Source organism: Humulus lupulus, chromosome 8, assembly GCF_963169125.1.
Source record: "Humulus lupulus chromosome 8, drHumLupu1.1, whole genome shotgun sequence".
NCBI lineage: Eukaryota > Viridiplantae > Streptophyta > Magnoliopsida > Rosales > Cannabaceae > Humulus > Humulus lupulus.
Window position 1 is genome coordinate 13,082,609 of NC_084800.1, and position 71,167 is coordinate 13,153,775.

General features: G+C 36.4%; 6 protein-coding genes across 11 annotated transcripts in view; 2 read left to right on the top strand and 4 right to left on the bottom strand.

Moving 5' to 3' along the window:
• Nucleotides 1–20,445: 20,445 nt before the first annotated feature.
• Nucleotides 20,446–21,530, bottom strand: LOC133794627 (protein LURP-one-related 11-like). The gene is made up of 3 exons (XM_062231954.1): nt 21,201–21,530; nt 20,851–21,090; nt 20,446–20,714 (listed from the first exon to the last, which is right to left on the bottom strand). The coding sequence occupies exons 1-3, from the start codon at nt 21,453–21,455 to the stop codon at nt 20,580–20,582; spliced, it is 630 nt and encodes a 209-aa protein (XP_062087938.1). The 5' UTR covers nt 21,456–21,530; the 3' UTR covers nt 20,446–20,579.
• Nucleotides 21,531–34,187: 12,657 nt separating this feature from the next.
• LOC133794628 (1-phosphatidylinositol-3-phosphate 5-kinase FAB1B) lies at nt 34,188–43,434 on the top strand. Of its 5 annotated transcripts, none has more exons than XM_062231959.1 (13): nt 34,487–34,576; nt 34,943–34,992; nt 35,307–35,896; nt 36,377–37,138; nt 37,403–37,556; nt 37,675–38,019; nt 38,159–39,040; nt 39,125–39,456; nt 39,594–39,717; nt 39,803–39,973; nt 40,535–42,073; nt 42,220–42,489; nt 42,710–43,434. In XM_062231959.1, the coding sequence occupies exons 3-13, from the start codon at nt 35,316–35,318 to the stop codon at nt 43,025–43,027; spliced, it is 5,478 nt and encodes a 1,825-aa protein (XP_062087943.1). In that variant the 5' UTR covers nt 34,487–34,576; nt 34,943–34,992; nt 35,307–35,315; the 3' UTR covers nt 43,028–43,434. The 5 variants fall into 5 exon arrangements, with proteins under 5 accessions (XP_062087944.1, XP_062087940.1, XP_062087943.1 ...); XM_062231957.1 differs by lacking the exon at nt 34,487–34,576 and adding an exon at nt 34,632–34,808; XM_062231960.1 differs by lacking the exon at nt 35,307–35,896 and having other exon boundaries at nt 34,188–34,576.
• Nucleotides 43,435–43,761: 327 nt separating this feature from the next.
• On the bottom strand, nt 43,762–44,834 carry LOC133794629 (uncharacterized). Its single transcript, XM_062231961.1, has 3 exons — nt 44,510–44,834; nt 44,198–44,322; nt 43,762–44,090 (listed from the first exon to the last, which is right to left on the bottom strand). The coding sequence occupies exons 1-3, from the start codon at nt 44,666–44,668 to the stop codon at nt 43,952–43,954; spliced, it is 423 nt and encodes a 140-aa protein (XP_062087945.1). The 5' UTR covers nt 44,669–44,834; the 3' UTR covers nt 43,762–43,951.
• A 10,341-nt stretch (nt 44,835–55,175) lies between these two features.
• LOC133794630 (uncharacterized) lies at nt 55,176–58,443 on the top strand. 2 transcript variants are annotated; one of them, XM_062231962.1, is made up of 5 exons: nt 55,176–55,372; nt 55,483–56,065; nt 56,587–57,094; nt 57,178–57,268; nt 58,219–58,443. In XM_062231962.1, the coding sequence occupies exons 1-5, from the start codon at nt 55,310–55,312 to the stop codon at nt 58,441–58,443; spliced, it is 1,470 nt and encodes a 489-aa protein (XP_062087946.1). In that variant the 5' UTR covers nt 55,176–55,309. The 2 variants fall into 2 exon arrangements, with proteins under 2 accessions (XP_062087946.1, XP_062087947.1); XM_062231963.1 differs by having other exon boundaries at nt 57,187–57,268.
• A 2,324-nt stretch (nt 58,444–60,767) lies between these two features.
• On the bottom strand, nt 60,768–65,926 carry LOC133794631 (alanine aminotransferase 2). The gene is made up of 15 exons (XM_062231964.1): nt 65,554–65,926; nt 64,692–64,742; nt 64,453–64,503; nt 64,076–64,141; nt 63,935–63,996; nt 63,501–63,579; nt 63,302–63,406; nt 63,075–63,185; nt 62,659–62,796; nt 62,420–62,494; nt 62,104–62,224; nt 61,866–62,020; nt 61,507–61,581; nt 61,200–61,403; nt 60,768–61,091 (listed from the first exon to the last, which is right to left on the bottom strand). The coding sequence occupies exons 1-15, from the start codon at nt 65,737–65,739 to the stop codon at nt 60,975–60,977; spliced, it is 1,596 nt and encodes a 531-aa protein (XP_062087948.1). The 5' UTR covers nt 65,740–65,926; the 3' UTR covers nt 60,768–60,974.
• A 4,192-nt stretch (nt 65,927–70,118) lies between these two features.
• LOC133794632 (pectinesterase 3-like) overlaps nt 70,119–71,167 on the bottom strand; it is a 3,419-nt gene continuing 2,370 nt past the window's right edge. The window contains exon 2 of the mRNA XM_062231965.1: nt 70,119–71,019. Coding sequence (XP_062087949.1) covers nt 70,337–71,019 — 683 coding nt within the window. The 3' untranslated portion in view covers nt 70,119–70,336. The remainder of the gene's footprint in view (nt 71,020–71,167) is intronic.

Here is a 71,167-nt window from a genome sequence, read left to right on the forward strand (position 1 = left end):
CATTAAGAGCAACGTGGTGAATGATAGAAGGTTGTTTGAAAGAGTACATATGCGTGAAAGCTTGCAAGGATGGTTTCAAAGCATGTAGACCACTAGTCGATTTGGATGGGTGCTTCTTAAAGGGATACTGCAAAGGTATGTTATTGGTTGCAGTTGGTAGTGATGCTCACAATTCTATGTTTCCTATTGCATATGCTGTTTGTGAAAAGGAGAACACAGATACATGGACTTGGTTCCTAAATTTGTTGAAGGAGGATTTTGAAGGACTAGATCATACAAAATCACTATGATTAATGATAGAGAAAAAGGCTTAGGGAATGCTTTGGATTCTGTATTTGAAGGTGTAGAAATTAGATTTTGTGTGAGACATCTACATTCCAACTTCAAGAAAGAGTTTCCTGGTCTTTTGCTGAAACAAAAGTTGTGGGCATGTGCAAGGGCTACAACATCTGAGGACTTCAAGAAAAAAATGGCATCACTTAAAGAGGTTAATGAGAAGGCATATGATTGGCTAATGAAGAAAAATCCAAGTGAGTGGAGCAAGAGTCATTTTAGGTTCAATGTCAAGTGTGAAATGTTATTGAACAATTTTCCTGAAAGCTTCAACTCAGCAATATTGGATGCAAGGGAGAAGCCTATCATTACCTTGCTAGAAAAGATTCGATTCTGGTTAATGTTTAGATTATGTGTGAAAAGGGAGAGTGTTTCCAAATGGGTGCCTCCTGTAGGAAAGAGGGTTAGGATGATCATTGAAAAGAACAAGCATGTGGCCAGACACTGCTAGTCCACTAGAGCAGACTCGCACAAATTCTAGGTACATTTTCGTGACTCATAGTGGTTCTCTGTGAGTTTGGTGGATAGGGTGTGTACTTTGTGGCCATACCTTGGCTGTCATTTAGAGCTCCAACTTAAATGTGAGATTTTGTAGATTTGGCTTACAATAAAGAGGCTTTTATAGCTCAGTATGCTGGTATTATAGAGCCAATGCCATCACTTGACAAGTGGCCAATCTAGGACAGAATCCTATTTGCCCACCTATTGAGATTGTCTTGCTTGGGAGACCTAAGAAATAGGGGTGCACACGGGTCGGATTTTCGGGTTTCGGGTTCATCGGGTTCGGGTTTTACGGGTTTTGGGTTGAGAAAAATGGTACCGAAACCGATCTGAAATTTTCTGATTTTTTTGGGTTTCAGGTTTTATTCGGGTTCGATTTCAGGTTTTATTCGAGTTAGGCTGGGCCATTTGTGTTTTGGGTTGAAAAGCCAAATTTTGCAAAAATACCATTTTTTTACACTTTTTTCAAGAATACCATTTTTTCAGATTTTGAGTTTGATTTTGGGTTGGACTGGGCCAATTGGGTTTTGGGCTAAATAGCCAAATTTTGCAAAAATACCATTTTTTATACCTTTTTTCAAAAATACCATTTTTTTGGATTTCGGGTTTGAACCCAAACCCGAGTTTTAACAAATTTCAAACCCGAATCCGACCTGACTTTTGTCGGGTTCGGGTCGGATTTAACCTGAATCCGACAGGTTTTCCCAAAAAACGGGTTTTCGGGTTGCAAGTCGGGCGAGTTTGCGGGTTTTTCGGGTCAAATGTTCACCCCTACTAAGAAATCAAGGAAAAGAGAACCAGATGAACCTCCTGTCCCCAATGCCACAAAAGCTCGAAGAGTAGGTCAGGCAAACTTTTGCAGCAACTATGGGAAACAAGGTCACTCTCGACGTACTTGTAAGAGTGAGCCTACAAAATAGGTATTGGGGAAAATTATATATTCCTTTTGTTTTAATATGAACTGATAATTACAACTTATTAATGCTAAGGTATGTTGTTTGCAGCCTGTTAATAGAGAAGAATGTGAAGATCACCAAAGAAAAATCCAACACCAGAAACTATAAAAAAAAAAAAAAAAGGTGAGACAAAAGGCAGGAGAAGCAGCACAAGCTTCATCATCTCAGCCACATCCACAAACCACAGAACAACCTTAGATTAGGCAGTTGAAACATTTCATTTTGAGTCATGACTTTGTTTTAATTTACTACAAAAACACTTTGTTTTGACATGTTGGCTTAATTTTGATTTTATGTATAAGGTACAACCCTTAAAATATTGCCAATAGGTACTATGTATATGTTTGATCTAACCAAAGGCACCACCTCAAACTTGCTGAAAACTGGTTAATGTTGTATTGGTCTTTATGTTGATGTCTATGTTATTGATATTTTTTATACCCAGATTTCGAGCCATGAGGATTGTGACCTCGAAAGCTGGATTCATAATGAGTGAACTCGCAAAATCTGGAATATGTTCGAAATCTAAACCACGAGCCTACGAAACAGAGACGACTTCGGAGATGGTAGCCTCGAAATCCTCACGAGCTCGAAGGATAAGCCCGAGGTGCATCTGTTCTCTGGGATGATCTCGGATCAGGGGCTCCGAGCCTGATGCGCGTACGAGCCCGAAGCCATGTGGCCTCGGGAAATGTCATAGCTCGAAAGTCAGTAAGAAACCTGGAAGGATATGGCCTTGGTGATATAGGATAATAACTTTGAATATCCTAATGAATCATCAATAGCAAGACACGGTCTACATTTGTTATTGGAAATCCTCTACAATCAAGGGATATTATTTGATTAGTTATATGCCCCCTGGTCTTCAGGGGATGTTTCCTTTTACACCGGATTGTAGGCAATTAATGCCAGTTAATCTATTTGCAAATATAGAATAACTACCCAAAATATGTGGGATAGTATTCTGGAATCTTCTCTATAAATAGAGAGGTCATGTATCATTGTAGAGCACCCGAATTTTTGGAATCTTGAGAAAAAACTCTGGAGAATTCATCCTTGAAGGATTTTCAGAGATATTCTTAAATCTCAATAAGAAAGACTCGTGGACTAGGCAGATTTAACTGCTGAACCACGTAAAAAATCGTGTTTGTATTATAATATTTTAGTTGGCCATTACTGATTATTGTTTACATGCTCTTCTTTCACTGTTGGCCAGAAACGGCGTCAACAGTTTGGTGCTTTCATTGAGAGCCTTAAGCATTCATTCCTGAAAAAATTCATGGCCACTAATAATCAGAATGCACCTGAAGAGAATTATCCAAGACGTCCTGGGAAACAGCCGATGGAAAACCCAGATGTCGAAGAAAGGAGCGGATCCTCCGATTCTAGGGGACCACCTCCTCCACCAAGAGATGAGGATATGTACTACAATCCTGAGCGATATGTTCCTATAGTGGAACTCGAGAATCGGCAACTGAAACAGCAGTTGGCGAAGGCCAACAAACGGAATGAGGAGTTAGCAAGGATAGCCGCAGAGGCGCAAGTTGCTCAGCCCCCGCCTCCGCGTGAAAACCAAGCCCCTCCTCCAAGGGACATACACGTTCCTCCCCGTAGACCCCGTGGGCGTCCATGAAAAGATGCTGCCACAAGGAGGCCAGCTCAACCTCCGGCACCCGCAGAGCCATCCGCTCCACTAGGCCCCAGAGGAGTACTCGGGTTCGGGCCCCGGTTAATCCACCTGCGGAAGCGCCTGGGGTAACTGAAAACAACCGAGCCCCTACAGAGGCTCGGACTCAAGACCCTGGGAATGCACCACACGCAACCAACCCATCTCGGGCAAACTCCGGATCGTCTAGGCCGCGAAATGGGTGGCAGCCACCGTCGCCCATACGGTTCCCGCCATCACCGATAAGATATCCTTCGCCCCCTCGCAGGAATGCTCAACCAGTTCGAGATCAGGGCGAAAGACGTGCGGGAGGAAGACAAGGAAACAAGGAGGCTTTCTAGGAGCGGAGAGGCGCCCCATCAGAAAGAAGTCAAACATCCCGGTCTCGCACGATAGAAACGAGGCGGCATGGAAGAAACCCATCTCGGAAAAACTATGCGACGAGTTTTACCAGCGATGACTCTGGAGATACCAGGTCGGTCAGCAAGCATGACTGAGGTCGTAAGAATACTGGAAGCCGCAGAAATCGCCCAAACCTGCGAGAACACCTGAATCGGAGTCAGGATAATGTCGACCCGATAAATTCGGACCTAAGGGATCGCTTGAATAGGCGCAGAGATCCCTTACGAAGGCACGAGCCTGAATTGTGATCGATGACAACCAACTCCAGATAGTACCTCTTGCGGACCCAGTCCAAGAAATAATTGATCAGCTCGAAAAGGCCTTTAGGCTTTCGAAAAACGAGCAAGAGCATGATCGATATGAAGATTCTGATGAGGAGCTTGAACCGTTTGCCCCCCATATTTCCAACACTCCATTTCCACAAGGGTTTCGGATCCCTCACGTCCCGACGTTTGAGGGAAAGACCGACCCATATAGTCATCTGAGTATGTTCAACACCATAATGAGAGCAAGCAACGTGGGTTACGAGCTCAGATGCATGTTATTTCCAGCATCATTGACAGGACCAGCAAAAAGCTGGTTCGAAAAATATAAGAGACATTCAATAACCTCTTGGGAGCAGCTGTCTAAAGACTTTAAAAAGCAGTTCAAAGCCATGATGGGGGTTTAACCTGAGGCGTCAACCCTAACTAATGTTCGGCAACATCCAGGCAAAACATTAAAAAGTTACCTTACAAGGTTTAATTTAGAAGTCGCCCGAGCTCGGAATGTGGATGACAGTGGACACTTAATGGCTGTCCAGGCCGGAGTAATGCCAGGAAGCACCTTCTGGGACAACATGCAAAGAAAACCGGTGAGGTCCTTAACCGAGTTTAATAGACAAGCGCAGAGGTTTGTCAATGTAGAGGAAGCGAGGTCGACACTTAATGTGACTTCCCAACCCGAAACTACAACGATAAACGTAAACTCTGCCTCAACCTCGGCGGACCCAATAGCTTCAAAGCCTGCTGTGGAAAACCCTTCCAAGAGAAAAAGAACAAAGGAAGTAATCCCGAGGCTGAAGGAGGAAAGAAAAAGAAGGGGGAGAGATATTTCTTCGTGTATAGAGTGTACACCGAGCTCAACGAATCTCGGGAGAACATATACCTGGCTAATGAAAACCAGGTCCCCCTTAGGCGTTCGGACCCGATGAGAAATCAAAAGTCCAAGAGGGATTCAATCAAGTATTGCTGATTTCACAAGGACACCGGGCATACTACCGATGAATGTCGACAGCTGAAAGACGAGATCGAAGGATTGATCTCGAGAGGTTACTTTAGACAATATGTCAAGAACAAGAGTACTAATCAGGCGACCACGAACCAGAGAGTTGCCACATCACAGCCCGCACCTAACAATTCTCGAGCTCGGGAAGAGGATAGGCCCCCGCCGATTGATGGAGAGGACGTGATAACCATCTCGGGAGGGCCTCACCCCGCAGGAACGGGCAGAAATGCCCAAAAGATATATGTTAACGAGCTGAAGACCTGGGACGGGTCTCCCTACGAACCCGAACCTAGAGCTCCAAAAAGCCAGAGAATTGAAACACAACCAATAACCTTCATTGGGAAGACGCGTCTCATGTCCAGTTTCCTCACCATGATCTGCTGGTCATTACTCTCCAGCTGGCCAATAAGAGGGTCCACCGGGTCCTTATAGACAATGGGAGCCCAGTTAACATCCTCTATAAAGCAACCCTCGAGAAGATGGGACTCTCCCTTCGTGACCTGAAGGCATGTGCAACTACTTTGTACGGCTTTTCAGGAGAAGGAACCGCCTGTATGGGCTCCATCGAGCTCCCCGTAACTAAGATGATGGAATTCGTGGTAGTGGATCTACCTTCAGCCTACAATGTTCTGCTCGGAAGACCTGCCCTGGTCGGGCTAGAGGCAGTCTCATCAGTAAGGCATCTGGCCCTTATGTTCCCGACCCCTAGCGGCGTTGGAACATTAATGGGAGATCAATTGGCTAGGAGGGAATGCTACAACATTTCCCTAAGAGGAAAGAAACAGACAAGTGCACAAACACTCGTCATTATCCAAAATAAAGACGGGACAATCTTAGAAATTGATGAAGAAATCGATCCAAGGGTTGAGGAGAAAGCTGATCTCGAACTCTTAGAGGAGCTCGAAGAAATTCAGCTTGAGGAAGCTGATCCCCCGAAAAAGGTGAAGGTTGGGAAACACCTCCAAGATAAGACAAAATAGCAACTAATTTGCTTTCTGAAGAAGAACCAGGATGTCTTCGCGTGGTCGCACTCGGACATGGTGGGAATAAGTCCGAATGTAGCTAGCCACGCGCTGAATATAGACAAAAGCTTCCCTCCGAAGCAGCAAAAGCGAAGACAACTGGACGAAGATAGAAAGAAGGCACTAAAGGAGGAGGTTGACAGGTTGAAGGCAAACCGATTCATTAGGGATGCCTTTTACCTTGATTGGGTAGCCAATCCGGTGTTAGTCCCAAAACCCAATGGGACGTGGCGGACCTGTATTGACTATTCAGACCTCAACAAAGCTTGCCCGAAAGACTGTTTTCCGTTACCAAGGATTGACCAGCTCGTGGATGCCACGGCGGGGCATGGCCTGATGTCCTTCATGGATGCCTATTCTGGATATAACCAGATTCCCATGCATGCCCCTGACCAAGAACATACGAGCTTCATAACGGATAAGGAGCTATACTGCTATAATGTCATGCCATTCGGACTCAAGAATGTTGGGGCCACATACCAGCGGCTCGTGAACATGATGTTTTCAAAACAAATAAGAAACAACATGGAAGTTTATGTTGATGACTGTAATGCCTCGAATTCTCCGATGAGTTTAACGGCATGAATAGTAGGCCGGGAGGGCCATATTTGCCTAATTATGTTATTAATTGATAAATGCATGTATATGTTGATTATATTATGATATGATGTGAAATGCATGCATGTGAGTCCATATTTCTTATTACAGGGGTGTGATGATAATCTGGCCCGTTGAGGGTAATTTGTGTATTTGGGTGCATAACTTGATTTGTGAATGAGATTCCATTATTATGGAGATATATTCGAGCTATTTGACATGAGACGGATATTTTTAGTGGATTAGCGGTTTTACCATAACGGGGTCAATTTTGGGGTAATAGAAATGTTCATTTGGTGATAAATTGGGAATATTTGAGATCAGGGTGGAATTTTGGAGGTTTTGACTATAATGTCCCCGGGGGTGTTTTCGGGACCCCGAGCATTAGGTTTTATTTGAGGTTACTTAAGGTTGAAGTAGCTTATCAGATAGAACGTACGATAAGAAAACCTTCCGTTCTCCCTTTTCAAGGTCCGTTTTACTGTTTAAGCCTTTTTGACGAAATCTTGAGTTCCAGGAGTCGGAATCGAGCGAGGATCGAGGCATAGTGATCCTAGGAAAGATTAGAAGCTTCTTAACCGAAGGATTCGACAGAAAACAACCCAATTGAAGGTAATCGAAGTTTAAGTTTTGAGCTTTTCCGAGTTTCTAAGCTTTGAATTGATTTTGTGAATTGTTGAGTTTCTGATCCGTTTGAACCTTGGGTTTTGAGGGTTTTGATGCATGGGGGAGCTTGGGAACTTTGTTTTGATGATTGGGGAATGTTTAGGGATGATTTTGGAGGCTTTGGAGTGTTAGAAACGCGGTTGGGAATGGCCCAGGGTGGAGCGCCGCGGCCCTGTTCTTGAGGCGCCGCGGCCCTTCTTTGAAGAAGCAGGTGGAGCCTTTACCCTTGCTGGGCGCCGCGGCCCTTGCCTCTGGGAACCCTGGGGGCCGCGGCCCAAGGTGCTAGGGCCGCAGCCCTTGCCCTGTTTTCGCCCCGTTTGCTCGTTTTGACCCCGGGAACCTAGTTTTAGGCCTTGGGAGTGTCCTTTCTACTTGGATTAGTTTGGATTGATCTCTTGGAGGCTAGATATTGGTTTGAGAACCCTTGATTATCTTGATTATTGATGGTATCCCATATGTGTTGTGATTAGGTAACCGCTAAAGGACTAAAAGCTAAACCGTTCTCAAGGGTCGTTCTTTTGTTCATTCTAGCTCGAATCAAAGGTAAGAAAACTGCACCCCAAATGTGACATGCGTGGATATTCATGAGGCATGTGATTGTGAGAATATGGACATGGATTGAATATAGAATGCTTAGCATATGTTGCTCATTTGTGCATGGTACTGACTTATTAGTCAGGTTTGGCAAGGGTGCTAGTATCAACTGTGAAGCTGTGACTTATTAGTCAGGTTCGGCAGTGGTACTGGGCACTGATCACTTTGAGCTGGCTTATTAGTCAGGACGGCCTTAGCGTGTGTCACGCATGCCAACAAGTTTTGATCTGATAGATCACCAGCATTGAATGGCTCAGAGAGCATTAATGTCAGACCGACCCCGAGGGTCGATGAATGAAATAAGCGCTTGGAGGCTAGTGGCTTACTCAGCAGCCACTCTCCCATCTGAATTAGTGACTTGCATGGCAGTCACTCAGTGTGGTTACTAGAACCTGTTGAAGGCTAGTGGCTTACCCATCAGCCACTCTTCCATCTGAATTAGTGACTTGCATGGCAGTCACTCAGTGTGGTTTATCAAAACCTCATGTGGTGTTTACTCATTTGTTTGAAAGCTTTATGCTCAGTGTGATTATAATGATAATCATTTGATAATGTTTATATAAAGTGTTATGTTTTCTTGCTGGGCCTTGGCTCATGGGTGCTATGTGGTGCAGGTAAAGGGAAAGAGAAGCTCACCTAGCCTCGAGTGGAGAGCTGATGTGGTGGTGTGTACATATGCAGCCGCTTGACCACCACGGTCAAGGTGTTCTCAGAGGAACTAGGGGGTTTACCCTATTTTTGCCGCTTAGGTCGGCGGGACTGTAACTTTACAACAGTAGTGACCATTTTGTACTGAGAACAACTTGTAAATGTTTTGTTTAGCTCTGCAGAGCAGTTTGTAATGAAAATCTCCATTTCCCTTTTTATTGGTTTTATACCTTAGCCTGATAATTACACTTAGAGCATGTTTTTGACCAAAGGACTCAGGCAATGAGTCAAATTTCCGGTCCACCGTTCACCGTAACCGTTCTGGGGTAGCCAGGGCGTTACAATGACATGCTTTTTAAGTCTCAACTCAACAAGAACCATTGTAATGACCCACTAATCTAGACTAATTGGACCATTATCGAAACTATACATAAAACTTACATTTTTACGAAAATACCATAATTTATTGAGTAACTTGAAAAATAAGAGGTATTTACAAATAAACAGAATACTAAGAAGGATTATGGGATCCCATTGTTTTTAAAACAAAACATGATTTAAAATAAAAGACATTACATAATAATGCGGAAAATACACATAAAAACCATAAAAACATAAAAGGAGACTATATCCTCGAATCGAATAACGCTCGGCCCCTTGACTCCATTCATCATCGATACACATTCTCCAAGCGTCACGAATCTTTCCGCCTCTAAACTTATTTTCCTGCACATAAACAGAAAGGAGTGAGCCTAATGCCCAGTAAGGAAAATCTAACACAAAGTCACATACATAATTTCATAAGAAAACATAAAGACTTAACATAATACATATAACATACACTTATTATAATGGCCATTATTACTTGGGGTCCCATAGACTAAACAAGCATATGCCCATGGGATTAGTGGGGTCCTACTAGCTAAGTAGGTCATATGCCCAAGCCTACAAACATACACATATACATATCATAACACTTTTAATAACATAAAACATATAGATAACATAAGCACATAACATGTTGATTCTAGCCTATTTCCTTACCAAAGTTACCGAGATTATGGACTGAGTTGGGATTGTTGGAACACTCCTAAAACCATAAGAAAGAGTAAGTCTAAAGAAAGGAGATGAAATGAAAGAGATGGAAAGACTAAACCATAGAAAACATACTTACCGACTTATATGCTTAAAAGCTTGGATTCCCTAACCAAAATAAGAATAAGGTTAGGGGACTGAGTAGAAGGTTTTGAAAAAGGAAATAACATAAAATACAGAAAGGAACTAGAGTTTTGGGTTTACCTCAAAGATTGCAAGATCAATCTAACCTTCACCGAAATACTATAGAACTCACTTCCCAAAGTGTTTGATAAGCTTATGATGTTTAAGCTTATAGTTTTTCCCCAAACCAAGTGTTTACACTCTCACACTCACTTAACACTAGCAGCCTCTGAACTTAGAGCAAATGGTGAATAATGGCTGGGTACTAGGTCCTATTTATAGAGTTTGGGAATGAAAATATCTTGATTTTACTTGAATAAAAATAATGGCTTTTTAGGTGAAAATCATTTGAATAATCGTTCAGCAGAGGCTGAAGACTCGTTCAGAAGATGCTGGACTGTTGAAGGAGTTTGAATGGCTGAAAGGAAAAGAATTCAAAAGTATTTGAAAACATGCTGGTGGAGGCGATATATCGCCCCCTATAGGCGATATATCGCCTGGACCTTTGTTCCCGAGGCGACCGTGCATCGATTCGTGTTTTCCGTATCTACGTGCTGCGACATATCGCCCCCTATAGTTACGATATATCGGCATACGCTGAATATTTAAACACGAATTTACACATTTTTAGCTAAGTTTGAATGGATTAAACAGCCTTGACTAAGCCCTCAACGTACCCAAGGCTGCTGACTGACCCTATAACATTCAAATTTTACCCTTATTTAATTTAATCCTCAAAAATACTTAATCCTTAATTACCATTCATAACATGTGCTTAAAATCCTATTGGTTGATGTCTAAACCTTATAATATAATAATATAATCCTTAATATCAGTCACATTAATCAAACCTTAGGTTATACTTAATATTCTTAAACTATAGGTTAAACTTAGAAAATCTATAAGTACTACTATGAGTGTCCAAATAACTCCCGGTCTGAACCAAAAATCCAAAGTAACAATGATAACACTAAACATACTATAATACTACTAAACAATTAGCTAAGTAAAGTTCTTGGACTCTACAACCATGTTGATGACCTCGAAGAGTGCTTCAGCGTGCTCCAAAAGTATAACATGAAGCTAAATCCTCAGAAGTGCACTTTTGGGGTGTCTTCAGGAAAATTCCTGGGCTTTATCGTGAACTCTCATGGAATCGAGGCCAACCCCGACAAGATCCAGGCCCTAATTGACATGCCTTCGCCTCGAAGACACAAAGATGTCCAAAGTTTGACCGGAAGGATGGTGGTCCTAAGCAGATTCATCTCGAAATCTACGGACCGTGGTCTACCGTTTTTCAACATATTGAGGGGAGGGAAGAAATTTGAATGGACAGAGGAGTGCGAGCTGGCCTTTCAGGAGCTCAAAAAGCACCTTGCAGAACCCCCCATCATGTCAAAACCTGTTACGGGAGAAGTACTGTACCTATACCTTTCCACCACCGAACACGCGATAAGCGCAGTGCTAGTTCGAGAAGAAGATAAGGTACAAAGACCCGTTTACTACATCAGTAAAAGATTACTGGGGGAAAAGTCGAGATACCCCCTAATGGAGAAGCTAGCACTTAGTCTAATTCATTCATCTCGTAAACTCCGCCCCTACTTCCAAGCACATCCCATTCATATGTTGACTGATCAACCACTTAGGCAAGTCTTGTCTAAACCAGAAGCTTCAGGTCGACTTCTTAAATGGGCGGTTGAGCTTGGACAGTTCGAGATCAACTACCACCCGAGAACGACCATTAAGGCGCAGGCGTTGGCGGACTTTATATCGGAATGTATTGGTATGACCAACGACGAAGTCATAACCCCGGCCCACGAGCTGTGGAAATTATACGTCGATGGCTCATCCAACGAAAATGGATCGGGGGCAGGAATCATTTTGATTACCCCCGCAGGAAGCAGATTTCATTCTGCCTTGAGATTCGACTTCAAAGCGTCGAATAATGAAGCCGAATATGAGGCTTTACTCGCGGGACTTCGTTGAGCAAAAGAGCTCAAAGCAAAAGCTATACATTGCTACAGTGATTCTCAGCTCGTGGTTAATCAAATCTTGGCTGAATACCAGGCTCGTGGCATGAGGATGGCAGCTTATTTAGAAAAGGAAAAATCTGCATTAGAGCATTTCGAGTTTTATGCGATCGAACAGGTTCCCCGAGAGCGGAACTCAAATGCAGACGCTTTAGCTCGGCTTGCTACCTCCGCTGAGAATGAAGAACTAAACGTTGTCCCCATAGAACACCTCTTGACACCTAGTATTAATGAGCCGGAGGAGGAAGACGTATGTATGATTGAATCCGAGCCTACGTGGATGACCCCGATAGTAGAGTATCTTGAGACCGGCGTCCTTCTAAAAGACCGGAACCAGGCTCGAAAGTTAATGTATCAGCTTCCCCGATACACCATGATGGACGAAAAGCTATATAGAAAAGGGTATTCCATGCCATTACTACGATGCGTAACTCCACCCGAAGCCAAGAGGATCATCGAAGAAATTCACGAAAGGTTCTGTGGAGATCATACTGGGGGGCATAGCCTCTCCAAGAAAATCATACGCCAAGGATATTTTTGGCCTACCATTAAATCAGATTCTTTCGAATATGTAAAGAAATGCGACAAATGCCAGAGATTCGCCACGATTCCTCGAGCTCCACCGTCCGAGCTGACCATGTTGACATCCCCATGGCCATTCGCAGTATGGGGAATCGACCTCATTGGCTCTCTCCCAACTGGCAAAGGTGGTGTAAAATATGTTGCAATCGCGGTGGATTACTTCACAAAGTGGACAGAAGCTTAACCATTGGCAACAATAACTTCCAAAAAAGTCCTTGACTTCGTGGTAAAGAACATTGTATGCCGATATGGGGTACCGAGGAAGATTGTGTCCGACAACGGGACCCAGTTCGAAAGCGATTTGTTTACCAACTTTTGTGAAAAGAATGGAATAATAAAGAGTTTTTCGTCAGTAGCTCATCCTCAGGCAAATGGCCAGGTCAAGGCTATAAACAAAACTCTCAAGAGTTCATTAAAGAAAAAGTTGGAGGAAGAAAAGGGACGTTGGCCCGAAGAATTGCCCCAAGTCCTATGGGGTTATAGAACCACGGCTCGAACATCAACGGGGCACACCCCGTTCTCTCTAGCATACGGATGTGAGGCTATGTTGCCTATTGAGGTCAAAATTCCAACAGTCCAAACTCAAATTTACGACCAAGATTCAAACCACACTCATCTCGAAGAAACCTTAGACTTGATTGAAGAAAAGAGAAACGAGGCTCAGCTAAGGAATGCTGCCTACCAGCAACGAGCTACTAGATATTTCAACAAAAGGGTTCGAGATCGAAAATTCGGTGTGGGAGATCTGGTGTTAAGAGGCGTATTTTTGGCGACACGAGATCCAGCAGCTGGTGTGCTCGGACCGAATTGGGAAGGACCATACCAGATAGAGTCACTCATCCGGACCAGTGTTTACAAGCTGGCGAGATTGGATGGGAGCCTGATACCGCGAGCATGGAATGGCGAACACCTTAGACCTTACTATCAGTAGTATAGGAAGTGTGTTGTTGATAACCATGATTGATTATCTGTACTAATTTGTCTGCTTTTGAATTCCATCAAATAAAGATCTATTTCGTTCAATATGTTATCTCTTTTTATTTTTGCAATCTCTCTTAATTTAATAACCTATGGTCACACTCATAGGATATTAAGGGGGCATCATTGGTATATATACCATCAGCTTAAAAAATAAAATAACATACACGAAAAATATAAAAGTATTTGGATATAACCAGATACACGAGCTTAGATAGTTTGGACATAACCGAACTATCAAAAACATAAAAGTATTTGGATGTAACCAGATACGCAAGCTTAAATAGTTTGGACAACCAAATTATCAAAAGATAATAGCGTTTGGATTTAACCAGATGTGCAAACTTAACAGGTTTGGAGCAAACCAGCCAAAACTAATCGACGATAAGTAGGAACCTAAACCTACTTCGAGATAAGTTGAGATCGAGGCTGGAATATCTTAAAGGAAAATAGTTTCGAACTCTTAACCTCGGAGTAAAAACCGAGGACAAGAAAAAGTAACTAAGCAAAAAGATATAACTAAACCATTCACATTACATACCATATAAGTACTTTCGGGTTCATGGTTAAAGTAATATCCGACTTTGATGAATAACGGGATCGGAAGCGCATAATTCGAACAAACTATGCGTGAATGCATCGAGTTTCGAGCCTAAATCCAAACTATGTTTGTATGAAGAAATAAACATAAACAACTCATTCATATAAAATATGCAAAATATTTCGAGCCAAGAAGTGTAAAGCATATATAAGTCAATATAAAAAGAAACTGTATCAGCCCTGTGGGCATAAATTAAAGTAATTACAAAAAATAAGGGGACGCAGCCCCAAGATAAGATTTCCCCGAGATCAGATTCAAGAAGGAGGAGTCTCCTTGGCCTTCTCAGCATCAGCAGCACTGGACCCCTCAGGACGAATAGCATGACTATCCTTTTGGGCTCCCTCGGAGGCGGCCTCCCGAGCAGCCTCTTCCTTCTCAAGCCGAGCATTCCACTTGTCAAGAAGCTTCGCCTTGAGAGGGCCTAAGAAGCTGGTATCCAGGTCTTCGTTGTTGGCCCACATTCTGTACATGGCCGAATCAACCGCCTGGTCCTTCTTCTCTTTATACTCAGCGAGGAGACGAGTCTTTTCACCCTCAATAATATCAAAGGTGGCGGCCTTTTCCTCTTCGAGCTTTTTGTTGGCCTCCTGGAGCCGAGCGTTCTTCTTCTCAAGATTTACGAGCTTGGCATTCTCCTTCTCAAGCTCCTCGAGCTTAGCTTTCAGCTTCCCAAGCTCGGTTGCCATGGCCTTAAGCTCCTTAGCTCCTGCATCAAGCTTTGCATTTGCTGCCTTCAGGTCATCACTTGCTTTGAGGTGGAGATCCTTCGCCTCCTGAGCATAAGACTTGCTCGAATGGATTTCATTGTTCAACTTATAGTTGAGCTGGGCAGTAAAGGCAAGAGACTGACAAAAGAAGAAATCATCATTAGCACCAGGTCAGTGTGATTATAACTAAGAAGTAGAAGGACTGTAGAAGGAAACTTACCGCGGCAGTGAGCTCGATACTCTTCTCTTAGAGGGCAGTGCAGTCTCGGGTATCGTTCAAGCATTGCCATTGAGGAGCTTCGAGACTGCCAAAGCTCTGGCCGATTCGGGACATAACATCCGAGACCAGCGTAGACCCATGGGACCCAGCGGCATTCTCAACCACATACGCGTCCATGTGAGTAGAAACTGACAGCTTCTGAGTTCGAGAAGCAGAAGGCTTTCTAGGAGGTGGACCAAGTGTCGATCGAACCACTACAGGAAGTTGGGGCTCGGTCATGTTAGAGGCATCGACCTGCAAAGTCGGTACCACGGTGGAAGCACCGACCTACGAAGACGGCGCCGTGATGGAATTGGTAACAGGCGGAGTTGGGGGAGGAGGCGTTTTCTCGGTCCTCTTGGGGACTTTGGCAGGACGGTCCCCCTTTCGCGACCCCGCCCTGGGACGCTTGCTCCTCTTGGCGCCACCGCTCTCGATGATGCTGTCGAGGTCGGAATCCATCTTGCCTGCAGAGTCACCACAATGTGAATCATAATAAAAAGAGGGAATAGTATATAAGGTGATCCAAAATCGCATAGAGCAATGATAGAAGAAACCTAACTGAAACTCTCCCCTGAACTAGAGCTCGGTGGGCGCCAACCTCGAAAGATTCCTATAATCGTTGGTCCCATATTGGAAAACTATCCCGTTCCACACCTCGTCTGAAGTATACATGGTGTCATACTTCCCGAGCCAACTATCAAACCTATGAACTCGATCGTCTACCCAAATCCATATGTAGAAGTGGTATCTATCATACGGGCATGAAACTAACCTATCGGGTTTATGCTTTAATAAGGTGGGGGACCACATTCTCGAGGTAAGGATGACTTTACCTTCATCCGAGTCTGAACTCGAGGCTTCGTCATTAGCCTCATTCCCCGATGGTGGACTCCTTCGGCGAGCTGGAGGTGGAGGCCTCTCCTCTCTCCTCGGGGGGAGGATACCTGTGGGCAAAGGCACCTGCTCCCAATGATCATACTTCTTGTTGGACCAGTCCGAGGTTGACTGGCCATCACCTAAAAGCCCGCATGCTCGGAGCTTACTCTCATGTAAGAGGTACGAGAGAGATCTCCGGCCGTAAGGGAGTTGGAGCAGGGTCTCTCTATGCTCCTTCATCGTGACGTCGGGGGTAGGATGGTGAAAATTGGCTGGAAAATAAGACATTTTAACTAAGTACAAGCCTATAAACCAAAGCCCGAGCACAGGGATAAAGAAAGCTAGAATACTTACGAATCCGCCTGAATGAGTAGCATCGAGAGGGGGACAGGCCATCTGTCCAGAAGAAGGCTTTCTTAAAGTCTGGAGGATGGTTAGAGAGGTCCTCGAAGACTTTTTTCTCTTTGGGTTAGCTCGAAAGATAGTAGAAGTCGTCTCCTCCCCGAGCTCGGGAGGGGTTGCTTTTCAGACAAAAGAGATATAAAATCTCCCGTGGTGAAGGTCCTTCCCTCTTCAGCTCGTGGTATAACGACCTTAGGGCTGACAGGACCCTGTAAGAATTGGTGTTGAGCTGGAACGGGGCAAGCCCAAAAAAGTTCGTGAAGTCCTTGAAGAAAGACTTCAAAGGCAGTAGCGCTCCTGCCTTCATGTGTTCCTGGCTCCATGCCGCATACCTCAGCTTAATGTCAGGGTTTCCAGCCCCTGGAGCATGGCAGCTTCGTTCACTAGAGGTTGGAGCTCGACATCTCAAGGAGCTTGACAACTTAAGGCCATGTAATGCCAGGATGTCAGTTACTTGAATTATTGAGGTGACGAAGCTCCAGTAATGCTCGGCCTCAAAGAATTCTTTCCTCGGTTGCGAGGAAGAAGGCTCCCCCATCAATGAAAAATGGAGTTCTCCTGGACTATACACGATGGTGACCTTTAATGCGGGGTCGAGTGGGATCGGCCTGGGCCCTGAGTTGGGTTCTGGATAAATGGCTTCTCGAAGAATCCTCCTTTTTTTCTCTATGACCTCGTCTATTTGGCAGCGATAATGAGCTCGAACCGACGTTGATTCCGAGCAAACAGCGACTCCGGGCTCGTGGTTTTTGGCGAGTAAGGGATTGCCAGCAATGACCCCCACTGTCTTTCCAGATTCTGTGACATCTAGCGAGAGAGAAAAAATGGTGAGGGCCATGCATGCAAGAGTTCAAAGGTTACGAGCTTGACAGGACAAGCTCGGATCTTATGGACGAAGCAAGTTCGAAATTAAAACCCTTATTAAAGAGTCAGAACGTGTATTTTACGGGGAAAAGGAGGAGAGTGGGCATAACATTTTGAAAATCCTAAATTATCTAGGAAAAAAGTTGGCGGTTATTCAGAAAAGGTAACATTGGGTATCGTGCATTCTTCAAAACCAAGGTTTTGCACCCAAATATCTTGATATGCAAGATACGTGTCTTAAAATTTTAAAACCCAGAAAAAATAGGTCTTACTCAAACACCAAAACTGGGTATGGAATCAGTGATGTAATCCCAGTACGGAGACTTAAAACGTGAAAGCCTATCGGTCAAAAAAAAAAAAAATTCCCTAACGTATCGTACTAAGAAAATAAACTAGTACATTCACAAGAACAATATGAACAGAAACGGGTATGAGGAAAAATAAAAAGACAGTCGGACACTTACACAAGGTTGGCGATTGCGGAGAAATCGTCGATTGAAGGAGAGGCTGCAGGTATGAGCACACGGTCTCGAACAAACTGGTGGTCCTCTGTTTCTTCGGCTGGGAGAACATGCACAACCAATAAGTTCTCTGGGATGGCCTCTGGTTTTGTCCCTTCTCTTTCGCTTCTGATGCGTGTAAAATAAGAAGAAGAAGACCTTATATACATAGAGGGAAAAAAGTGATAAAAAGGATTGATCTGAGCCATTGGCCATAATCCTCATAAAATCCAACGGACAGGGATTGATGACATGATGGTACCGAAAAGGTGGCAGGTGAATGATCATGGGCAGATTTCCAAGGTACTCGAGTACCCAGAATGGGCAATACCCGACTGACACGTGTCCATTCTCAAGAATGTGACGGTACGGTTCCCGAAGAAAGTAGTTCAAAAGTTTCCTTCTCATAGGATTCGAACAAATACTTTTGAGGGGGCAAGATGTTATACCCAGATTTCGAGCCATGAGGATTGTGACCTCGAAAGTTGGATTCATAATAAGTGAACTCACAAAATCTGGAATATGTTCGAAATCTAAACAACGAGCCTACGAAACAGAGATGACTTTGGAGATGGTAGCCTCGAAATCCTCACGAGCTCGAAGGATAAGCCCGAGGTGCATCTGTTCTCTGGGATGATCTCGGATCAGGGTCTCCGAGCCTGATGCGCGTACGAGCCCGAAGCCATGTGGCCTCGGGAAATGTCATAGCTCGAAAGTCAATAAGAAACCTGGGAGGATATGGCCTTGGTGATATAGGATAATAACTTTGAATATCCTAATGAATCATCAATAGCAAGACGCGGTCTACATTTGTTACTGGAAATCCCCTACAATCAGGGGATATTATTTGATTAGTTATACTCCCCCTGGTCTTCAGGGGAAGTTTTCTTTTACACTGGATTGCAGGCATTTAATGCCATTTAATCTATTTGCAAATATAGAATAACTACCCAAAATATGTGGGATAGTATTCTGGAATCTTCTCTATAAATAGAGAGGTCATGTATCATTGTAGAGGACCCGAATTTTTGGAATCTTGAGAAAAAACTCTGGAGAATTCATCCTTGAAGGATTTTCAGAGATATTCTTAAATCTCAATAAGAAAGACTCGTGGACTAGGCAGATTTAACTGCTGAACCACGTAAAAAATCGTGTTTGTATTATAATATTTTAGTTGGCCATTACTGATTATTGTTTACGTGCTCTTCTTTCACTGTTGGCGAGAAACGGCGTCAACAATATTATTTTGATATTATGTAATTTGTTAAATGCACAAATACAACCAAGTGCCATCAACATAATTTAACATAAAATTGTCAATCAAAACACACCAATTTACACAAACAAAAAGGCAACACAATTTCATTTCAATTCCTTTGTCATTGTTATAACTTACGAGACCATTACATTTGTAAAACCACCACAACTACAAAAAAAAAAAAAAAAAAAAAAAAAAAAATTAGTTTCCCCCAACTTATATTCAACCAAAGACCACTATTTGGATGAGCACACATTGTACAAACTTGTTTCCCAATTTCCTTGTCACCTATTTCTACATATCTCTGATCATTACCCACATTTTCTTCCCCATTGCAATCTTCACCTTCAATTCTCTTACCCAATCCGGAATCAAACCATTTCCACCTTGACAAGTTTCTGGATCCACCCAACGAAAAAAATCACATCCCCCCTCTGATTGTAATAAGGCAGAAAATATACAAGTTATTTCAAGAACACCATTCAAACCATGAATAATCAAGAACACCAGAATTTTTTTAAAAAACTTACTTTCATTCTATAGCATGTTCTGAACCTTCTCTAGGATTTCGATTGGTCCAAGAAGTCCTCAATGCCGACGTTAAGCCACAATCACGGGTTACTCCATCATACCTCACTGGACCCCTACCCCGATACCACCCTCTGCTGTGTACTCGACCAGAAGAGCAAAATGAACCTTCACCCTCCATATTCCCAGTCCTCCTTTTTCCTTATTAGCTCTTCAAAAATGGCCTCTTCTTCCTTGCAGCCTCTTCGAAAATGGCTTCTCTTCGTGGGTTTGGGGGTTTTAGTTTTTAGGTTTTAAAAATAAAATAATAATAATAATGAAATTAAATTTGAAATTTTTTTTTTTGTTTTTAAAAATTAAACCTAGGATTAATCTGGAGCCTACACGTGTCTACTATGGCCCACTAACGGAGACTCTATTAACGGAATTGGACGGAATTACACTTTTAGGATGTTTGGGTACTTTACCTACTAAAAAAAATATTGAGTTCATGCCGGGTATTTTCCCCAAACATTAGGTACTTATGCCGCAAATATCCATATCATTTTTTATTGTTTGTACGACATATTTGTTTTGTTGTATATTTTTTTGCAAGTTGTTTGTATGATTTTTTTACATATAAAATTCAATAAATTTAATTAAGTAATTATAGCAGTAATAATTAAAAAAATTATTAATATTTTTTTAAAACTCTCACAAATTTTTCATTAAACCTCCTAAACTAAAATTGTGCTCCGCCTTTGCTAAAAAAAAAACAATCTCTACTCCGCCTAAATCCTCGCATAATATTTGATATGTCATATATTTGTGGCTTAATTTATGCTAACGAGAATTGCTTGACATATGTGTTATATCCAATAAATAGTATAATTAAGATGATTATTGTACAAATTAATTAAACACTTCATAACTAGTGTAACTATATATTAGTGAGGTGTCAATATCTATTTGTGGTGTCCTTGAGTATTTATTAACGTAGTGTAACTCCTTAAAGCAGTCAAATTCTACTATAAATTTCACACACAAGTGAAGGCCATCCACATCACTATTAGTGCTTTATTTTCCTACAAGAAAGTTCTTATGCATCAAAGCTGAGAGAAACCACGGCACATGTAATTTTCATCACATTCGACAGTTGATGAGACTATACACAACAAAAAGCCCCATTATGAGAGAGTGATCTATAAAGGGCTCCACCACCATTGTCAAAACGTCGTCGCCTAAAAGCACTCCACTTGTTAATTGCTTCCTCTTTATCTGATCATCATAGAAAGAAAAAAAAAAGTTACAAATTGAGAAAAAAGCTAGTGATCACACTTTTTTTTTTCTTACTTTTGTGTCTCAATGATATATATATATATATGTAATTAAATTCTATTCATCTAATATTTACCTCTGCTATTGGTCTTCCAAACTTGTCAGCTATCTTCCACGGTGAACTCCTAGTGCATCTTTCTATGTTGTAACACAAACACTGGTTTTTGTTTACTCCAACCTCAACCACCTCACATGCCGAGTGACCTCTTGAAATCCCAAACCTTTTCGATACTTGAAAACCTGGTCCTTTTGGGTTCAACTGATCTGTGTTCTTGGATCTATGCCCCTCCCAAAACCTCAACAGTCTGAATTTTTTCTGAAAATCATAAAAAATCACAGACAATCGTCAAACATACGCCTAAATGTATAAAGCTTAATTAATAAGTTTCAAACTTAAGTAATATAACGTATATATATCTATCTTGCCTTTTTGAGTATGGCAAAGAGGATTTCACCCTTGCAATCCATAAGAAAAACGTCTCTAGATTTGCAGTTGTAGTTGTCAACTCGAAACACAATTCGGCCATTGGAATCGAAGACGGTGCATCCTTTTCCATTCAGAATAAGAGACTTCATCCATATGGTGAAAGTCTCTTGGTTGGAAGAGAAGTAGCTAACAGAAGAAGAGGAACTTGGTTCTCCAGGATGAACTTTATTAGCCATATTGAACAGAGGATTCATTTGACGTTTAGCTCAGCATGTAGGTGCAGCTATATATATATATATACTCACAAAAGATATTTTATATATATACAATACTAGTTAGAAAAATGAACACAAGTACGGACATTTTAATATATCTGTTATGTTATAACTAGTGGGAGTTAATTAAGATAGCAGTTAAAACAATTAAATAAGAGAAGAACTTGAAAGTATTGGAAACCCAATTGTCCTTTTGGATTTGCATGAACACATTTTGCTTTAGTTTAAAGGGAATAATTAATAATAATGGAAGAGACTTATCACATTTGTTGTGATATTTTTTTTGGCTTTGTGTTCGACTTGTTTCTTTACGAGCATTAAATAAATATCTTGTATTAAAATAGTTCAACCGAACTTATCACGTTTACTTCGTCTGATTCCTTTGCCTATATATGTCTATGTACTGTGTGTGGAAAATTCAGCTCAAATTATATTATCTGTTTGGTGGCACTGTTCATGGCTTGCAGATTACGTACATGGGTGCCTCATAAATATATTATATAAAAATATTAATACATGTATCTCAACAAAAAGATATATGTTACCTTATTAATTTGTTTGTGATGTATTATAGATGACATGTCACTTGTCCATTAGCTTTCGGAAAGAGTATCTAATTCTGTTCTTTATTTTCCTCTAGCGCTTTAATACATATAATAATACAAACTACAGAGTTGTTGATTTTGAAGAGTTTATTAAATATGGGAAATTATCCACATATAGCTAAAAATATCATTCAAATCTCTATGAAATTTCGAAACAATATATACAAATTCTTATACTAAATGAGGCACTATATATAATAGAACCAACAACCATTGCCGAAGTCTTTCATAGGGACAGGGGAAGGGCCAATTAAGACCCAAATAGGGGTCACGTGCCCCCTTAATTAATTTTAGAAAAAAATGTTTATATATATATATTTACATATATTATTATTTATAAAAAAAATGAATTAACATTTATGCCTAATTATTTCTTAATTAACAACAAACTATTATCTGCTTTACCAAATTTTGTTGGAAATTTTCTCAACAAGTTTCTCATTTTTTATTCTTTACTGTGTATTTCTCTTTCTTTGATCTTGATGAAACCAATTGATTTAACATTCAAGAACTTTAATTCATTAGAAATAAATATGCTATATTTTAATTTTTTTTATAAGTGATCTACTCTTAATATGATTTATATATATTTTTTTTTTTGGAGATTTTGATGAAATATATATTATTCTTGATCTACTTAGAATTTATTCTCAAGTCTGTTCGATTTATAAGTTTAGGATTTAGGAATTTAGATTTATTGTTTTGAGTGTAGTAGTGTGTTAGCTTATGATGATATTGACAAAGCTAAGAAAATATGATATGGTCATTTCTTGTTAATTTAATTTATATTTCTATAATTTTTTTTAAGTAGATCAAGAATAATATATATATATATATTTCATCAAAATCTCTTAATATAATTATAGAGTATTTGATCTACTTAAAATTTTAAGTAATTAGATCAGAGTCAATCTTGTTAGGGTAAATACCATTTTGGCCTCGTGTTGTACGAAAGTTACCGATTGGACCCTCTCTTTTATTAAATGATAATTTAGACCCTATGTTTTACAAAATAGAACAAAATGATACCCTGAGCCTAATTTTGGTCAAACTATTTTTCAATATGACTAAAATTCCCTCGGATTTTAAAGTTAGTTAATTTAATGAATTAAAAATTAATAAAGAAATTGATATAAATTTTTATAAAAAAAATCATATTTTGATTAATTTATATTTTAAAATAATTATAATAAACAAAATGTAAAATTTAAACTTAAACACCAAACTTAAAACTTTAATTTAATCCTAAACTTATAACAGCCAAATTCATCACAATAAATAAAAATTAAAACAATTATTCAAAATTGAACCAAATAATTCAAAACTCAGATTCAAAACCCAAAACATGTTCTTGAGTTCATCTTTCAAACTCAGATTCATAATCAGTACAAAAATTTCAATCAAAAAACTCAAACCACCACCATTCCAATGAGACATAATCGAATTGGATAACTAAACAAGTTCAACAAAACATCTTCATCAAGAATACCTGATCTGAAGTTCAAACTCATAAGATTTAAAAAATGAAATGAAAAAAAAAAATTGTAATCGTCAGATCTGAGACCTCACACCCTTATCCTCTATTGCATCCATGATGAGCATAATACACATTCCACATCAAATAGCTACACAACAAATATATGAAATATGTATCCCTTATATCTGGTTCTTGTGTTCTCCATAAGTTACTGCTTATTTTCATTTTTATTTTCTTCAGAGAACCTTGCAATGGCAGTTGCTATTGGAGCTTCAAACTTTGTTAGATCAGAACGAAGCTCACTCTCATTTGTTTAAACACTGCAATATGTTCGCCTGCGCATCCCTTGCATCCCCAAGCTCCAAACCCACGCCTTTCCTCCACGTTTGACCACCTGCAACGAAAAAGAGGAGGAGGTTCGCCTGTGCATCCCTTGCACCCCAAGCTCCAGTTCCCCGTCTTTCCTTCGTGTCTGACCACCTGGCTTAGACGATATGAGGATTCGTCTCCTTGGCTAGGGTTGGGAACTGTCATTGGCTTAGATCTCCTTTCTTAAGGCCGGCTGAGTTTCTACCGAAGAGAAGAAGGAGAAAGAGAGATGAGAGACGATAGCAAGATTCATCTCCTTGCCTGGGGTTGGGAATTGTCCTTGGCTTTGATCTCATTTTTTAGGGCCAACTGGGTAGAGAAGGGCGTGATGAAGAAAGAGAGGAAGGAGAGAGAGAGAGGAGAAAGAAATATATTTTTTTATTAATATTTTTAATACTTTAAATTAATTAAAATTATATTTTATTTAGTTTTTATTTTAAAATCTTTTAAAATATATTTTTAATTATTAAATGATGAAACCCAAGGATATTTTTGTCATATTAAAAAATTGTTTAACCGAAATTGGGTTCAGTGTATTATTTTGTTCCATTTTGCAAAACCCAGGGTCCAAATTCTCATTTAACAAAACAGAGGGTCCGATCGGTAATTTTTACACAACACAGGGTCCAAAATGGTATTTACCCATCTTTTTATAAAGATAATTTGCATAAAGAAATTTGAGTATTTATTCATATTGCGGGTTCGTATATCCAAAAAATGCTACTCTATATTAACATTACAAAATAATGCTATTATTTGCTTTGTTTCCAAATATACCCCTTTCATTTTTTTAGCCTCCATCTCTCTTCTCCATCTCTTTCTTGGTTCACCCTTTCATTCTTTGGAGAGTCATGACAGCTACCACCAATTTTCTTTGAAAAAAACGTCCACAACACTAGCATCCTCCTCCGTTTTTTTATTCTCTATTTCCTCTTCTCTCTTAAAGTATCCATAGAGACTAAAAAAAATACCTATGTTAGTTTTTTATGATTTCGAACTTAAACTTACTAAAAATTCAATTAAGACACCAATATATGCATTTCAAACAGATTTGTGCATGATTTTTTGGTTTTTTAAAAAAAAAATCACAATTTTTAAATCTGAAACTTAAAAATTTGCAGAAAACACGATGTACCTTGATGTCCAGCTCGATTAGCCCTTAAAAATCATGATTTTCATGATAAAACCATCTACATCGACACACCTCGATGCCACCTCGACACACATCGATACACTTCGATGGAACTCGATTCAATTCATAGAAAGAGCATAATTTTTTACTCGGGTGTACGTTTGAGGTGATTTTTTTTAATTTTGGTATTTTTTTTGTGATCTACACGTCTGAGATGTGTACACACACAATTGAGAAGTTCAAAGTTTAAAAAAATTCCCAACTTTGAAAATACAGGGGTATTGTTTGAACTTTGAGATGTTTTCAAGCTTTCAACTTCCCAAATGTGTGTGTACACGTCTCAAACGTGTAGATCTAAAAAAAATACCAAAATTAAAAAAAATCATCTCAAACGGACACCCAAGTGAAAAGTTATGCATTTTCTATGAATTGCATCGAGTTCTATCAAGGTGTGTCGAGGTGGCATAGAGATGTATCGAGGCAGATGATTTTTTTTCATGAAAATCATGATTTTTAAGGGCCCATTGAGCTATGCATCGAGGTATATCATGATTTTCATGAAAAAAAACTAACTGCATCGACACATCTCGATGCCACCTTGACATACCTCTATTGAACTCGATGCAATTCATTACAAATGCATAAATTTTCACTCAGGTGTACGTTTGAGGTGATTTTTTTAATAGGGGTATTTTTTTGTGATCTATACGTCTGAGATGTGTACACACACATTTAGGAAGTTCAAAGTTAAAAACACACCCAACTTTGAAAATATAGGAGTATTGTTTTGAACTTTGGGGTGTTTTCAAGCTTTCAACTTCTCAAATGTGTGTGTAAATATTTCAAACGTGTAGATCTAAAAAAAATCACTTCCAACGAACACCCGAGTGAAAAGTTATGCACTTTCTATTAATTGCATCGAGGTGGCATCGAGGTGTGTCGAGGCATATATTTTTTTTCATGAAAATCATGATGTTGACTGTGAATTTAGCCAACGACGTAAGAACGTCAACTACGACAAACCTTCAAGAGAATTATAAACGACAACAGACAGTTTTTATCAATGAAAGTAAATAACACGAGATTTTATAGTGGTTCAGCCCCGATGATCGGTAATAGCCTAATCCACTTAGAGATTTTATTATGTATTCACACTCAAGATCAGATGAACCGTGTCAACTGAGTTTTTTCAGTGTGAAATATTCCAGAATACAAAAAGGGGTTCTGTCAGGGAAAACACTTTCTCTCTCTAGACCACAAGTTAACTCTTGATTTTTCCAAAAGTCCCCTTATGATCTTCCCAACTCCCTCTTTATAGACCTGGGATTCTCAACTGATATCCCCTTTAGATAGGGATATTTCATTAATTTCCTAATATTTATATTACAAAATAAATATTCAAAATACAACTGATCCCTAAATTCAAATGAGGATTGAGAGATTCCCGGATGCTTGGACCAATTCTCACTGAAGTAGTTTCGGGCAGTTTGACGTAGTCTCTCATGCATGTTGACTACTCTCCAAGCTTTACGTAGGTCAAAGGTGGTATGTGCATGGCTCTCCTCGGACCAAGGTCGTCCGAGGGTACTTACTTTGCTTCTTACTTCGGGCAAATTCGAGGCATCCCCCCCATTGTGCCCGATCGGACACAATGGTTCTCTCCTTGGCTTAAGGTGGTTCAAACCACCCTCTTTGGCTCCTTCAGTCAAGGTCCGATCGGACCTTGCACTCTCCTCCTCGGACCAAGGTGGTCCGAGCCATTTCTTTTTAGCATCCCATAAGCATCATGTTCGATCGGACACTACTTCCTTCTCCTCGGACCAACATGGTCCGAGCCTTTCTTCGTTCAACCAAGGTCCGATCGGACCTTGGACTCTTCTCCTCGGACCAGAAGGGTCCGAGCCTTCTTTTACACACCAACACCTTGGACCCAAATGACCCAAGGTAGCTCTCCTATGGGTACCTCCGATCGGGCACAATGCTCCTTTCCTTGGACCAAATTGGTCCGAGCCTCCTTTGTTCAACCAAGGTTCGATCGGACCTTGGACCTTTCTCCTTGGGCCAAGGTGGTTCGAGCCTCCTTTTAAATATCACCTCCTTGGACCTAAATGGTCCAAGGTACCTCTTCGATGAGTATGTCCGATCGGACTCCAACATCTCCTTTTCAACCAAAGCTCGATCGGACTTCAACATCTTCTCCTCGGACCAAAGTGGTCCGAGGTATACCTTTCCTCACCTCATTCAAGCCCAAGTGTACCTCTTCCACATCATACCCGATCGACCATTATGTGGCTTTCCCCTTGAGTAAAACTTGAGCCTTGGTCATTCTCTTTGAACTCATTCGAGCCAAACTTAACAAGAGGTCCCCTAAGCTTAGGTCCGATCGAACCTATTGCTTTTATACTTTGAACTGAAATTCAAACCTCCCCTTCAACTTCTTGGACTTGGCTCTAATTTAATTATAAGGGTCTTCAAACTGAGGTCTGAGCCAAGCAACCCCCAGTCCAAATATTCTCTTCGATCGGACGTATTTGGCTTGACTATTTGTCCAATTCCTTAAGTGATGTATTAGGCCATTACTAAGCCAGATCACCCCACTATCTCATGCCATGTGTCAACTTTACTGCTACATCATTCTTTTCAAATATTTGGGATAACACATGATTTTTAAGGACCCATCGAGGTACATCAAGGTATATCGTGTTTTCCGTAAATTTTTACATTTCAAATCTAAAAAATTGTTAAAAATTCCAAAAAAAAGCCAAAAAATCATACCCAAATCTGTTAAAAACGCATATATTGGTGTCTTAATTGAACTTTTAGTAAGTTTAAGTTCGAAATCATAAAAAACTATCACGAATATTTTTTTTAGTATCTATGGATAACTTAAGAAAGAAAAGAAACACTACTACAAAAAAGGGTTTTTAGGACTAGCATTGCGAGTCCTAAAAAAGTATTTAGGACTCGCGGGGCACGAGTCCTCTATTTGAGAGCCCTTAAAATTTGGGGTTTTTTAGGACTCGCATTGCGAGTCTAAAAGAAAGTTTTTAGGACTCGCATTGCGAGTCCTAAAAAGTTTTATTATTAATTTTTAAAAAATGAATTGCTGGCCAAAGCTCCCACCGGAGCTCCGGCAACAGCGGCGGCGCCACCACTGGCGACGGTGGTTCGAGAAAACAATGATTGGCTTTCGAAGCCTAAGGCTCGGGGAACGTCGTGGTGGTGGTGATTCTTCATAGAACGGAATGTGGTGGCTGGATTGGAGGTAAAAAGTTTCGAACTCCATAGATTTCGACGAACACCAAAAATGAAATCCGGCGACTTCTAACCTGATCCTTGGTTGGGTTTTGCTCGCATGAAAGTGTTGAGTACGATGGTGGTGGTGGCTCGACTCACAACGACCCAAGGTGGTCGGAATCTCATCGGAAACTTTGGGAAAACCCAAAACCGATCTTCTCTGTTGTCCGTCTTAGGTGGCGCGTGAGGGCTCGAGCTCGCGAGGGTCGAAGCTTCGGTCGCCTCCGAAGCTCCCTGGCCGACGCGTGTTGCAGGTGGCGGCAGGGAAGGCGGCGGTCGGGCTCGGCAAACTTTCAGGCGAGAGAGAGGGAAGGAGAGAGAGGAGAGAGAAAGAAGAGGGGGCTGATAAGTGTGGGTTTGTTTTTTTTTTAATTTAGTTATTTATAAAACTTTAAATTTTTTTAGGACACACATTAGTTTTTAGGACTCGCATTGCGAGTCCTAAAAGAAATTCTTTAAGGACTCTCAACGCGAGTCCTAAAAAGTCTAGGAGATTGGAGGGAATTTGTGATTTTTTAAAATTCAAATTTTTAGGAGACACATAAGTTTTTAGGACTCGCAATGAGTGTCCTAAAAAGATTCTTTAAGGACTCGCAGATTCTTTAAAGACTCGCAATGCGAGTCCTAAAATATCCATGAAGTGTTTTTTTAAAACCCAAAATCAAACTTTTTTAGGACACACAGAGATTTTGCGAGTCCTAAAAAGTCCAGGAGGTGTTTTTTTAAAACCCAAAATCAAAGAGGGTGTTTGGCTCCTTAAATAAAAAACTGTTTTTTGTTTTTTAAAGCTAAAAACTGTTTTTTGAAAACAAGTTGAGGTGTTTGACGTTGTTTTCATAAAACAATTTTTAAAAACAAAGTTACAAAAAACAGAAAATTTTGAGAACAACAAAAAGTTGTTTTCTGTTGTTCTTAATTTTTTTTTTGTCTATATATTTTTTTTCTCACATAACTTTTTAATTATTATTATCTAACATAATTTATTGTCATATCATTTTCTCTCTCATTAGTTTATCTCTGTTCACTTTCTCTCACATCACTTTCTCTCTCCTTACATTTTCTCTCTTGCTATTTTCTTTTTCATCATTTTCTATCTCCTTATTTCCTCTTGCTTCATTTACTATATCCTCACTTTCTCTCTCATCACTTAATATTTTCTTATTTTCTCTCTCATCATTTTTTCTCTCTCGCCATTTCCTCTCTCTCTACTCACTTATCTCTCTTCACTTTCTTTCTCATTACATTCTCTCTCATTTTTTCTTGCATCGATCAATTTCTCTCTTCTCAATTTCTATTTCTTCAAATTTTCTCTCCTTACTTTCTCACTCCTTATTTTTCATCATTTTTCTTTCAAATTATTTTATCTCATTATTTATTACAAACTTTTAAAAGATTTTTATCTTTGTAAATATATTTGTTAATTTTTTATTTAAGAATTAAAAAAAACTAAAAAATTGTTTTTAGAAAACATTAACCAAACACTTCTTGTTTTTTTAAAAACTACAAAAACTGTTTTCTGTTCTCAAATTTGAAAACAAAAAACAGAAAATAAAGCCAAACATGCCCCCTTTTTTAGGACACACAGAGATTTTAGGACTCGCGTTGCGAGTCCTATAAAGTCCAGAAGTTGTTTTTAGGACTCGCATATATGTGAGTGTCCTTAAAAAGTGTCATAAAAAGATATTTTTGTAGTAGTGAAATGATGAGGAGAAAATAAAGAAAAAGAGGGAAAAACTACAATAAAAATAAAAGTGAGTGGATGGTGACGGAGGTGTTGGCCATGGGTGAGAAGGATGAGAAAATGGAGGAGAGAATGTGAAAAAGATAGAGAATAGTGAATAACAAATTATGTTTGAGTTATTTTTAGCAACAAATAATGACATAAAATTATGATATATATATGTGTATATAGCAAAGTATATTTTTTATTTAAGACCCATAGTGTATACATAATCAAATTAATGGCCACTGAGTCATGTTCTCATGATAAAGTCACATTAAAAAAATTTAAATAAATGGAAGTTTAGCTTAATGCTGACTGGGTCAGGAGTCAGGATGTTTTTGTACTAATATAACTAATCTATTTATTGATGCAGCCCATGTAATTAATGAACAACTTGAGCATCTAAAGTGGCCTTTTAGTATTATTTTATTTCAGTTATAAATAATCCATCTGTGGAGAGATAGAAGAGGAGTCCACTAAATTTTTAATATCAGTAAGTAACTGGACCTCGTGTTAACGTAATTGTTTTCTCCATCTATAGTCTGCCATTATTATTACCTTTATCAACAGCTTTCTATATCTGGCGGCTTAATTAGTTACTATTATTTTATGAGAATTGGTAAATGCAATAGCGGTGGCCAACATTACACGACAAATAATTATTATGGGTGTAATTTAGTATCGAGTTTATATGAAATTTGATACTAAATTATGTCAAACAATCTAAAAGGGTATTGGGCACCATGACTATCTTATAATAATGCTCTGTTAAGACACATTAGTAGTACCTAATATTATAAAAATGTAACATAAATTTAATATTGAGTTTTACATATTTTAATTTTATAAGTAATATTAAGTATTGCTAATCAATCATATGATAACAACTCATATAATATTAGACACATTAAAATTTCAAATAGTAAAACTAGCTGATAAAAAAAACTCTTTAAGTTCTGGGTAAAATAATAAGTTCTTCAGTATTATTATTTGTTGCTATTTGACATTTTAAGGTATCCAATACTACATGGAGCGGTATTCTATAATTAGTTAATAATACTCATAATACTTATTAAATTCAAATATGTAAGTATCGATATTAAATTGCACTAATAATATTATGCAGTTCTTTGTGATGATGGGCAGCTTTTAACAATTCTCATTTAAACAAGTATATACTAGTACCGACTCGATGGAGATAATAATTGTCACTGAAATCTAAACTTGTTATATGTTAATCATTGAAAGACTTCATTTTTGGGTGAAGGACTTAGTTTCAGCGCGCTGTATTTATAACACATGAAGAAATATGCCAAAGTTAAGGCTTTTACTCGAGTATTTATTACAAAGTTGGTACATATAGTCGTTATATTACCGATCTAGATATATATACATATATATATATATAATATAGTCATGTACACAAAAATCAATATATTATATTTTTAGCATAATTTTAATATTATATTCTAATGTATAATTATAAAAATTGTTGTAAAATTTAATATTTCATTAATATTAAATTGATATTTATTGAAAATATACAAAAAAAATAAATTTTTTTTTTATATTTTATTATTGATAGCATAAGATAATAATAAAATAATAAGGTAAAAAATATAATATTTAATGGAAATAGATAAAAATAATACTAAAATAATATAAATGACATAAAAGTAAATAAAAATATATAATATTTATGGTAATGCAAAATATGCGCAAATTTGGCCCAATTTTTAGTGTGTACCAAATTTGATACAATTTTTAACATACCATTAAAGCAAGTTTTTTGTAAGGTAAACTATATTTTAAGTGCATCACCAATTTAGCACTCATGTCTAATTTTCGTAAATGGTTAAGGAATACTAAAAGAAGTGGAATACTAAAAGAAGTGTAGTAGTAATATATATATATATATAGGGGGTTTCTTTGGTAGGGCTCTTTTGTGTTTCTCAACTTTTGAACAGTTTTCGGCGCGATTTTTTTTATGACCGTGTATATTGTAGTTATTTAGAGCATCCTGCAAATTTTCAGAAAATTCCGAATAATTTACAGTGTCGAAAATAGATTAATGCATACGTGACTAATTTTTTTATGCGCGTAGAAAATAACATGTTTGAACTTAGTTTTCAGCACTGTAATTATTTAGAATTTTCTGAAAATTTGCAGGATGCTCTAAATAACTACAATATACACGGTCATAAAAAAAAATCGCGCCGAAAAATGTTCAAAGGTTGAGAAACACAAAAAAACCCTACCAAAGAATTATCCTATACTTATGTATATATATATAGCAAGAGTTGGAACACAAATATAAAGCTCATCTATCTATTTTATTTTATTAATGCTAAGGATATAGATGCACATTTTACTTGTGGGGACTAGGCTCAGCGGGGACCGCTCGTAGACCGCTCATAATGGCATTGGAAATCTCTCTCTAGATGAGAAACAGGGTAATTTTTTGTCCTTGAATTTTAATGGGGTGTGGGGATGGGAATGATACTTTCTTCTTTGATGGGGCTCTTTAAATTTTTATTTATTATTATTTATATTTTTTTTATGTGTTATTTTAATATATTAGCAATTTTTTTAAAAAAAGTACTTTTTTTAAATATTTTAAATTTTATTTGTGATAATATTTATTATTTTAAATCATATATATTATGTAATATTTTAAATTTTATATTATTTTTATTCTTAAAATTTTAATTTAAAAATTATTTTCTAAATAAATAGGTTCTTATAAGGATTTTTCAACCATACCGATGAGATTAAGATTGTAAATGAGAATGCAGAGACAAGGGGGTACTCTCAACCAATTTACCAATTTCCTACCTGCATGCATCACTAGCTAATGGACACTAATGGTTCCTCACATCAGCTTACATAGTATATCATTATTAGTGCATTTTTGTATAGAGTAAATGCATTAATCAATCAAAGATAGTATTAGACACCATAAGTACCCAGTAGCAATGTAAGTTTCACGACGGTTTAAACATTGAAACCAAAATCAACTTCTTTGAAATATATCAAGAACTAATTAAAGTTTAATTTGTACCACAAACATAATCTATTTATTTGAAGTTTGTTTATGAAGTAACTCTTCCAATTAAGCCTTGAAAACCGCGGCAGCCACCAATATTATCATTTACACGTAACGTTAAATATAATAGTTTTACAAAAAGAAAAAAAGCTCTTGGCTGATCGACCAGGACCAGGTAGTAAAGTCCTTTACACAACTCTCTTTTGAAGTTACAAAGGCTCTAAAAGATGGATGTTGTTTTTATGTAATTGTGGAGTACTTTATTTAATTACAAACTACACGAAATTCAACCATATTTTATATAATATGAAGACCCCACGTTTAAAAAAAAATAAAGAAATTAATAATTATATCATTTGAGCCACCATTATCAATCTTCAATGTTAGAGCCCTTAAATTGACATATATTTTTTTAAGTAAAAAATGTTTCTTTATTATAATTTTTTTTAAATGATAAGCACCTACTGATTAGATAGACTTTTTTTCAAAAAATATTGAAGTTACGCATTGGATAAATATCAAAAAGTGAGGAAGAAAAGGATAATTAAACAAAATTCCTATATATATATGTTAAATAATAAATATATGAATTGCTTCATACGAAAACACGAAAGTCAACACGGTTTTCTGCAATATATACTTTGTTACACAGTTCAGCAAAGTGTTAATTGTGCAGAGATGACTTGTGAGATTTACCAAACTATACACGGAGTTAACAGTTGTCAAAAAGTCAAAAGTCAAATCCTTCTCATACGCATGAAATCTCTGTCCCTCCCCAATTTCCGATACCATAAATAAATCAATAATTAATAAATAAAAAATCAACTAATGCTGAATCGGCGAGGGTACTTTGGGAATATCGTTTATGAGTCGAGCTATTAAGTTTTAATACCGCGTGGATCTTCCTCTCTCTGTCAGCATGCAAACGACGTCGCTTTAATGCAGATGAATCATGCATCCACGTAGAATCGGAGGGTCTCCAATAAATCAAGGAAAGCGGAAATTAATTATAAAACAATTTTCAGAAAGTTTTTGTTTTAATAATTATAATAATAAATTTATAGATCAATCATTTTGATAATGGATGTCAGCCTTTTCCAATCTTCACACCAACAAAAAAAACAGTACAGAGAATAACAGATATATTCTATTAGTTTATTTGCTTTCTCTTCTCTGTATATAATAATAATGGCGAAGCATATTCAAATATGGGAATTTGATGATGACGATGATTGAGAGTCGAGGTGTATTGGTATCGAATAATCAAGGAATCGCTTTCTGGGTTGGGTTTATTTTACAATTTTGTTTCACCTACTTCTTTCTTTCGGTGTATGAATCACGGTTTCGATAGTGGGCACGTGGCGGTAATATACAGTGACCCTTTTTGTCTTTCACTCGGGCCGGGAGGGAGAAGATCTGATTCGCCGGTTTGGTTTGACTCGTACCATATGGTAATTTCAATTGGATTATTGAATAAACAAATTTGTTTTCTGTTTGGATTCTTCTATGGTTTTGGTGTTCGTAGGGATTTTAGGCCAATTACATCTCTGCACTTGGGTTTTATTATATTATTTATTATTGCTTTTGAATGTTTGGCATCGATAAATTAAAGGGTCTGATGCGATGGAGTGATTAAAGACAGATTATTTGGAATTGGGTCATAAAAAACGCCTTTTAATCTCAGTTACGTGTTTTTTGGATGGTCGTGAGTTTTAGTTTTCTGAGCAATTTTGAGCTCGTTCAAGAATTTATTTAGAAGAAAATTTAGAAATAGTTTTGGAGATTTGAGCTGATTTTCTTCTTTTTGTTTGATCCAGCGTAGGGGAATTTTTGACATATGGACTGAGATTCAACATCAGCTCTCGAGGTACGAAATTGTTTTTATTAATTTTGTTCTAGATGATGACAAAGAAGTTGGTTTCGGGTTTGAAATTTAGGAGCAATATGAGCTCCCTTGTTGTTTTCAGAAGTTTGGTTCTGATGGGTGTCAATTGTTGAAAAAAGCTAAAGCCTTGGCCTTTTGAGGTTTTTGGTGCTGTTGGGATTGTTTGCTTTTTGGATTTTTTTTTGGGGTTTTGGTGTAAAGATATGGCTTACTAGGAATTGTATATGAGCCTATCATAATGCCCGGAGCTGTGGGGTTGTTTTTACATGGAAATTGCTCACAAGTCATTGTGTCAGCTGGTTGGCATGGTGAAGTCATGGATCTCTGGACGATCTGAGCCGACTAATGTGTCAAGGGACTTTTGGATGCCTGATGAAAGCTGTAGAGTATGCTACGAGTGTGATACACAATTTACATTGTTCAATCGAAGACACCATTGTCGACTTTGCGGTCGAGTTTTCTGTGGCAAGTGTACAGAAAACTCGATTCCTGTCCCATCTGGTTATCCAACGACATCCCTGGAAGAGCAGGAGAGAATCCGAGTGTGTAATTATTGTTACAAGCAATGGGAGCAGGGTATGGTTACCCTTGATAATGGGATCCAGAGACCCAATCTGGGACTTAGTACATCACAATCAGGATTAAGTCTAGGCAGCACTAGATCAAGTGAAACCGGTAATAGTAGTATCAATACTCTTGGCTCGATGCCGTACTCATTTGGACCGTATCAGCAAGCTCAACATTGTTCTGGTCTCAGCTCTCTACCAACATCTTTAGTGCAAACAAACACAGACGGGATAAGCAACGTGGAACAAGGAAGGAGTAGTGAACTTTGCGACGATTTAGGGGATCTACCTTCAGATCAACAGAGAATTTCAATGATCAGGTTGATTATTTTTTTCTGTGCATGTTTTGGATTCACGCAAGGGAATTCTTGTTTTAGGCCCTCCCCACACTTTTATGTATCCAAGCATTATTCCTCTTGTTGTAAGGTCTCATCTGAAATTGAGTCAACTGTTTTTTCCAATTGCAAGCTTGAGGCTGAGACGATAATGGTTTTTAACAAATTGTGCCTGCAAATTTTGTCTAAATACTTATTTCAGCTGCCAGAGGAACTCTAATTCTATCGATATACGGCTGTGTTGCATCTAGAACTTAAAACATAACTTTTATCATATTTAGTCATCTAGAGTGGCATCTTTTAAACCTAAACATCTTGCAATAAGTACTTTTTACTGTCTGATAGATGTGGAAAATTAATAATACAGTAAAAGATAGGTGTTGCAGAAGTATATTTATAGCTTGCTTCCTAAAACGTCATTTTTCTCCTTTAATTTTAGATTGCTTTCTTTATCTGTTGCATTAGGAGTGAGGATGAGGATTATGAGTACGACATATATAGGATGGATTCTGAAGCCATGCATTATCCTTCTGTCAATGACTACTACAATCAAGTTGGGTTTGAAGCCATGAACAACGATGATGGACTACATAAGGTGCATCCTGACAGCGAGAACATCGATTCAATGAGTTTGAGCTGCTCCCCATTAGAAAACCAAAATTTTGAACCACAGGACTTGGAAAATATTTTACAGCTGGAGAAAAAAGAAGACGAACTTGATATGGGCGATGAAGGCGAAGCATCTTCCTCGCTGTATGTTGCTGGGGGTGATGTTGATGCTGAACCTGTAGATTTTGAGAACAATGGACTCCTCTGGCTCCCCCCTGAACCAGAGGATGAAGAAGATGAAAAGGAAACTGGTCTGTTTGATGATGACGATGATGATGATGGCGATGATGGCAATGCTACAGGAGAGTGGGGATATTTACGCTCAAGTAGTTTCGGAAGTGGGGAGTCTCGCAATAGGGATCGCTCAAATGAAGAGCATAAGAAGGCCATGAAGAATGTGGTTGATGGGCATTTCAGGGCTCTGGTCGCTCAGCTATTGCAGGTAGAGAACCTTCCTATAGGTGAGGAAGATGACAGAGAGAGTTGGTTGGAGATCATTACATCTCTATCTTGGGAGGCTGCTACGCTATTAAAGCCAGATATGAGTAAAGGAGGCGGGATGGACCCGGGGGGATACGTCAAAGTAAAATGTATAGCTTCTGGACATCGCCGTGAGAGGTAATTGCTGCTTCTTTGTTCAATGTATTATTTACAATCTGTTATCTTGCCCTACATCATCTGGTTGCTCATGATTGCTGCAATTCTCTCTCTTTCATTGAATAAATACTTACTATGAATGCCAGCCAAGGTTTTTTATGAAGTATCAAGACTTATCATACATAAGGAACATCACTAGGGAACTTTTGTCGACTTCATATATATCTTGTATTCCATTTATTTATTTATTTTCTTTCTGATTCGAAGTGTGATGCTTTTCTTTAGTATGGTGATCAAAGGAGTTGTTTGTAAGAAAAATGTGGCTCACAGGCGAATGACTTCAAAAGTAAAAAAAGCCCGTATCTTGATCCTTGGTGGGGCTCTTGAGTACCAGCGGGTTTCTAACCACCTGTCAAGTTTTGACACTCTTTTACAGCAGGTTAGGATTGTGTGCATTTTATCTTCTTAGTTTGTCACTTACTGGTTGATATTTTTTTAACAGATAATTCTGCTTGCTCCATATTAATATAAGTGTATGTTTTTGACTTCTTATCTAGGAAATGGACCACTTAAAGATGGCAGTGGCAAAGATAGATGCTCACCTGCCTGATGTTCTTCTAGTGGAGAAATCAGTATCTAGATTTGCTCAGGAGTACCTTCTTGCAAAGGACATATCACTTGTTCTTAATATAAAGAAGCCACTTTTAGAGAGGATAGCTCGTTGCACAGGTGCTCAGATAGTTTCTTCCATTGATCATCTCTCATCACAGAAATTGGGCTCCTGTGAAGCATTTCATGTTGAGAGGTTTCTGGAAGACCTAGGCACTGCGGGGCAGGGTGGGAAAAAGTTGGTTAAGACGCTGATGTTTTTTGAAGGCTGCCCTAAGCCTTTGGGTTGTACGGTAGGTCTTCTAATTAACCAAACATTGAATGTGCTTATTTTAGAATGAATTATTGAACTAAATGGCGTGGGAGTTTAGGCTTCCCAAAGCAACACATTCGTTTGTACTGTGTTCATGCTCTCTCTTGTCTCCATGTCAGATTCTACTACGAGGCGCTAATGGTGATGAGTTGAAAAAAGTTAAGCATGTCATCCAGTATGGAATATTTGCAGCCTATCACTTGGCTTTGGAGACGTCTTTTCTTGCTGACGAAGGAGCAACCCTGCCTGAATTCTCATTGAATTCTCCAATTACTGTGACACTGCCAGATAAATCAACAATCATGGAGAGGTCCATCTCAACTGTACCTTTTTCTAATGTCAGTGTTGGTGCAAAGTCTGTGGCACATCATAGATCCAACAGTGTGCCTGCATCAGATCTTTCCTCATATATCAGCACTGCACAGTCTATGCCCCCTAATTTATGTAGTTCTATACCCATTTATTGCACAAGTTTGACCAATTCTGCAATTTCTTCCTCATCTGCGCTGACTGGGACAGCAGTTGCAGATAGTAATCCCAAGAATCTTTCTCCTCTTTATACGTTTGGAGAGAAAACTGAAACATATTTTATAGAACCACAGGTGTTGGAACCTTCAGCAGTCAACAACAGCCTCACTTTGATGCACAATCATCCCACTGTGAGTGATGTGAGCTCTTTTGATGCCTTTGGTCAAAGCAAGCTGTCCAATGACAAAAATGTGGTAACCGACAGTCAGGCAGGGAGTCTGGAGATACCATCCTTGGAACAAGATGGAAGAAACCATTTAGAGGAGCCAGGACTTTTGAAAGATGATTTAGAACCAATAAAGGAAGAGTTCGCTGCCTCACCTTCTGAGCATCAGAGTATTTTGGTGTCTTTATCGTCCCGGTGCATTTGGAAGGGAACTGTATGTGAGAGGTCCCATCTACTTCGAATAAAATACTATGGAAACTGTGATAAGCCTCTGGGTAGGTTTCTCCGTGACCATTTATTTGATCAGGTGAGTTCCTTTTTTCTTCTTTTTCCTCTTTGTGCAGACCCTTTGGCTGTAAGTTTTCACACTGAGAAACTTTATTATTGCCAGAGTTACCAGTGCCAGTCTTGTGATATGCCATCAGAAGCACATGTTCAATGTTATACTCATCGGCAGGGCACCCTAACTATATCTGTCAAGAAGCTATCAGAAATATTATTGCCAGGTGAGAAGGAAGGGAAGATCTGGATGTGGCATAGATGCTTACGTTGTCCAAGGATCAATGGCTTTCCTCCAGCAACTAGGAGAATAGTAATGTCTGATGCTGCCTGGGGTTTATCATTTGGAAAATTTTTGGAGCTTAGTTTTTCAAATCACGCAGCTGCAAGCAGGGTGGCGAGCTGTGGCCATTCTTTACATAGAGATTGTCTCCGATTCTATGGGTAATGCTCTTCACCTTTTGTAATATGCCGTTTCTAAAACCGGGGTCTACCAGATGTCATTTCTAATAATATTATTAGGATAGTGGTTTGTTTGTATCATTTGGTTCATAGACTCCTATTTGTGTATATCTATGCAGTTTTGGAAAAATGGTTGCATGCTTCCGCTATGCATCAATCAACGTCCTTTCTGTCTATCTTCCACCCCAAAAATTGGATTTCAATTATGAGAATCAGGAGTGGATTCAGAAAGAAACAGATAAGGTGCAATGATCAAAATTTTACTTATTATAGATTGATGATTTAATTACTATTGACTGTAATTTGATTTAAATTACCTTGTTAATAGGCTGTTGATCGAGCTGAGCTTCTCTTTTCTGAAGTTCTTAATGCTCTAAGTCAAATAGCAGAGAAAAGATCTGGCCCAGGAATGCTTGGTGGTGGCGTAAGAATACCTGAATCAAGACGTCAAACTATAGAAATGGAAGGAATTCTACAAAAGGAAAAGGAAGAGTTTGAGGTTGGCTCTAATTTTATGTTAAGCTTTAGTTCCGGAAATTTCATGTTATAGGCTGCATTTGTCCACGTCTAGCATTATTATTACATATGAAATAATATGCAGATCTAAGCAGCCTAAGCACGATTGTTTCCTGTTGTTTTGATGACTAAATTTGTTGAATTATGAATAACCCAAGAATAGTAGATATTTTTTATTGTCACAAACTGCTGTGCCATTTTAAAAAAATTGACTCCCTATAGTGTTTACTGTGTAACTTTTGCATATATATGTATACTATTATTCAAGATTACTGTTGCTGTTGTGGTGATGAGAATTTAACACACTTAATGTGCCGAACATTTAGAAAAATGACAAATTTAAGGAATTCAATTTATGAATGTTCACTTTGGTTGTATATGTCAGATTATTGTATCCTCCTCCATAAACACATAAGGATTTAGAATTTGATCTCAGATAATTTTCACATACAGTTTATAGATCCAAAATTTGTTGTACCTGGAACATAACATTTGCTTGTCTTTCTTAACCTCTATTCTTTTTTTCCAATGGATGCTTTTTCAGGAATCTCTCCTAAAAACTTTAAACAAGGAAGTGAAAAAGGGCCATCCTCCTATTGACATCCTTGAGATCAATCGGCTGCGAAGGCAGTTGCTTTTTCAGTCTTTTGTGTGGGACAACCGCCTGGTTTATGCAGCCAGCTTGGATGGTAATGGCCTCAAAGATGGTCTGAGCCGTTCAATTTCTGAACATGAGGGGAAAATTATTGCTAGTGGTGAAAAAATTGCTGACATGAATGTGACCGTTAAGTCAGGAAAAGGCTATAATAGCTGTGATTCCTTTCTTGTGGAAGAAAAATGTAGCAAGACCTTGGATTATCCTGTAGGATTTAGTAGCAATGCTGATCAACCCAACTTGGTTCATCAAGAATTAAGTAATGAAAGAGAAGACAAATCCAATCTTTCTCCTTCCTCAAACCTCCGTCATCAAGAACCAAGTAATGAAAGAGAAGACAAAGCCAATTCTCGTAGGACTCTTTCAGAAGGAGAATTTTCTATCAAAACAAATTTGTCAGATACCCTTGATGCTGCATGGATAGGTGAAGCTAACACAGGAGTTGAAATCCCAAAGGGTATTATCTCTGCACTGTCTGATTTAGCTGCTGCTGCTGCAGCAGCAGATTCTTCAGTCACCTCTGCAGTTCCCGAACGAGCAAACTTAGACCATGCAGAGGACCCGGATCAGCCCAAGTTGACTTACTCTTTTTCACCAGTTTCATCGATGAAGGGCCCAGAGAACATGGAAGACTCAGGTGGCTGGTTAAGAATGCCCTTCTTAAACTTCTACCGATCATTGAACAAGAACTTTTTTGCTAGTGCTCAAAAACTGAACACAATGGGTGAGTATACCCCAGTCTATGTTTCCTCCTTTCGTGAGTCAGAACTCCAAGGAGGGGCCAGGCTGCTTCTCCCTCTTGGTGTTAATGATGTTATTATTCCAGTATATGATGATGAGCCCTCAAGTATTATATCTTATGCATTAGCATCACGACAATATCAATACCAAGTGAGTGATGAGGGAGAAAGACAGAAGGAAATTGGGGAGTTTATGTCTTCATCACTCTCTGACTCAATGAATTATCAGTCATTCCATTCTTCTGATGATACAGCATCTGAATCTTATAGAAGCTTTGGATCTGCTGAGGAAGGCATTTTGTCTGGTTCTCGTGGTTTGGATCCACTCTCATATACAAAGGCTTTGCATGCCAGAGTTTCTTTTGGAGAAGATGGCCCACTTGGTAATGTCAAATACTCTGTGACTTGTTACTATGCAAGGCGTTTTGATGCCTTACGGAGGATTTGTTGTCCATCTGAGCTTGATTATATAAGGTCTCTTAGTCGTTGTAAGAAGTGGGGGGCCCAAGGTGGCAAAAGCAACGTCTTCTTCGCGAAAACCTTAGATGACAGATTTATTATCAAACAAGTCACAAAGACAGAACTTGAATCCTTTCTAAAGTTTGCTCCTCATTATTTCAAGTACCTATCTGATGCAATCAGCACAAGAAGTCCAACATGCCTGGCTAAGATTGTGGGGATATATCAGGTAACTCAAAAACTGCTTGGCAAAGGGAAAAAAAGAAGAATCTAGGATAAAATTTAATATTTTAGTGATACCAAATGTTGCCCTTATTAGCTAAGTCTCCATTGTAGTCTCTACTAGTCTTCATGCTGATGGCTTTATATTGACAGGTTACTTCAAAGCATGTTAAAGGAGTTGGGAAAGAATCAAAGATGGATGTTCTGGTCATGGAGAATCTTTTGTTTAGAAGGAATGTGACAAGGCTTTATGATCTAAAAGGATCTGCTCGGTCAAGATATAATGCTGATTCTAGCGGGAGAAACAAAGTTCTGTTGGATCAAAACTTGATTGAAGCAATGCCGACGTCTCCCATATTTGTAGGAACCAAGGCTAAACGTTTGCTAGAGAGAGCTGTCTGGAACGACACTTCTTTTCTTGCAGTAAGTTTTCCCCATTTTCTTGAATCTTATTCGAACTTTTTACTACTAAAATAGTGGACAAGGATGAAATGAGTCTTCTTTTCAAACAAAAAGGATTTTGCAGGCTCGTCAACAGTTAATTTGCATCAAATAAACTTCAGTGTACATTAATATCTGCATTCTAGTTAATTATTTCCCCTTTCACCCATATTTACTGCATTATTTCTCTGTGCTGCTGCAGTCTGTTGATGTAATGGATTACTCACTACTGGTTGGTCTGGATGAAGAGAAACATGAGTTAGTTCTTGGGATCATTGATTTTATGAGGCAGTATACATGGGATAAGCACCTTGAAACATGGGTGAAGACAACGGGCATTCTTGGAGGACCAAAAAATGAATCTCCAACAGTTATTTCACCCAAACAATACAAGAAGAGATTCAGAAAAGCCATGACAGCCTATTTTCTTATGGTCCCAGATCAGTGGTTTAATGCATCTCTCGTTCAGAGTAAATCTCAGTCTGACTTGTGTGAGGAGAACTCGCAAGGTGGGATATGAGATGAATGATATGATGCTACGACTGTACATTCAATAATTTGTTCCAGGATTAGATCCATCTCTACATGGTTTTTTCCTCCAATTTTTTTTTTAATCTTTTTTCGTATTTGGTATACCAATTCTTTTTATATAGTAGTCTCATATGTATTTTTGTCAAAGAAGAGGAAAATTCGTGATTATTTGTTTGAAGATGCAGAAGAAGGCTGTTTGAAGCCAAGGAAATTTATGTCAGAGGTACAAGTATTGGATGACCTCTCCATGAAATCCTTGTAGGAAAAAGGGTTATATATATAGATAAGTATATATATAAACATTCATGTATTTAGGTGTTCGATATGTATATGTAGTCAATATTTGTCTTGTATATTTGTAAATTAGATTTTAATGATAATTTTTTCTTCTTTCTCTCTCCCTCTCTGGTTATTCTTATTCTTAAAATTTTGATCATTAAGTATTCCCAGCTTGGTATATATGCACACGAGCTGGCTTCTTTCTCTTCCTCTTAACATGTCTACTTAGTTTTGAAATACATGTGAAAAAGTACATTCAGCTTGGTATATGTGCGCAGACAAGAAATAAATAAAAACCACGAGCCAAATGGAAAATATCATTGGCCAAGCATTTAAAGAAAAATTTCGGTCCCTCAAAAAAGCAAAAATCAAACAAAAATATCCATGTCTGCCATTAATAAATAAAAGTTGGCAGTCAATGATCGTGATACAGGACTAACTAAATTCAAAGGTAAAGATGAGTTTACTGTGTCCAAATAAACCGTTGATCTTCGAGAAGGATTCATTTATACATGCTATTCAGTATTAACATTCTGTAAATGAAAAGGTAAATCCTTTAAAACACTTGGTACATACTCTGATTAAAAACAGTCATAGAAAACATTTCTATAATGAACAAAGTTTAAACATTTGATCAACGAAGTGAGTTGTTAAAGCCATTGCAGTTGATGTCTCCTTGAACAGCTACACCTTTCTGATCAGCAGGGTTCAATTCAGTGCCTCTAACAAAATTAAGCCATCTTTCTTGAAGAATATCCAAGATCTCCACGTCTCTGAATAATATTATACCAGAATATATATAAACGCTTAGAAATATTATTACATATCAAGATATCATATTAGTATTATAGGGACTATCAAATGTTAAGAAGTTATCTACCTTGGATGAGAAGCTTTTCTTGGAACCTGTTCATGAAAACGAGGACCCTCATCATAACCTTCGCATATAATTTCCCCACTTTCATCTGTATAGCAAATTATTCCATTAGACCGATCTTCAAAAACCTGCACCCCAAAACAAATTGCATATGAGTAAACCATGGCTTGTTTCCAAATAACCATTCCAACCCAGTTGAGATTGATGCTTTTTGGATCTTAATCAATAAAAAAAAAACTTGAGATTGAGATGTATGTATAATTGTATCAAGAGTCAATGGTGCAAGAACAAAGAAAAAGAAATAAAAGAGTTGACCTTCTCTTTAAAAGAGGATCTGATCTTGAGACTTGGTGCTGTTGTTTTCTTGACTGGAATGTGTCTCTGTTTGAGCCTCAAAACGTTGCCAAAAGGCTTTATGACTAAGCCAGACTTTTTAGTCAATAAATGAGGCGAAAACTGACATGTTAAGGCCATTGATGAACTCTCTTGGTACTAGAAGAAGAAGAAGAAGAAAAAATAAAAAGAGAAGAGAATAGAAGATGAAGAAGTTAGAAGGTGGTTTTTGGTGTTGCTCTGGCCTAAATAGTAAATAGAAAAATGACCTGGTCACATATGTGTTCTCTTAACTCGTTTATTTTTGAGTTAAGCGCATAGCCAATAAAAAAAGAAAACATATATATATATATATATAAAACTCAATTATTGGAAGGTTATGTCATTTCATAATGCCATTATAATGGTAAATATAGGTTAGGGCCCCACTTTGCTTATCTTCTTCTACCTATTGATACCGGTGAAACCCAAGTCATATTGTTAGTGGTAGTGGGTCTAATCACAACTTCACCAATCCAAACTCAAATCTTTATTCTTCTTATTTTTTTCTTCTTTAAAATCTTCTTTCCTTCCTTTTGAATTTTATTGCTAAACTTGAAAAGAAAGAGCTTACTAAAATGGTTTTTCGTGGCTTATGTTCAAAGTCTTCACATATTTGTTTGAAAATCAATCACTTCACTTGATGTATTTCCTTAAAGAATCATTGCATCAATGAAAACATCCAATGACAGCTAATGTATACACGCAAGCATGCATAAATGTATGAAATATGTATCTCTGTCTATGCCTCTGTGAGGTAAGGATTAGAAAAAAAATGTGGCTTAAAATAAAACTTTTCAATATCTTTAAGACTTTCTTTTAAAATTATCTTATAATAGAAAGCAGATAATATGACCCATAAAAAAATTATGAGTCACATAGAAAGCTAAGAAAAATGTAATAGGATGTAGGAGAATTAATAAAATACTGTTTACTTTATGACCTCTTTGTATAGTTTTCATTTATAGAATTGTTATGGATAATTATTGATATCCAACACCGTGGCATACTGTTATTAGTATAATTTAATATTGGGTCTTATATATTTGAATTTAATAAGTATTATAGAGTATCAATAACCAATCACGGCTTCATTTGATGTTGATAACCTTAAAGTACAAAATATCATCACTCTTTCATTTATTTATGAAAGAAAGACAAAAGCATAAAAATTAATTAATTATATTAGTTGTCTTCAATCTACTGGACAGTGGCTACTCACTAACTATATAACTTAATATTATCTTTTGGTTATGACTTATATGCATACGGAAGACTTGTTTATAAGTAATGGGTACCTTATTTATTAACTTAAACTTGTGGTTGGATTACATTCATCAATCATAGTCAACAGTTCATAGAGTATATTATATATATATATATATATTTATATGATTAAGTTATAGCTGGTTGGGCCAATTTTTTATTTTTATTTTTTAAAGATGGCTTATCATTATTTAACTTTTTGCTTAGATAAAGTCCGTTATTAAGAACCTGATTATCATTCATCGAAGTGGAATATGCTGACTTTCTCTTCACGAGGACAAGCAGCAAATATTAAGCACCAAGTCGACACAAATTTGTACTAAATTTTTAAAAGATCGGATGGATCCGATCCGATCCAACGGATAACCAATGGATGAAACCGAATCGATCCAATCATCCATTGGATCGGATCGGATTGGTTGGTTCAAGATGATTGGATCGGATCGGTTCCAAAAATCCAACATCCAATTGGATGATTGGATCGGATCGGATGGACTTAAAAACATTGGATGTCATCCAATGAACACCCCTAGTTATGGGGAAGAAGAAGATGAGTGAGGGTTGTGCGTGACTGTGTGTTTCAGTTTATGTGAGTGAGAGAAAAGGCATAATAGGAAAAGTGATTAAAAAATTGGGCATAAATAAAAGAATTTTAAAATCTGGTTAAAAATTAAAGATGTCCTCTAACAAAGGTACTCCGTCTAATTTTTACCTTTTTTTAATATAAATTATTGAATAAAACCTCATGTATGTATAACTGTATGGGATTTCATTAAAGAGAAAAATACATAGTGGTGGGCTATGTTCTATTTTGGGACTGGAAGATTACGCTGGCCCAATACGCGTTGTCGTTTTATGAAGTTCTTAGCATCTTGCCCTTTGTCATTTTCGTTACGCCGTTTTCATACGAACCTTTATTAATGCCGTCTGTCGGGGACTTACGCCTATCTGGATTGTGGAAGGAAGGAAGCCCATCGATATTGTTGTAGGCCCATAAATTTGTTATTTTGCAGGCCCAATTACTGAATTTTGATGTCTTTGCTCCTTGTCGTTTCTATAGGCCATTACACGCATTGCCGTGTTCGGCCATGCCCTTAAATATATATATATATATATTTTTTTTTTTTTTGACATAACCCTTAAATATATTATCGACACAATAAATTTGACAGCTAATTTTATTGTAATTTCAAATAAAGATAATTTGTTCTCTAAAGTAAAATAAAGATTGATTTTTAAAATAAGTATTCAATAGCTTATAAGTGATAGTTTTAATAAATTAAAAAAGGTAAATGTTTAAGTGATTTTCAAGTACTGTAGAATTTACACTATATTTGGTATGAAGGACAATAAATGGGAGAGAAAGAAAGGAAAGTATATTTTTCTGTTAGTTGTTTTGTATGTGGGAAGGAATGAAAAGTGATTTGCTGTAAAATTATTATATTACCATTAAATTATTAATATAAAATTTGTGTGGAGAAAATTAATTTAGGAATTATACATTTACTTGTATTTATAAAAAAATCTCTCTCTTCTTTAGGGATGCATATTTTCCGGAGACGGAGAATGTCCGTCTAAATGGGAAACGAGAATAATTTTCAATCCCATAATGTTAAACAGGGTCGGGGCATGAATGGAACTCCCCATCACAATAAGATCTTGTTTAAATTATTATATATTTTTGTAATATTTTATATCTTTTTTTTTACATGTTATTGTAGTATATTAGTAACTGTTTTAATATTTTAAAATTTATTTGGGATAATGTTTAGTGTTGGGGCAACAATTTGTCTTTCTATATATGGAAGTAAAGACCCGACAACGTTTGGCGACTTGCTTCTTCTCCGGTGATGAAACCTGCCTTTAACTCGTCGGGATTTCCTGCAAGAAAGGCACTCCGATGCTTAAGTCAGTTCAAAGTTTCGTGTCCTTCTTCCTCTTAAAATCTCATATTTATAGGATGAAATATATAAAACAGTTAGTTGGTTCAAGTGGACCCTGACAAGGAGGAAGGAGAATAACTAAATTTCCCTCCAAAAATACCAACTTTTAAAATGTCTCGCTCAGAGGTCAGAGGCGCGGATTGCCTCTGACCTACGGCTTCTGCCTTCGGATCATCCCTGTGTATAAACGCTCCGTTTTGAATATTTGATAAATGAGGCTAGTGTTTTCGGGCCGAGCATTTTGGGCCCAACATTTAGTATTTTAAATCATAAATGTTGTACAATATTTTAATTTACATATAATTTACTTTTTTATTTTAAAATTTTAATTTAAAATTGAATTTTTAAAATAAATAGGTTCCTCATAGGGATTATCCGCTCCAATAGGGGATTCCTCACCCCATCCTTGACGAGGAATAAACGGGGATGGGATGGGGATTAAAATTATAAATGGGGACGGGGACGGGGATGGGGGAGCACTCCCCACCAATTCTCCGCCTCGTGTGCATCATTACTCCTCTTTTCTCTCCAAATTTGATGGGGAAAATATTGGTGGCCGGACTCAAAAATAGTTTAGCACAAAAATAAATAATTTATTTTTATTTATAATTCTGACATTAATTATAATAAGGATATTTGTGACATAAATACCCAATGTTTCACACTTGCTACAGATAAATACATAATCTTTTATTTTTACGGCAAAAATATTCAATGTTCAATATATGTTAAAGATAAATACCTAATCTATTTTATTTGCGGCAAAAATACATAAAATTGCTAAAACATTGCTTCTGTGAGTACCTCATCTGATAAGCATGCTCACTAAGAAGACATTTGTCACCTGTAATCGATCAATTTCATATATTTAAAAAAAAAACATTTTAAATCAATACAAATTTAGAAAATACATATTTTAAAGATAAAAACACCCAAATTATGGAGTAATACATGTTTGGTGAGTCTACTCTTAACAACTCCAACAGAGGAAACACTGACAAAAGCAGTGTTTTAGCAACTTTTGGTATTTTCGCCGCAAAGAAAAAATATTAAGTATTTATTTTTAACATATATTGAATATTTAATATGTTTGTTGTAAAAATAAAATATTAGTCATTTAACTGAAACAAGTGTGAAACATTATATATTTATAACGTAAATACCCCATTATAATATTATGCATCTCATTTATTAATTAGCATAAATTGGAGACTTTTTATTATTTATTCTAAAGTCAAAATTTCATTAATACATAAATATAAAAGTTAGAATTCATTTATACGGTCTTTTAATAATTGATGCAAAACTATACAAAGTAAAGTTATTAATTCTAAGTATACGGTTTCTTCTTAAATACTGATATTGTCGACAACTGTGTATCAATTAAAAAATTGGAATACTTTCATTAATATCTTTATCAAATAATTTTATTTTATTTATACGGTAATTAAATATTTATTTTATAAATATATAACTTAAAGTTTTTTTTTCTAGAATTATGGGTTGCACTAGACAATTCATCAGAAAAAACTACAATGTCAAGCCACAAAGAATCTCATTAGTCTATCACCATTCATTAAATAATATACATGTAAATACTCTCTCTTTCTCTCCATTAAGAAACTTCATGACATACATGTCAGATCTTATCATCATGTATATATATATAATATATATATTTATATGATTCACATATAGTTTTTGGTACTGTGTGCAACAACTACGCGAATCATTCCAGATTTATTTGACATTAGTATTCAAATATAAGCTTAAATTTATACAAACATCATTTTGTTGTAATTTAGTATATCTTGAATATTATTTCATCTAATTAGCTAACATATTAAAAATATAAAACCATAAAATAATAAACATTAGCTAATATTATTTTACGTTGCTTTAGTTGCAAATAAGATTTTTTATATTGTGTTAGTTTTATATTACGTTGCTTAAAATTTGTATGAGTTTTTTTTAGTTGGTGGACTAGTCATGTGTTGCTTTAGGTTGCATGTGGTTGCATTCATAATTCATTTGGATAGCTCACATTAGAAGTTGCAGCGGGTTGCACTGGGACTAGCCATGTGTTGCTTTAGGTTGCATGTGATTGCATTCGTAATTTATTTGGATAACTCACATTAGAAGTTGCAAAGGGTTGCACTTGGACTAGCCATGTGTTGCTTTAGGTTGCATGTGGTTGCATTCTTAATTCATGTGGATAACTCACATTAGGAGTTGCAGTGAGTTGCAATGGGTTGCACTTGGACTAGCCATGTGTTGCTTTAGGTTACATGTGGTTGCATTCGTAATTCATTTGGATAACTCACATTAAGAGTTGCAGTGGTTTGCACTTGGACTAGCCATGTGTTGCATTAGGTTGCATGTGGTTGCATTCGTAATTCATTTGGATAACTCACACTAAGAGTTGCAGTGGGCTTCTATTTGAGTTTCATTGGCCTTTATTTAATTATATGAACAAATATTGACAAACAAACTTGCAAACAAACTTAAAACGAAGCATTAAAATTAACTCAGGCATTTCAACGAACAACGTGTGGTCACAACAAAATGAACAAACGAATATTACATACATATATCCATATATGTTATGTAATAATATCATTATGTATATATATGTTCATATCAATTGGTTATTCTCTCAACTGAAAATGGAAATGGACCTATCAATTCGTTGTTGCTCAAACTTCAAATACTCACATAAACTAATGAGTCAAACCAACTTGGAAAGGTTCCATTTAAGAAATTATTTTCCATTATAAAAGTTTGAAGCTTCATCATTTCTTAGATTTTAGGTGGAACTAAACCAAAGAAAGAAAATTAAACATATTCAAGGAGGCAAAGAGCTTTCAGACTATTAAGCCTTAACAGGGTGGTAAAGAAAGAATCAATTGAAAATCTCTGTGACAAAGTTTGATTTGGAATAGCAAACCCATTTAAATCACTAACCTTAATTGACTTATCTATGATCTTTCCATACTAAAAAAATGGGTTAGAGACAAATATGAGCCTTGACTCGACTTTCTACTACAGAAGTGAAGCTCAACATCAACGTTGATGATGGAGGACCAAGTGATGTGTGTGGCGGCGATCTGGCTTCTCCAAAGTCAGGTGGTGGTGATGGTTGCTGTAGAGAAAATAAGAGAGAGAGTTTGCGTGGGTGGCGGGGTTCTTGGGTCTCCAAAGTGTAGTGGCCATGGGTGGTTGCCGACGAGAAAGATGAGCTGGTTTTGGCAAGGAAAGTGAAAGAAGAAGAGAAGTAGAAAATGGGTTTGGTTTTGGCAAGGAGGCTGGAGGAAGGAGAAGTCGTATAAATGGATTAAAAAATTAATGTTAACCCAAAAATTAGAAAAAATAAAATACAAAAGTGGGAAACAAAAAAAACTACCGTAAAAATGTAAAAAGAAGTTTAAATTACCGTATATACGGTAATTTCCCTTAATATTTTTACTTGTGTTTTCAATAAATATAATTATAGTTTAATTTTGTTATAGTAATTTATGTTATAAATATTGTGTCAAATATAATATTTATTTATTTATTTTCTACTAAATTTAACATTATATTTGTATCATATGTTCTATCTTCTACTACTTAATAATGACTTTAAAAAAAAACATCTATTATTTAATAATGGATTAATTAAGCAAAAATTGCATACAAAATGTTGATAGTTACTATTGTGCTCTCATTTTTATATTATAAAAATACGAAATAATTACATTATTTTTATGAGGAAGTTACATTTTATATGAGATTTTCAATAGAGTGCAAAAAAATGACTTTTTTTAAATAAAAAAAAGTTAATCTATGGTTTTTTTAAGAATTTTCACTTTTATGGGTTTGTTTTCTCATATTTTTGTATAAAAGTTTGTTTATGACATAGTTTTACTCTTAATCAAGTTTTATTAATTTGGAATAGTATGTTTGTAATTTGATTATTATTTTTTTAGCTTTTTTTTTTTATATTAAATTTTTATTTGGTTGTTTTGCATTATTTTTTTTTGTAATATGAATTGTGTTTAAAATTATTTTTTATTTATTATAAGCATTTTTTTCCTTTTTTTTTTAGATTGTATGTTTCTTTTTTCAAATCTTTGGTAAGGTAACCAGTTACTTGATTGATTTTTGACAATTATGTAAAAAAAATCATAGAGCTAGTTTAAATAACATGTACAAGGAGGAGTAACTTTCTGCCATAAGAGGGGTAACGAGTTACCATAAGAGGGGTGGCGGGTTACTCATATTAAATATGAAAATAAACATCAAATTTGAAGGGAAAATATGAAGAACACTTCATTAAAAAGGAAGAAGAAGTAACTATGATTTTAGTAATATAGGTAACCAGTTATCATATAGAACCCAGAAATATACATACACGTCAGAACGTGAAGGTAACCAGCTACCCTTAGAAAAATACACAAAGAATGTGAAGGTAACCAGTTATCCCCAGAAATATACACATAAAGAACGGGAAGGTTACCAGTTACCACAGATCTGAAGATAGAAAAAAAATTAGATCCACCCCCTTTCCCTTTTCTCCCATATTCTTTATATAATTTTTTTTCTAGATTTGAATGTTCCCATCAGGGTAACCGGGTACCCATTCATGTTTTCATATTTTTATTAGTTTTCTTTCTAAATTTTGGTTTTCCTATAAGGGTTACACTAAAAAAAAATTGTTGAACAAATTGATTTGAATTTTTTTACATATAGTGGAAAAAACTATGAAAAAAAATTACAATAATAAATAAAAAAATATTCAAATAATTATGTAATGTTAAAATATGTGTGAAAAAAATAGAATGAGAAAATAATAAGTACAAAAAGTGAAGAAAAAAAAAACTTAGGAAAGAAAACTAAAAAATATGAAAAAAAATAAAACAAAAGAAATGATGAAGGAAAAAAAACATATGAATGAATAAAAATGAAAAGAAGAATGAGAAAAATAATGGAAAAATGGAAAGATAAAAAATATGAATGAAAAAATGGAAGAAGAAACAAAGAAAGAAAAAAAAAAGCTCATATGTGTGAAAAAAGAAAAAAATGGAATGCGAAAATAATAAATTTAAAAATAGATGGAAAAAATGAAAAAAATGAATGAAAACTGAAAAAATATTAACAAAAAAAAAAACAATACAAATAAAAGAAAAAAATAGATAAATGAATAAGAATGAAAAGAAGAAGACAAAGAAGAATGGAAAAATAGAAAGAAAAAAAGAGAATGTTGGAAAAAATTGGTAGAAAAAAAAAAGTAAAGAAAAAATATATAAAAAATAAAATTACCTTAAAAATAAAAGAAAACATAACTATGAAAAAAAATGTGCAATTTCCATATTTTAGTTAGCCAGTAATTGTGTTTATATACTTTAATTTTTTCTTTAATAAATTTTTTCATACAAATTAAGAAAAATATAATTATCATATTTTTGTATATTAATAGTACAAAAGTCATCTAATTGAAAAATTCCCTATTTTTATTTGAGTAAAATCATATTTTACTTATAAAATTTATAATTATTTGGATCTAAAATTTGTACTCATCTAGTAAAGCCAACGAGTAATTTATTCATCAGCCATAGAGAAATTTAGAAATTAATAACATATATCATCCGAATACACATGCCATAACCCTATAAATATATATACACATTTGGGCTCTAAAAAATAATTTAATATAACCATAACCAAAAATCCTCTATATAATCATGATAAAAATACTAAATACAGATACATAAATTTACCCTTGATGAAAAGTCCAAACATAGAATTACAAGTGTAATTTAAAATAAAACAAAAAACGCAAATGATCAAAATTACATTGTAATTTAAAAGTAATTTATTTTACATTTGTTTTTATCACTATAATAAAATAAAATTTACAAAATTTAGTCATAGGAATAATTACTTTGTGCATAAGTTCTTGAGATTATTGGTAAGGTACAATCTTGATTATTTATCCAAAGTGTACAATCATAATGTATAGACATGATCATAATATACAGTCTTGATAAATGATTATGATATTATTTAACTAAAATATACAATCACAATGAATGATCAAGATAGTGAAATACAATCTAGATGAATCTACAAGATTATACCCTATTAATAATATAAAAATCATACCTACCTTAAGAGTATACTATAATTTTATATTTATTTTTTTCGGGTTAATTTGAGAAAATGCAATTTTTTTTGTTATGCTAAACTATATATTTTTTTAATATATTGTACAAAGAAAACATGATATGGGTTTTGTATGTCTTCTATGTCTTTTGGTGCCCCTGCCAGAATATGACAGTACAAATCGTCGTTGCAAATCTAAAAAACAACCAACATTTTGTGTCTTTTGATTCTAGCTGCGTTTTCAGCTCCACAACAACAAAACTTTTCATACATTCATTTCACCTGCCATTAATCTATCTATTTGGCCTTTTCTTGGAGTTAAAAATAAACGAGTTTGGATATGTGTGTGGGTCATAAACATTTTCTTCAACCATCTTTTTTTCTTCAATTATTTGTACTCTTTTTTTTTTCCCTCAGAAAAGCCCCTACTTTAGCAGGTATGGTCAAATAGTATAAGGTGTGATGCTTTGCACCATAATAAACTACTCTCTGAGAGTGACTTGTACTACTACACTTAGACGACATTAAAGGCTTCAATGTTTATTTTCATGTTCCCTATTATTCTGCATGCATCATAATTGGTACCCAAATATGTCCATGTCATTTTACCCAAAATAAACTGATATTTATTTTTGGGTTTTGTTTTGTGACCTAACTATCTATATACAGTAATTTTTTAAAGGAGAGGGAGGAAAACATAAAATTGAAATACTTGCTTTTGTTTACTTTAACCGATAAATCAAATAAATAAAACTAAAAATCCGCTAAAAAAAAAAAAAAAAACAGAGAGCAAACAAAGAGAAGAAAACAAAATAGTATGGTAGCATGAAATAGAACGCCATAAGATTAAGGGGAGTTATCTACGGCACACCTAAACAGGGTTAAAAACCAAAGAAGGTTCCCCATAAAATTAAACCAATCATTTTTGTTACAAAAAATATATATATATTCATTTTTATTTTATTTTTTTCCCTCCCTAACTTAACTTTTCTTTTTAAGTACTGTTTCGTCGTTTAATGTATGTGTGAAGGTTATAAACTAGAAAGATGTCATTGTTGTGAAGTTTTCATTTTTATTTATTCATTTTTACCGAAGGAACTGCTGGTTTGCTGGGCCTCCCACGTGATAATTTTTGTAACACAAGTAACAGTGTTTGGACCATCGTTCTAAGTAGTCAATGCTTTTGCTTTAGTTTCCCTTGTTCAGTTCAGCCTAGCATTACTGTTCAACTGCTTCCCTAGTCGCTTTCCTATCAGACACTCTTTTATAATCCTTACTCCTGATGCTCCTAGACATAGGACTTGACTTCGGATTTTAGGACTTAAAACACACATATATACTCTTTAACAAAACTTGGGTTGAGTTGTTCCCTCTTCAAAGAAAATCAGCCATGGATCTCACAAGTCCAAGATACTTTCATGCTCCTTCATCTACATTTTCTAGTGCCACTGGGGTAGGGGTAGCTTTCTCTTCTTCTTCTTCTTCTTCCCACATTTCCTTTCCTTTTCTTTTGGGTGTTTATTGTTGTCTTTGTTAATTAGTTCTGTTTTTTGAATGATTCAGGAACCGCCATTGGAGGCCAATGCAAGCTTTTATGGGAAAACCAAGAACAACCCTTTTGCAGAAACTTTCCCGGACCCACTTTGCAAGCTTAATCTTAAAGAGACCTCTGAGTTTGTCAAGTCCTTTCCCATGCCACATGGAGGCACGGAAAGCAACAGGGTTTTTCGTGAGAGTTCAACTCAGAGGAGAACGGAGGTAGGGGTCAACTCAGTGGTAACCCAGAGAAGATTTGAAGCTCCTCCTACTCCAGGGAGACCTGTTTTTAGTTTCAGTGCTGGAAACCTTTCTAGAAAAGGTTTTCCTTCGAAGTGGGATGATGCAGAAAAATGGCTCATAAGCAGCTCTTGTCATGAATCCCCTGCTCATACTATAAAGCCCTCTGAGTCTGTTAGAATAGCCAAGCCAAGTGACTCTAACTTTAAGCAACAAATGGAGGTCTTTGCTGATAAATCAAGGGTCACGGAAGAAAAGGTCTCAAAAAAACAATTCTCGAGCTTCCACTGCTCTGTTTCTTTAGATAATCATAACTCTGTCAGAGCTTTCGATGGGGTCTCATGTTCAACTGATAATGTCTTTCTAAAAGGTAATCTTCCATTTTTAAACTTTAAGTGGAATATTTACAACTTTTGCCTTTTCTTCTCTTGAATGTTTCCTTCCTTTTTGCGCCACTTTCATCTTTAGTTACAGTCTTTTCTCTATATCTTACTAAAAAGCTCAATAAAGCACTTGGCTTTTTTGTACTGTTTAATTTCCTTTGAAAGTCGAAACTAGAAAACGCAAATAGGTGCTAGTTTGTTTAAGATGACAAGCCAAACCAAAATCATTTCAACTATAGCATACGATCAACATGTTTCTTTCAATAATTCAACAAAGAAAATTCTCTTAGAACAAGATAGTTTGTTTCTATGTCTGTCTATAGTTCTCTGAAATAAGAATCATCGGTATCTAGCTTAGCTATTGGTCAAGACAATGGAATTTTATCAGGTTTCTCATAGCCCAAATCATTTTTCTGAATTGGGGAAGGCATAATTTCAATTTCAGCTGATGATGGCACATGAATTACGTTTGTTTTGAACAAATTTCTTATCAAAATGGTTAATGCAGACAAGTTCACGAACGAGATAGAACCAGTATTGCCCAATTTCAGAACCTCAGAGTCAACCAAAGAAGGATTCCTATTCAAAAACTCAGCATGCGAAACCATGAAAGATGCAGGCACAGAAATGGTTCAACACAGAGATGTTGGGACCGAAATGACTCCCCTTGGCAGCTCAACGACTTCAAGGTGCCACACACCTTTCAAGATTTCATCCCCTGCGCGGCACAACACGCCAGCGAATAGGTCTGGACCATTGGGTTTGGAGCACTCTAACAGCATCAGCAGCACCATTGACATTGCCCAGTTGCAGGAGTGCCATTTAGCCAAGCTTCAACTTGGAACGCATTATGACTCGGTTACTTCCAATTGGAGTTCTAGGCAAGAGGAGGAAGAGGAGATATCAAAGAGCCTTAGGCATTTTGAGATTGACAATGTCAATTGCTGCCAGAAAAATGGTCCTGAATCCAGAGCTGTTGCCTGGGAAGAGGAAGAGAAAACAAAATGCTGCCTCAGGTAATAATTGGAGTCATTCTTTTGGTTTGTCATATTCAAGTACAGAGGACTTTATCCTGTGCTAACAGTTCTAATGTTTCAAGTCTCATTAGGTATCAGAGAGAAGAAGCAAAGATTCAAGCTTGGGTTAATCTCCAAAGTGCAAAAGCAGAAGCTCAATCAAGAAAGCTCGAGGTATTTTATTTTTTCTCATTTTCAAGACTTTTGCATTTTAGTAAGCAGCCTCTATATATTCCTTTTCTAGGCTTATTATACTGTTTATCAAGTATCTGAAGTTCCCTTCAAACCACTCTGCACTCTTGAGATGGTTGAATAAAGATTGCTGGTACAATTCATGGTACTAGTCACTAGATATGATCAGTCAGCTGAAAAAAATAATTAAAAAAAAAAGAGTTTGTAATTGTCCTATATCTTAAGCTAGAAATATTCGGTTCCACTAGAAAATTATTGCTGGCTAAATAGTTACTATATTGTGTATGTAGATACAAAAAGCACTCAATGCACTTTTTAAAGGTGATTTTTAAGTCTCCCTAGCTATCATGCTAAGCCAAAAAGATGGTCAACAAAACTGATTTCTACTTTGTTGACCGTTTTATAACTATTGAGGGTGGCTTGGTTTATCATCAGGCGTATTATTAAGTTTTTGACATACTCATTCTCGAGCCACCCGCCGTTGTTCGGACCCCATTGTCCTTTTTTATTATTATCTTTTTGCTGAGTGGTCCCTCCCTTCTGATAAGAGTTCATTCAATACATATATAATTTTCAACTTTTTCCCATACATCCTCGAGGAATATTATCAGGGCTAGAAAGTCATCGTTTTAGCATTAATTATATTCCAAAAAATTTATATATCTGCATGCCCCCATGTGAGGATACTAGCATTTAGAAGCTTTCGTGGGGAATTGGAAACTTGTTTTAGCTGGAACTCTCCACCTGTCTTGGGTCTATGTTCCTGTGAATAAATTTAAACACGAACACATTCATTTTCCATGTTCTTTAATAATATATTCACAGATGAACAGTTCCATCTTTCAGTCATAGTAATCACCTAATAGTTTATATACATTGATATGTATTTAATAGTGCCTGATGCTAAATACGCAATTTCGTCGTTTGTTCAGGTGAAGATACAAAAAATGAGATCAAACTTGGAGGAGAAGTTGATGAAGAGGATGGCCGTTGTTCATAGGAAAGCTGAGGAGTGGAGAGAAGCGGCCCGGCAGCAGCACTCGGATCAAATTGAGAAGGCGACAGTACATGCACAGAAGACGGTGATTCGCAATAACTCTCACTTCTCTACTGCCACCTCTTGCGGCTGCTTTCCATGCAATAATCACTTTCGCTAGTGAAAACAATAATAAAGCAATGTATAAGATGAGAGCCACATCCTTGTGTTCAACCCCCCAAACCAAAAAAGGGGAAGAGAAAAAAAATCCCTGCCAACCATTTGTATATCTCTTTTGCATTGATAAATGGGAAAAACTAAAATAACTATAGTTTTTTTCTTTCTTCGAATGGTTGGTTGGTTGTTGTTCACAAGGCTAGCTTGCTAGAGTAGAGTGCGGCATAGGTCTTGATTTTTGACAACTTCATGCTTCATTGTACAGATTGAATATAAGTTTCTTTTTCATTTATTATAATGAGGAAAATGATTAATCTCTACTAAAACGTAAAATGATTAATCGCAGACACCGACCCCAAAAAACTGGAAAAGCAAAGAAATGTTTTTCTCTTTTCTCACTCCTTCCTCTTAATAGGATCATTCCATAATTCAACAAAATCCAATATAATTAACATTACTTGTACACAAGAAAACATGAGTCGAAGAATGTATAGTTCCTTCACACTTCGTGCACAAAACGATGTTGGTATCTGACGCGTCAGGAAGAAAGGAACGGCCAATACGGTAGAAAACAAAGTTCATCACATGAATGGCCTAAGCCTTATTAGGAGAATTCAGCAAAATGAAGATCTGTAATTAGAGACCATCGGATCCTTCTGTAATTTTGAACTGTACAAGATAGCTAGCAAAACGAGGCATTCTCAGCCAAGAAACTCGTCCATGAATCCTTTCTGGAAAGGCTGTAATGCGGGACTCAATGAATGGGATTCTGGTTTTCTGGTCTGTGGTAGAACTGTACAATCTAAAAGGTCAGGTCTCAGGTGTCTGGCATCTGGACAAAGCATGCAGGCACAACATTTTAAGGCTCACATGAGACCAATATGCAAACACATAAGTTGGTAGTAGACACCAACGGCTGATGACATAGTTTCTCATTCAATGGTGTGCACATTTTGGCCACGTTGTTAACTTAGTGCAGACCCTTTAAAGCATATCAACTCAAATCACATGAATCGAAACCCCCCAAAAGATAAATCATATGTAACTCTAAGTACGTACTTGTAACAGCTCACCGGAAAAGAAAAAAAAAGGAGAAAAATCAGGAGTTGGACAATGCTAAAGTTAAATAGCCCGCGTGGCATCGAGTCAGAGGTTCAATTCCTTATTGTCTTTATATTGTTTGTCAGTAAGCAAAAGAGGAGAGCAAAATTATCTATGTTGACATATTTAACCTTGCAATGCATATTCCCAACATGGGTCAGCAACAAATTTGACAGCCACAGGCGACCGTAGCATATACATCTGCCAATATATGTTTCTGCAGCCTCGGCTGTTTTAATTGTCATTTGGTGTAGTGCGTTGTTGTTTGTTCAATGCAATCTTTCCGGGGTCTGCACATTTATGATATTGATAGAGTTTTCATTAGTGTCATGGTTGAACGTTGAATACTAGAAAGTGGTTCAAGTTACCATAAAACGTTAAATTTGGAGTCAATTAAGCTTCACAAATCCAACACATAAATAATGGTCCAGAAAGAAATTTTCTACGTCGTGGAATACATGATACATTTTAAAATTACACTGACACCAACATGACTTGAAACTTGAAGCAGAACAAGAACTATAGTCATGAATGGGTTCTTTAATTTGGTGCCTAGTCTCGGTCTACAATGGAAGGAGTAATTCATTTTAAACTTAGCAAGTAAAATATGAAGCATGGGACTGAGCCTCCCTGAAATTAAATAAATAAAAGAAGCCTGGGACAGAAAGTGTTACATATAGTAAATTGTAAATTTCAAGGAAGATTTGATGGATGCCAATGAGCAAAGAATCATAGATTTACGTTTGCATGTTGATTAGAAATTGATTGAAGATGTTGGACAATAAATTCAAAACGGGTGGGGTAGTTGTCCAATTGCCATATTCTTTCTAAAGTACTATCCAATCATAAATAATGCGATGTTAGATAAATAGGCAAAGGTTTTCAAAGGTATAGTGATTCAGAATGATGTGAGGTTTCAGCTGGTTTATAAATAGGCCAAGGATTTTAGCAAAATACCACCACTAACTGGTAAGTGACAAAATATCTTATAAATTCGATTCCAACTTTTAACTTTTGCAATAAACTTTTTTTTTTAATCACCGAATAGCTTTAACTAGCCAGAACATTGCAAATATGTTATGCGACTAATATGACCTTGGGTTATACCGAGTTAACCAAGAAAAAAAAAGTGATCAATCAGCGAGTGGTCAATCTTTTCTTGCAATCATATTTCAATAATTTAGAACTAGTAGCTCTTTAAATTATATATAAAGAGAGAAAACAACGAAAAATGAAACGATTTCTACTCATTCTCAAGTATTGTCCAATAAAATTATCAAACAATACCGATGTGTTGTTCCACAGACAACTGAATGTTGCTGTCTATAATGTCTGTTTCCCCATTACAAAGTTTCTTCTTTTCGCATAACGAAAGGCAAAGCTACCTTATTATTCCCCGCTATTATCTCAGTAACCATTTGAGACCATTCTTCTTCAGTCACGATACTCGTCCATGAATTTCTTGTGGAAGTCAGTCAACCGGGACACCACAGCCGGAATCTTGTCCTCCTGAGGGAGTATTGTGCATCTAAAATGCCAAGTGCCTGGGACCTGTCAAAGTAAATAAACAAAGATGAACAATGTTAAAACTCTTGTCAATATAAATCTCATACAAAAAAGGCGTGCCTTTTCGCCTGAATATATAATTACAACACTAACCTGCCCGAAGCCAGAACCAGGAACAACTACTATTCCGGTGGCATTGAGCAGTTGACGGCAGTAGAATGCATCCGCTGCTGTATTTGCAGCCTTAGCAGCTTCAATTGCCTTATGGGGCAAGTTGATGCGGGGAAAGAGATACATTGCCCCTTCTGCTTTGTTGCATGTTATGCCATCTAAGCTGTTCAGTGCATCTTCCAAGGTCTGTTTATACCACAAGAAAGTTACAAATATGTTTTATAAAGTGGAAATTTAACAGCCTTAGAAGCATGCAATTTGTAACTTCGATTGACGTAAGCCTACTAACCTTGGCACGCCTTGCAAGGGATGATAAAATGCCATCTCTCTCGTCACGGTACGATTCGTATGATTCATCCCCAACCTGCATAAAAAGCATTTTTAAAATCCATCGCCATGTTGACTACATTTTGGAAAAATCCATCTTTCACATCCGGAATTCTGTGTTAAATCTTTATGTCGTTTACAACCTTATATTCCACTACTGCAAAACCAAAAGCTATTCATATAACTGATATGGGCACTAGACACTTCTGACTCAGGTGGCATGAGCCTTTTTCAATTTTCACTATTCATATGGTCTCCCAGAAATCTTATAATATGTGGTATCGCATTTGAAGTTTCAATAATAAGAAGAGAGATGTAAACCTTGGGTGGACTCATTACGAGGCTTGCAAGAATTTGACCAGAAATATTAGAGCAAAGATTTACAGATGCCACTTTGTATATTTGTTCCCTTATTTCAGCACTAAATCCTGTAACTTCCATGTAGCCTCCTCTCTTTCCACACTCCCCATAGTATCCTGAAATGAAATTTTTTTTATCATTTTTTAGTATAATTCATTAATTGCATAAGCTATCTGTTTAACACCACTCATTAACTCACCCTTAGAGACTGACTGGAAGGACACCAAAGAAATATCTGCCTCCCCATACCCCATGGACCGGGAAACTTTTTTGAAAGAGTGAAACTTTTTGTCTGGAACATAAACATTTTCCTGATATACCTGTAATATGTTCACCAGATAGTGTCACAGGCCAGAAAGTAGCTGCAGTACATATACATTTGTTCTACAGAACTGAGTAACCAAATGAAATAAACAGAAAATTATAACTCATTTGACATTTTTTTTATGCATTCAAACTTCACTCCAGCAATGAGTTAGATATAAAACAGTTGCCCTTGATGGCAATCCACCTACCTCATCTGCCAGCAGAACAAGACCTTCTTGCTTGCAGAATTCCACAATGTCCCGCTGGTTGCCTTCAGCAAGAACCTACAATCAAAACCTCAAAATATCAATTGAATGTCAACCCCAAAATAAAGACAACTAGACAAGCACATACTTAAAAACTATACTCTTTTGCACAAAAAAGTTCAGAAAAGTCAATGATTTTAATCCTTGTTATGAAGTATTGGCCATAATTAATCATTGCTTACCTGACCCGTTGGGTTGCCTGGATTTATAACAACCAAGGCCCTGACATTGATGCCCTTGGATTTGGCATCCTCGAGTTGTTTCTTAAGTTCAGAGATCTCTAGTCCCCACCCAGATGCCTCCTCAAGATAATAAGGAACCTGAAAAAATAGAGCCAAAAATTTTAGATGGTCAAACCATAGAAACAAATCATCAAGGGATATCCTGAACTCTATTATCCAACTACCAAACTCAACCACATTGGCCAGTCAAAATTCCATTATACAAGATAAGCCAGAGAATTAACCAACTCAGTTTAGTTCACGGCCAGCAAAGTTTGAAGCTAATTACAAGAGAACAGTCAACTGAATATCATACTAAAGTTTCTAAACTATTTTCCAAAGTATCTGGATAAAAAATCTATGTTGTACAAACATACCAAAGTGCCTCCATGAAGAGCGATTGAGGCAGAGTATAAAGGGTACTGAGGAATGGGGCAAAGAATTCCATCTTTCTCTGATGTAATCAGCAATTGCATCATCATATGGACCTGGAATGCGACAATTAATTAAAAAAAATGGTAAACACATGTTATGATGTAGGAAGCTTCAACATTTTAAACATAATAAAATGAGATAACTGACGATATGAAAAGTTGAAAATTACCGCAGGGCTTGCTCCATCTGTTAAGAAAATATCATTTGGATCAGCAGGACAACCATCACGAGCTTCAATTCCAGCAGCAATTGTATCACGTAACCCCTTGATACCCTGTCATTGAAAGGGAGAAATATAAGATATAAAACATATAATATGCTATTATTATAAGGTTCTTGACACAGAAGCATATGCTGGTTAATGTTACCTGACTGTGACTATAAGCACCAGTTGCTCTTCCTGGAATTTGATCAAGAATTTTCCAAGCTCGTTCTATGGAATCTGCACTGTAACAGTCACAAGGAGAATTAGAGACGGCAGAGATTAAAGGAAATTTTCTAATTATTTTCTCTTCTTTCTAATTGCACAAGGATTAAATGATGCTCTTTTTTTTGGCAATTTATTTTCAAATTTGAAGATATCAGTGGTATTAGAGATTTGTACATGATAAGTCACTAGTAATGTTTTGTCGTTCTCTCCATAGTAGAGGAACGAGAATAGAAACACAAGACTAGTGTAACAAAAACTACAGATGCTTGAAAATCATACTAAAAAAAGCTTAATGTCATCAAATGGTCATCCCAACTAAATCGTTTTCAAATTAGAGATGCTGATAGCACAAGACCGACTTTTTTCCAATACCTGAACAAGCCCTGTGTTTCACTTTTGTCCAAAATGGATGGATGGTCACATAGTGCAAGAACCTACCAAGTAGACAAAAGTAAAAAAAAAATTAAACAAGATCTAATGGAAATGCTGAATTCTAATTCAAATAAAACCAACCTCTCGAAAAAATGTTATCGGCTGCTGGCCAAGAGACTGGGGATTTCCAATATTGCAATAAAGTATCTGCACAATACAAGTGGAAATCAGTTCAACTGAGACTGCATTAATAGCACAAATGCACACATCTTGCCTGGACTAGAGAAGAGAAGAAATGTATGATACTTTATTTTTAATCTAAAAAAACTCGTACTACAGATAATTCAGATACTAATGCTCAAAGTTTTCGTAAAAGTTTGACCTGTAATCACATAATTTAGTTTGCCTATCTGTTCATCAAATAAATTTGTGGTTTAATCACCAGTTGGTCAAAAAATGACTGTAGTACATGCAATTAAAAAGTAGCACACAATAAATTGTTAGTAAGAAAAACATACCTCGTCAAATGGAAGAGTACCAGGCTTGTCCAGTAATTCTTGTTGCAACCTCTGGAAAAGGAAATTCAGACAAATTAAGGGATAATAATACAACAGCTTCTATATAAACTCATTATAAAGATATTAAGTTGAAAAGTTTTCTTCAACTCGGCTCTTTCAGTGTGCTCTTCATATGATACAACTATAATAATCTCACACAAAACAATTTTGCTGAAGCTCCGAGGTATATAGAGGTGTACCTGGGCAATGTTGACAATTTCACCTCGAACAGCATACTCACATCTCAGTACCTAAAAACAAGTAAAATGATGACGGGTTACGCAGGAGCATAATAGCATATTGCTTGACCAGAACCTCTAAAATCAAGAAAAGAAGAAATTGCCGAATGCAATAGCCTTTCAAAACTAATAATCAAATTTTAACAGCACGGTTATAAAATATCACTAATAGAAAAGCATAAAAGAGTATCTGTTTATTATTGTTAACCCTTATCATACATCAAGACATCCATATGTTTAGGCGTTATAAAATATAAATATGTATAAAAATTTATTTATTTTCAGTTTTGTCCTTAACAAGAGATTGTTTCAGTTTATGATTATATAGCACCAAACAATTCGAGGGCTTCTGTGGAATCTGAAGAAACTACACTATCTTACTCTATAAATGTAAAGAAAGTATACAATATAACAGTAGCCCAACTAGAAAAGAGATGCCTTTTCACTTAAAAAAAAATGTCTAAATGGAGCAAAATCAACACAAGGATCCTCAGATGATGACCTAAGAATGCAATACAGAGAACTCAAACAACGCGATACCAACAAAAACAACATCGAGCAAACCAATCAAGCCATAGGAACTATAAAGTCCGAAGTTTACTTCTTTTAAAGAAAATATATATTTCCAAGGTTGATTTAAGAATCAAATATAAGAAAATGGAATCACACGAATTTCCAGAAACAACGGATGATAAAAGAAAAATTAAAACAAACCCACATAGAGAAACATCAACTAGAAAACAATGATCCATTGTTATGGTCACCTGGGTGTCAATCAAACAATTAAAAAACACAAAAGTGATCAAAGGATTTAAGAACAAACCTTGGGATTGATAGTTTGGAGAGTGACAGGAGAGGAAGAATGAGAAGAAGAGTCTGCCATGGGAGTAGCAGAATCAAGAACAGGAGTGGATGAGAGGAAGCGTGATTGGGAAGAAGAAAGAGGGGTTTGTTTATGATAATAACGGGTGAGAGCGCTTTTAAGCCTACCAGCTGCGAATTTCCGCATCGTGTCTCGCTTTTTATGTTCCAAGCGGCTAGATTTTTCTGAGGACCCAAAAAAAAGAAAAGAATAAAGATTATATTTTTCGAATTTTATTACGTGATTAAACTTTGGGGGCAACACTCATGGCTCTTTCTTCGAAGTTGACTCTAGGCTTTGGTTGTTCGTTTGTCCACGTTTCTGTGTCTACAGCTTCCAGGAGGCGCCCACTGAATAAGAAAGAACTGGCCGCATTTGCTTTGCATATATATATATATATATATCAAGCGTGATTGGTCGTAATTTTCTAACCCAAAAGCCCTTTCCTGATAAATTTTTTCATGTACTTACCCTAACCTTAAAAGGCTGCTACATTGAAAGATAAATGTCGGAGAATATCAAAATATAGGAGAATCTGTTATTATTAGGGCAATCCACTTATAAATGCTAAAAGTTATAAAATTTAACTCAAAATTATATATAAAAAAAATAGAGATAAATTATTTTTTTATTTTAATTTTACTTCGTCCCATTTTCAACTCCATATATAACAAGGTTCATTTTTTCTTCATACATTTTTTATCATTATTTTTATTTTTTCTCTTTCTAAATTAATTTATTTTTATCTTCTTTCTCTATTATTTTAATTAATAAAAATATTTAAATAATGTAGAGAGAAAATATAAAATAATTAATGTATATTATAATGTAAAAATTACAAGTAAAATAGAAAAAATAATATTTTTGTGAGATATTTTAAAAAATGAAATAAATTATCCGCTGGGAGTGCTTTTATTATTATTTCCTTTCTTTTATTTGTTCACATTCGGATAAGATCCACATATTTGGCATTACCCTTATGAAAATCACTTACAAGATTTTACACGATGATCTTATCTTTTAGAAGAAAATTCTCCAGTTTCAAAAAAAAAAAAAAATTTATTTTCTATGTGAAATTAGCATATATTACTACGATATTTAGTCATTCTCAGGAGTTCGAGTTTAGTTCTCGCCATTATAATCATTACGAGAAGAGTACGTCATTCACGCTCATCACCTCCCAATGATCTAGTCGGAATGTGACCCCCTAAAAGTCCCTTGAGTCATGACCAACTCACCAAAATACTAGGAGACCTCCTCTCAGAGAAGATTGTAATTGTTAGGTGTCGACTAGAGAGGTGTTCTGGACCACAGACACCTGTCTGACACCTAGTGGCTGGAAGAATCGTGTTGTCAGTTTGGTACAAGTGGCAAAACGAATGTCTCACAATGGCGCATGACATGGGAGAACATGAAGCTATCACCGTGATAGTGCTAAATGCGTTTTTCTAATAAAGTAGTGGACTTGACATTCTTGTATTGAGCCTGACTCATATCTAATAGGTCCATCAACCTTTGTAAACCTACGTGTATGTAATAACTAATCTTATTATGAGATGAATAATTATAATCAACTCCAATTAATGAGTTTAATCTCCCCAATATAAGACTAGGGCATTACTTGTAAAATGATCCCGACTTTTAGAGTGAGCTAAAACATTGTCTGAATCTTAAGAAAAATTATGTTTTGCAAGTTCGTCATCTTCAATATAAATAACTCGTGGAATAATGCTAATTAATAGCCAGAACCACGTAAAACATGGTATTAATCTTCTTGTTTCTTAAGTTTTTTTATTATTTTGTGTAGTTGACAAAAAAGTTAGTCAACAAAATATATTTTTTATCGTTTTTGTTAAAAAAAAAATTAAAGTTACAATTTGTTTTTTACTTTTACAATTATTGTATTTTTGAAATAATGTTTTTAGAATAATAAAAATGATAAAGAAAAGTTAAAAATGAATTATTTAAAAAAAAATCCATTTTTTTCTTTAGTAAACTTTTAAATTAACTAGATAGAGAGGGTCAATTCTTATTACAGTTTCGGCTTTACCCATTACCGAGTTAAAAGCTTTTACACCAAAAGTTTAAAATGTAAATTCAATTGAAGACCTTAATTATTAAAATTATATAGGGAAATTTCATATTATATGCATAATAACTTTGTAAATTTTTTTAATATGCCACCATAATTTACTATCCTAAATATATGACAATTTCAATTTTTTAGACAAAAATACCCCTAACATCGAAATTGCATTGCAATTGCATCGAAAAAGCATCGTTTGAGATAATAATCAAGTTTTCATGATTGTATCGAAATAGCATCGATGTAGCATCGATTTGGCATCGATGTAGCATCGAAACACCATCGGCATCGATGTAGCATCGAAATGGCATCGAAAAAGCATCGTTTGGGATAATAATCAAGTTTTCATGATTGCATCGATGTAGCATTGATTTGGCATCGAAGCACCATCGGCATCGATGTAGCATTGAAATGGCATCGAGAAAGCATCATTTGGGATAATAATCAAGTTTTCATGATTGCATCGAAATAGCATCGATGTAGCATTGATTTGGCATCAAAACACCATCGGCATCGATGTAGCATCGATGTAGCATCGATTTGGCATCGATGCCGATGGTGTTTCGATGCCAAATCGATGTTACATCGATGCTATCATGAAAACTTGATTATTATCTCAAATGATGCTTTTTCGATGCCATTTCGATGCTACATCGATACTACATCGATGCTATTTCGATTCAATAATGAAAACTTGATTATTATCCCAAACGATACTTTTTCGATGCCATTTCGATGCTACATCGATGCCGATGGTGTTTCGATGCCAAATCGATGTTATATCGATGCTATTTCGATGCAATCATGAAAACTTGATTATTATCTCAAACGATGCTTTTTCGATGCCATTTCGATGCTACATCGATACTACATCGATGCCGATGGTGCTTCGATGCCAAATCAATGCCAAATCGATGCTACATCGATGCTATTTCGATACAATCATGAAAACTTTATTATTATCCCAAACAATACTTTTTCGATGCAATTTCAATGTTAGGGGTATTTTTGTCTAAAAATTTAAAATTGTCATATGTTTGGAATAGCATATTATGGTAGCATATTAAAAAAATTTACAAAGTTATTATGCATGTAATATGAAATTTCCCATTATATATGTGTGTGTCTCGTCAGAATTTATTTATTAAAAATTAAGGCTTTTTTAAGCATGTAGTATGATGAGATCTCGTTTGGTGGAAATTTTAAAAAACAAGTACCACACCACACCACACCACACCACACCATACCATACCATGTGGTAATAATAGTATCATAGTAGCATTTGACAAATAATTTAACAAAATGGATAGTACAACAATTTCATGGCATGTGGTTGATGAGTCTGATGACTAACGACAAAAATAGGAGAAAGAGAATCCTAGTGTTTTAATATTTTATTTGTAATTTTACACCTGAAGACATGGTATTGATTATAAAATTGTGAACCTAAAGATGGATGAGAAGTTTTATTGTTCACATCACACCCTGCTTTGATAAATATCTTTCAATGTTTCTCAACAAATTTTCCAAAAATATTCATGTATTTTTTATCTGCAAAAAAATCTCTTTTGAACCAAAGATTATCTCTGAAAAAAAGAAGAAGAAGAAGAAGAAGAAAGTCCATATGTTTTAAATATCTACGAGTATTGCCTTCCAATTAGTGTTGATTAAGTTTTAATATGTTTTAAGGCAATTTAAGTTTTTATTAAAACTTATTAATAAAGAAGTCATTGTGGTCTTTTTCAAGTTCACCATGATAACATTTATGCATATTAAAGATTGAATAGACAATAATAATAATTAATAAGAGTTGATTTCATATTGCTGTCCTTGCTGTATATATTTATATCCAACTGCTGCTATCTTCGTTTGCTTTCTAGTATAATTTTACAGAAAATGTTGTTGTCGGCAAAGTAATCTCATTAGATATTTGCTTTCTTCTTCATTTATTTCTATTTTTCAAAAGAAAGAAAAATAATGAAAGACACGATCCATCTCTCTCCTCCAAAAGATCAAACTAAGGCTTATTTGACACTTTGACATAGAATCATTTTTACAATTGAAGTTATATGGTTAACTTCCTATTTCAATTTTTTAGTCAACTTTCATTCCTAAAAACATATTATATCTTTTTTTCAATTTTTTTCATAGTAATGTTTGTTGTAGTTACGATATTTTTTTTGCAAATTTTTGAAAAAATTTCAGTAGTTTATATTGTTGAAAACAAATTTGTATTATTTCGAATAAGCGTAGTAAACGAGAATATCATATCAGAAACTCTCTTCTCAGCAGTATAAATAATTTAGAATTTTTTAAAAATTTACATAAAGAATGTCGTAACTATAATAAAAACCGCCATAAAAAAATTGGAAAAAAAATATTGAAATTGATATAGGAGGTTGCTAGCAGTGCTCTTTTTACAAAGTACAAGTATAGAATGTTTGCATAGTTAAAAACACTGTTTCATTAAGTAAGAGAAATGGTAAAAGTGGTGAAAAGCAAAAAGAAGGGGAGTATGAGCACTATATTCATACATGCTAAAAAAAATCGTAACATTTTGTTTAGTGGACAAGGGAAAAAAAAGAAGAAGACTATCTTAGATCTTTCAAACATTTGACATTCCGTATTTTGGAGTAAAAGCCTATTTGACATTTGAGATCATAAGGTTGATTCAAATTCAACATCAGCTGCGGGTAACCAGTCAGGGCCTTGGATAAATGATCCCACGGAGAATTTGGCAGCCCCATCTTCTGTCAAAGCGGGCTTGTAACCAGCCCACTGGACTCTTCCCGCCACGTCTGCTCCAGGCCCAGAGTTTTGGTACTCCCCATAAAATATGGTCGTTGGGGGGTCAACGTTGTTAACCCATTCTTTCCAGCCCAATTTGTGCAAAAACGACCCAATATCGGACTGCATGATAACTGTCGTTGAGAACTCCTTCCATGGCCTCCCAAGGTATGTGAGAGCAGTGAGATTACTATCCTTTGAAGTAAATGTGCACTTTTGGATTGAAATGCCAGTGTTCTGATTAGGGTCTTTCTTCCCTTGAGCTGTGATGGTGTTAAATTGGTTGCGGAGAGGCTGGCGGGGCTGAATGTTGCATTTTTGGAAGACAACAGCAGCATTGCCGAAGATGAAGTCTATTGTGCCTGTGATGTCACAATCCCGGTAGAATTGGCGGTTGGAGTGTGGATAGAGAGTGTCTTGGAATGCATCGAACGTGCAGCGGTAGTAGACAGAGAAATCCGACTGTGATCGAAATGCCACAGCCTGGTGCTTTGCTGCCCCTGCTGTGTTGAAGAACCCCATGTCTTTTGCTATGAAACCTTTTCCCGCAACAGCTGATTTTCCACATTTTGACAAGTCAATGTTATGTATGTTATGTTGAGAACAATGAATGCAAGTACAATCATATTAGTTTGTGAAAGCAAAGTAGGTTGTAAGGTCAAATTCTCATGCATAATGCGCGAAGTGATTACATGAAGTTTC

Bases quoted from the DNA above. Each gene is read 5' to 3' on its own strand.
- LOC133794629 (XM_062231961.1), bottom strand. From the start codon at position 44,668: ATGGCCTTAACATGTCAGTTTTCGCCTCATTTATTGACTAAAAAGTCT. The intron at 44,323-44,509 runs GTCAACTCTTTT...TTTGGGGTGCAG, and splicing joins GATCCTCTTTTAAAGAGAAG to GTTTTTGAAGATCGGTCTAA. The intron at 44,091-44,197 runs GTAGATAACTTC...AATATTATTCAG, and splicing joins AGAAAAGCTTCTCATCCAAG to AGACGTGGAGATCTTGGATA.
- LOC133794630 (XM_062231962.1), top strand. From the start codon at position 55,310: ATGGATCTCACAAGTCCAAGATACTTTCATGCTCCTTCATCTACATTT. The intron at 57,095-57,177 runs GTAATAATTGGA...TAATGTTTCAAG, and splicing joins AAAACAAAATGCTGCCTCAG to TCTCATTAGGTATCAGAGAG. The intron at 57,269-58,218 runs GTATTTTATTTT...TCGTTTGTTCAG, and splicing joins CTCAATCAAGAAAGCTCGAG to GTGAAGATACAAAAAATGAG.
- LOC133794631 (XM_062231964.1), bottom strand. From the start codon at position 65,739: ATGCGGAAATTCGCAGCTGGTAGGCTTAAAAGCGCTCTCACCCGTTAT. The intron at 63,580-63,934 runs GTATTGGAAAAA...TGACTGTTACAG, and splicing joins GAAACACAGGGCTTGTTCAG to TGCAGATTCCATAGAACGAG. The intron at 61,404-61,506 runs GTTAGTAGGCTT...TGGTATAAACAG, and splicing joins CCCTTGCAAGGCGTGCCAAG to ACCTTGGAAGATGCACTGAA.
- LOC133794627 (XM_062231954.1), bottom strand. From the start codon at position 21,455: ATGAATCCTCTGTTCAATATGGCTAATAAAGTTCATCCTGGAGAACCA. The intron at 21,091-21,200 runs GCAAGATAGATA...TATGATTTTCAG, and splicing joins TCTTTGCCATACTCAAAAAG to AAAAAATTCAGACTGTTGAG. The intron at 20,715-20,850 runs GTAAATATTAGA...TATGATGATCAG, and splicing joins TTGGAAGACCAATAGCAGAG to ATAAAGAGGAAGCAATTAAC.
- LOC133794628 (XM_062231956.1), top strand. From the start codon at position 35,277: ATGGAAATTGCTCACAAGTCATTGTGTCAGCTGGTTGGCATGGTGAAG. The intron at 35,897-36,376 runs GTTGATTATTTT...CTGTTGCATTAG, and splicing joins CAGAGAATTTCAATGATCAG to GAGTGAGGATGAGGATTATG. The intron at 37,557-37,674 runs GTTAGGATTGTG...CTTCTTATCTAG, and splicing joins TTGACACTCTTTTACAGCAG to GAAATGGACCACTTAAAGAT.